Below are 60948 nucleotides of genomic sequence, written 5' to 3'. Positions count from 1 at the left end.
AAAAAATCACATTTAAAATCATCCCCAAAAGCTCATGCATTAAATTAATTACCAAAGACTAAAACAAAGGACATGTTTGCTATAATTATATTTAGCTTTGTAAACATAAAATTGTAGTTTCAGTTAGTTTTCTTTTTTTTAAAAAGCATCTTCATTTTTATTTTATTTCATTAACGAAATTGGTTTTGAATTTGTTTTTTCGTTAGTTTTAGTTAACTAAAATAACCTTTAATAGCATCTGTGTTTTTCGACCCCTTCCCTTCTTACTTTGACCATCTCCAAACATTTTTGTTTTTATTTTATTTTATTTGAACTGAGTTTTTAGCATATGTTGCGGGCCACTAAAATATGGACGGCGGGCCGCAAAAGGCCCCCGGGCCGTAGTTTGGACACCCCGGCTCTATCATCATTTCCTTGTGTGTAATCTATATTTGTGAAACAAACAAAACATCACAAAACACAGTTTAGTCATTTGATACACATCGATTGTTTGAAGGCAATCTTTTTCAACATGCATCCCAGAAAAAAAAGAATAAAATATGTAGAAGAAAATATTTTAAATACTTTTTATTACCGGTATGTTGCAAGTGTATTACAATTTAAATGAAATAAAACATTTTTCTTCTCTTCACAAAAACATAAAAACATACATCATACTGACTAGAGATGAGAAGATTATTATTAAATGCAACAACGTGTACATTTTCAGAGTGCAGCAGTGACAAGTTCTTTGACCAACAAATCAAGAGACGGACTGTGGATGACGTCATAAGGGCCGTCTTTGCTTTGAAACCAATCAGGTTAAACTCCAGGTGGCGTCACTTGCCTTCGGTGCGGGTTGGCGTGGGTTCACTTCTCCGCCTGGGAGACCATGTGTGGCTTACATGATGTAAGCTTGTGTGAGTGAGTGAGTGAGTGAGTGAGTGAGTGAGTGAGTGAGTGAGTGAGTGAGTGAGTGAGTGAGTGAGTGAGTGAGTGATGTATACAAAAAAAAAAACAATCAGGTTAAAGAAACTCCCGTTGCTACCTCGTCATTGTGAAGGCCCAGGACAGATAGACATGACAGCAGATAGAGAAAATCGAATAAACAAAACAACAACAACAACAAAAAAACACCTTTCACTTTATCAAACTGGCAGCATTACAGACCGCAGGTGTACCTAATGTTGTGACCAGTACATGTGCGTACCAGGTGTCACGTGACGCTCTACGTGCGCGTCAACTAAAGTTCGTGGACGCGCACGCCGGTGCGGGCGGGACGTGGCCTTGCAGGCAAACTTGAGTGCGCTGGCCCTTTAAGGTTTTAAGGATTTGGGGAGTGACGCGGATATGAAACCCAGTTAGTTTATCCTTCTTTCTCGCTATGAAAAATATTTGGCCAAACTAGACGAGCAGCTGTCAGACGGCTTTAATTAGCCAATTATGTTACTGGTTTACTTGACTTGTTGAAAGAAGCGAGCGACGCTGCGGAAGGGCGACGACGGCCAGAAAGTGTTCCTCCTCCGACCGCCTTTGGGAGATTATACTCGGATAACTTTGGAGAACTTCTTTGTATTCGGGGCGGTCGAGAGGGCTTGGCCAGCGGGCTGAACATGGACTGGGGCACCGAGCTTTGGGTGAGTCGCTGCCGAATAAGCAACGCGGGTTAGCTCTCGCTAGTTGCTATTCTTGTTTGAAATTCCTCGGGATGGTGCGTTCATGGTCAGCGCCTCTTGGAAACAGCGAGTTTTGGAAAGTTAGTCCACGTTTGCACGAGGACACACACTCGCAGGCCACTTCATTAGGGACAAGAGTTGCATAAATCCGGGCCCATTTTGGTATGTTGGACTCAGTAGATCGTGCAGGTTGTACCTAATGCAATGTCCGAACATCACTGGCGGCGTAATTGCACATCAAGGTTGTCACGTCACCCCTTTTCAAGTGCCCTTCACTTCAAAATTATTCCGTGCACACATATTCAAGGTGGCCCGCAGGGTTGCGTTGCAACCACTGGGAATAGTGTGTTTCCTTGTTGACACTTGGCTCCCATAGAGATGACAACACATGCTCAGTGTCATTTTGATTTGAAAACAACCTTTATTTGTAACACACTTAAACTATAAGTCACATTCATGTGCACCACAAGCTACTAACCGTATGGTGCATTGTCATTCCGTAGTAAACAACAATACTAATTATAATTGTACAATAATGTATTTCTGTGGTAGCAGACGTTCAACTTGCTTTTAGTTTTACGACAGACAATGGAACTCAAAATTAATCTATATAAATAAGAGGCATAAAAAATATTTCACATACAAACCTCTTGTTCGTATTTGCCGTTTGCAGTAATCTGTCAAAAGAAATTAAATATTCACCTAAAAGAGGACAAATAATAGACATGATTGGAGATAAATGGCATGATAAAAACTATTGTCTTAATGACATAAAGCGTTGGATCTGCCAGCTCAATTCACCACATACAATCTTTAGTAATAGGACACAAGTGTAAATAATAATAATGTATCTTCTGTATAATCCAAGTTCATGCACCTACTGTGCTAGGCCTGAATGATTTTGAAAAATAATGTAATTGTAGCCTTTGCAATTTAAAAATTGCATTCTACTCCAAATATGATTACTTGTCCAGCCCTACAATGCATTCAACTTTTGATGTAGAGAATAAGGAAGTCAAGTGGAAAGAGAGATGCTTGCTGAAGGCAAGTTGACGCCATACAGGGAGACATTCTTAGTTGTCAAACAAGTGTAAAAATAAGTCAGATGCTCAACTTGGAGAGGGAGAATTGCCCCTTTTTGCCTGGAAGATGAGTCTCTTCTAAATAAAAAATGAAACATGCCTAGCTTTGCAGTGTATTGGTTCAGTTGCTGGTTCAGTTCCCACTCATTGACATGCAAATGTGAATGATGGTTTGTCTACATACTGGCGACCAGTGTAGTCTGTCTTTCGCCCAAAGTTAGTTACCTATTACATGACCTTTGTGCCGTTCCTTTTGGTGTGCCCGCCTTGGCCAGCTGTATAAGACAGATGGATATACTGTTCATTGAAATTTTTCAACTACTCTCTCAGCTTTATCAGTACACCAATATTATTACCTAATATTATTCGTTCAATGTAGAGGAAAAAAGAACATATGGAGTACTATTACAATTTCTGCCTACATGTTGTGTGATCAATCAGTTGCAGTCCATTCTGTAACTCCTTAATACACAATACTCGCAATACAGATGTTATTTAGCGTTAGTGGTAAGCTAGTGGATTTAAAGGCTAAACGATTTGGTTGTTTCAAATGAACAAGGTGTAATTTGGTTAGTTTTCAGTTTAGTTGGACAGTAAACTTGAACTGGGAGTGGCAATAGAAATACTAAAGCCTCTTTTTTTGAAGAAATGTTCACTAATTGCATCAAGTCAGGGCAAGAAATAGCCGAGTCACTCATATGTGAAGGCACAGCTGTATATGCCCTATTTCCATTCCCTGTTGCTACTAAAACACAATTTGTTTTTTGGTACCATTTTTCTACATTTATTCCACAAATTGCATTCTTTTAACTGGAGGTCATATGAATGGGTCCGTCAGCATCAGGTCGCTTAAGCTACTTGCAACTTGTAAGGCAACAGCACAGTAGTAGGTGAGCAGTAAGCACATATGTGACGCCATGGATACAACTTGAACATGCACATTCTCTGACAGGCAGAATTGCATTGAAAAGATAAAGACTGGAAGGTTGCAGCCTCATTACAGAGTTTCCCCCTCGGGCCACGGTTTCCGTCTCTTTTTCTGTTCTGAGTGCTTGTGCAACAGCACAATTAGTTTTGCCCTACTTTGATTGGACAGTTGTAGCGCCAGTATGAAGAGCAGGTTCTGTACCCCACTTATTTTCAGTATTTTTCCTCGGTTCCCTGCATGCTTATTTGCATTTTTTTTTCACTTGAAACCTCATTTATTTGTGTAAGCTCCCCCATGGAGTAAACTCCAATTATTCATGAATTTTTGCCATCATGCCGGGTACCTATCCTCAGCATATAATGGAGATCCACTATACTTTGCTTTAGGGTTTTTATACTGTGGCTATCGATGCTATTCATAATCGATGTCATTTTGCATTGTGTTTTGACATTAAAGGGGCATGATTCAAGTTTCTCAGTTTTTGCAGATTTAGCGACCCCTCTGGCGAAAAGCGGAAATGAAGCCAGCGATGTGCATGCACCCAGATTGCCGAGACGTTAGTCATTGTGGTAGTGTTCTGCATTGCTCATCATATATAGACCCTATCACATTTTCGTGATGAGGTCTTACCTTTTTACCATTTTATCCTCTTAGGTCTTTCCATCTGTTGAACGCTGCTTCAATATTGATCCGTGTCCTGTCCCGACTTCAGTTTTGCCCTTTTTGTCACACTAGATAGGTGTTATCCTTTCCTGCTCGGTCTCCTGACCGTGGTCGGGGGACGCAGGGGAGTTTTTCTCTCCAGTGCCGGAGTCGCCTCCTAGGAATACTCCCGTTGCATGTCACTGGGAGATGGAAGGTCACACTGCAATCTTGGTTTATTATTATTTTGACACACTTTTATATCCCGTCGTGTACGCTTGTCTTTTTCCAAGTACTCCCAGCTAGCAGAGATTCCTAGGGCAAAGTTCTTTTAATTACACATATAATTCTCACTGGTTTACCTTGAGTTTGACATGAAACTCCAACTGGTAGTGGCAATAAACAGTCGAAAGCCTCATTTTGGAATATTTGTTCAATATCTCAAACTGCTGCTTGTCGTGAAATGAGTTGCGTGCCGCCACCATTTAGGCCTCATATCTCATTTTTTTGCTTGCTGCTCAAAGAAGAAGAAAAAAAACAAAACAAAAAAAACAAACAGCTGAGTGACGGCTCATATCTTGAAAAACTTGCAAGTCAGGTTGCTTGTATCTCAAGGCACCACTATACATTAAATAACGTGCATATGTAAACAATATAAGAACATAAATAGCGTGCAGCTAAACGCATAATGGATAAGGTCGAGAAAAGAAATGATCAGTGAAGCTCTCACCAAATGATGAGTGGCTTACTTTTTTAATTTCATTGTAGTAGTTAATGTATTTGGTGGAGCACTTCGAGTAGTTAGAGGTATTATGATGGCAACAATCAATTTACTACATGATTCCCTACAGGAAAAATAGTTTTGAAGTGAGAACAATAGGAAGTCAATTAGTCAAATGGCATCCTTGAACGGATTGTGTTCCACTTTGCAGGTTCTCCTGTCACTGATTCTGTCATGTTAACCTCGACAGTCACTCGTCTGGCATCTGTCCGCTGATCGCACTTAATCCTGCTGCTATTTAAAGGTGTGTCGTTTGCAAGACCAGTGTGGAGACTCATGCTAACATGATCGCAAGTGCTAACTGGGCCTTTATTGGGGGACGGATATTGGATCCAGATCATCATGGCTTGATGAGCTGTTCAGGTGACTTGCGAGATTATTGTCACACGAATTGTTTTGTACTTGAGCATCAAACAATCACAATCACAGCTACATCATGTGATTGAGGATCAATAGGTGCTTGTTGCCCTCTTTCGGTGAACTCTGAGTGAACTAATTTGGAGTAAATTAGTTTGAAAGCATGAATCTGTCACCTGTATTTTAATATACACAATACAGAGCCGTATCAATTATTCTGCCTTTAAAAATACTCTGTTTTGCTAGCTATTAAATTAAATATTTTCTTTATTGTGGTTGGAGGGTTTTTTTTTGCACATGGAGGTGTTTCTGTTACCCCTCCCCATGTAGCTAAATATGTCAACCAGTATTAAAGCAATACACCATTAAAAACTCATTTTCCAGTATTCAATTAGGAATTGTGTATAAAGAATACAAGTGCAAATATATCTGGCATTTAAAAAATAAAAATAAAAAATAAAAAGATTAAGTATTAAAATAATAACCTACCCTGGGCAGGGCCATCATCCAGTCACGTGATCACGATGACATACAATAGCCGCCTCCATTAGAATGCGGGTTTGCTGTCGCCAAATACTGTACCAATTCTGATGAGCGTAATCCGCAGTATGTCAGGTTTCATTTCATGTCCTTTCTGGGGGGTGGGGGCTATTCTAAAGTAAGGGTAAGCACGCTGAGCACAACAAAATATAGCTGGAGAAGTAAGTAAAAGTTAGCTGGATGTTTCCCATCCAGGTTAGGGACTGACCACAAATGGCAAAATGGCAGATGGATAAATATGTTGCTTAATTCATATTCTGTAAACACAATTTTAATCAGAATGCTGTGTTTAGACTAGTTGGGGGTGCACATAGAACAAATAGTAAAGAAACATTTTGTCTTCTTGACCACTTTTAAAATTGAATGCTGGTAGTTGAATAGTTGAAAGTTTAGAAATCAATGAAGAAGCTATGTTTATTAATCATGATTTCAGTATCCATCAAAATATTTTTTTCCCCACCATCACCCAATCCTACAAGTACAATACTGTTGAATATAATTTTTCTCATGAAAAACATGTTGCAAAGCTTTTATTTTTGGAGTGGCCGAACAAATTAACCCTCATTTGTATCAATTTCAGTGTTTAATGCCGATTTTATGATGAATGTTTTGAAATAAACCTGAGCAGTATTATGTTTATAAAGGCAGAACTTTTGACACAGCTCTTGTTTTAGTACTAATAAATGTGAATTGGCAGACAGTGGTCCTCGAAACCAGATCTTTGTACCGTTGCCTGACTATGCTGTGAATTGTGTTGAAAGGTCTTTTGGTTAAAAATAATAATGTCCAAAAAATGTCACACAGAATGATGTGGCCCTTTTGTCTTAAAATGTTCCAGATAACGTAATTATTTGGACCATGAATGAATAGCACCACGTGTTGAAGTTTCATGCTGATAGCCTCGGGAAGACCAGTCAGCTGACACTAAAATTGGGCAAAGAGAACATCTGCACTAGTAGCCTTCTCTTTCATTTTAATTTTTAGCCCTCTCAGTAAGACTGTACCGTTTTGCACGATTACCTCATTGGGGTGGGTGAACAAACGTCAATTTTAATTGTCAGATGACCTTTTGTTTTAGGCCAGAGTCTTTAACCTTTTATTCTGTTCTGTAATTAGTCAAAATGTTGTCTCCGGAAGGGTCTGGCCCAACTTGTCAGGGTTCCCCTGTTCAATTTTCCACCCCTTCTCTCTCCCACCTTCTCTTTAGTACAATCAGTAGCCACAAATAAAGCTTGGGAATGTCCCGTGAGAGAAGATCAGCAATCTCGTCACTTACTCTTGATAGGCTTGTCTGAGCGTGCCCTTTTATTATGGAAATCTACTTCCACTAGGCAGAAAATGTTGAGGTTTGCAGCTAACGCGAAACACAACGAACAAGTCTTATTTCATGGTACATTTGTTGGCAATTTGCAGTTGTCGTGCGTCATATCATAGCAAGTGGTTGCATTCAATGAGTTCCGACCTCATTACCATAATATGAACACAATAAAGAGGATATTCTGATGAGTTAAAAAGGTCGTTGTTGAGTGTCTTAGTTGTGTTACTGTGGACACAAATACACTTGCTTGTGGCGGTTTCTTCCTTACACATACCAAAAGCATGCAAGTTAGATTCATTGAATACTCTAAATTGCCCTGAGGAGTGAATGTGAGTGTGAATAATTTGATGGCGCCAAGACCAGGGTGAACCCAGCCTCTTGCTAAAAAATCAGCTTGGATAGCTTGATGATAAGTGATAGAGAAAATGGATGAATGTATGGTACACAGGCTTGTAATAAATGAAATATAAATACATATTGAATACAAAAAAACGCACATTTCTAACTTCGCCCATCTATGAAAATGCCAAAACAAAGAAAACTCTACCAAATGTCCACAGTTAGACTACACTTGACTTGCTTCTGTTGTGGCACGAAAGTAGGGAGCTAATAGCTATTAGCTATGCTTCAACAAGCCCTGTCGTTTGTCGTCTTCCGACGCAACCGTATGTGATACATTAGCAACACAGTGCTGTCAAGTGTGCGCATTGTCCTACTACTGTGATGAATAAAGCTCCCGTTAGCACACGGTTCTTGTCTGAAGGAATGAGTTCAGGGTCACAACGTTCACTAAATGTTCGGCAGACGTTCGCCATCCGTTATTATGGTGTTGAAATCAACATTCGCTATCTTCGCAAATACTCGCAAACGTTCATCCCCTCAGCATGATAACGGGCTTTAACATCATGACCTTTCCTCGCATGGTTCTTGTGCGTCATAGCGACTTGTGTGGTGTCCATGTCGAGTTTCCAAGTTACCAAATATGGTTCATTTGTCTATAAATGGCTGCTATTTGAATGTCTGGAATGCTGCTGTTGAAATTGACACAAGGAAGTGTTGGAGTGAGTTTGTGGTATATGTTTGTCATGTGGGCGTGCCGTGAAGCTATAATTGCACCAGAATTGGTAACATCTTGGTATATTTATGAATGGAATATTGGACAAGCAGCTAATGCAAACGTACATTTATATGCCTGTCTCACTGGCGCTATGCTACTTGGCTACATGCGTTGGGAATTTCTACAGTGTAACAAGAAGCAAGATTATTGATGGCATTCCAGCCAGTGCAGCATTATCTAAACATGATTCACATCCTGCAAAGTCTCTTTTCCCTAATCAGTCCCTCGTGCGCAATTTAAAAAATGTTTTGTTTTTTTTCTTTTTCTTTCCTAAGGACCGATGTGACGTCATCGAGAAGCACACGCACGCCGGGCTAGAGCTGGTGGAAAAGTATGTGAAATTTGTGAAGGAGAGGACAGAGATCGAGCAGAACTATGCCAAGCAGCTGAGGTGGGCCTTGTCCTTCTCCTGCATCATCTGTTTCTGTGTGCGTGTGTGTACGTGTGTTCATATTTGAAAGGGCTGTTTATGGCATGTTTGTCTAGTCTCATGACTCTATTGGAACACACTGGCCTCATTCTCCAGCTGCAGTCCCACTGCTCCCTCCTTTTGCTCGCTACTCCCACTCGCTGAGCATGCGCTGAGGAAGTGGGAGCAGACGGGCACATGACACCCAGGATGTGGTCAGAGGAAGAATGAAATGAGGAAGAGCAGCACCGGGAAGAGAATGGGCATGTTCGTGTGTGTGTGTGTGTGTGTGTGTGGGGTGGGGGTGTGTGTGTGTGTGTGTGTGTGTTTTAAATACTATACTGTGGTTATTGTTGACAATTGATGTATGATGTCATTCAGCTTTCACTGTTTTGCTTTCACCCAAACTTCCTTATATTGCTTTGTTTGTGCTGCAGTGCACTATGCATAGAAATAATACATACATGGACAGAAGTACATGAACACACCTCTGTTGTTGGACCGGTTTCAAATGTTATGAGTGCAACTGCAAGCCATTGGATGAAGAAGAAACATGATAGAATTAAAAAAAAGAAAGAACTAAGATAAAAATGTCTCCTTCCTCTGCCATCATCACCGTCTTCCATATTTATTAAGATTCTTTAGTACAGGTAAAAGTGTTTGTTAAATGCACATTTATACACTTCATTAGTCATTCATACAGTTTTTCTTACATACAGTAAAATTATAGTTAGTCTTTTGGATGTCCAGATTCCAAACTCTGTGACAGATGACTTGGATTTACAGTATTTCCTTATGACAAATATTGTTCTTGTTTTTGTACGATTCTGAATCTAGGTGAAAAGGATAAATCACTAAAACCGACATTGTTTTTAATGCACCTTTGTCTTGTCTCAGGAATCTCTCGAAGAAGTTTAATCTAAAACGGAACAGCAAAGATGAGCCAGACAGCAGGTGAGCAAACTTAAAGGGAAAAAAAAATCTGTGAATTTCAAATGTCACATACTCGGTGGTCCTTGAATCCTTCTTCGGATGAAGACCAAATTGTACACTAGGACTTAAAGCAACACTAAGGAACTTTCCAGTTACGTTGATTATGGCGGCACAATATGGACATAAGCGATAATGTTTTGCCGAAGGAAGACTACATTTCCCATGAGGACAAGCGCATAGTGTCGTGTATTATTTATTTATTTATTTTTTTAATATGACACTGTCAACACACACATTGATATACAATTTATGCTGTAACTATAATTTGGTGTCTGAGAGGTTTAAACACCTCCATAAGAAACAGGATATCATGAAGCTCTTAAAATGACTTTCCTTTAAGTATGCAATGTGTCATCTCATCAGCATGTTGCTGATCCTGCCATCTTTTCTTTTCCTCACAACAACGGTTAGGCTCACCAGCTACCAGTCGTTTATGGACATCTTGAACGAGATGAACGACTATGCGGGCCAGAGGGAGCTGGTGGCTGAGAACATGTTGATGAACATTTGTGCTGACCTCACCAAATACCTGCAAGAGCTGAAGCAGGAGCGAAAGTCGGTGAGCCAATAAGATGGCCGTGAATCGAAACGTTGTTTGAACTTGTGGTCATTTTCTAAATGTTCAGCAAGAAACCTGCTGATTTGAAATGACACCTGACAGAATAGCAGAGGGAGCTAAGGTTTTGTTCAAATCTTTACCTTATAGTGAAAAGGTCATTTTGTGACACACTTTTGTCATTTGAGTCCATGAATAAGCCATGCGAAATAGGCCTCTTGAGAGCATGACTTGCAGGGCTTGTGGACAAAAGTACTGAGCCACACCTCTTCATTGATTCATGAAGCACGTGTTGGGTTAAATTCCTTAGTTTTCCCCTGAGTGAGTTGTACAATGCAATTGAATGGTTACAGCCACGTGGGGAAGGCACTTTTCCATAAAATCATGCTTAGATGCAATCCATGTAGAAGAATCAATCAAAAACAAAACTTTCAGGATGAATTCCAACAAAGTTTGTGCCTTTTCTTTTTTTAAAAAAAGTTAACTTTCTGTAAGTGTGTCCCAAAAGTTTAGTCGTCATGGCAGTAGTCATTAGGGGAGGTTGACATGCGTCATGGTGATGTGGACATTGGACGTTCATTGAAGCCAAACTGGATGCGCCGTCTTTGTCGAGGAGTCATTCCTTGGCTCCGTCTCATCGGATTATCAGACTGACGGCAGACAAGACGTCTCAGGCAGACGCACTGGCATTTGTCCTTTCCATTTTTGTTTTTTTCCATGGTGTTGTCAGTATTTACCCTGCGCTTACACGCCGCCGTCTCCCCCCGCTGTCACATGAACCCCCTCAAGCCCCCACCCTTCCTTCCCCATTCGCTGACTCTATTTTTACAAATGTCTGCAGTATCTGATGGAAGCCAAGAAGGCCCAGCAGGCGTTGGAGAGCACCAACAAGCAGCTAGAAAGTGTAAGTGTGGTCTCGTATCTACACTTGTAATACATTAATGGAAGGGTTAAAATGGACCTGACAGTATTAGTGCATTATGAAAGTACATCCTGACTAAAAAATATATCATAAAACATAATTACAATGATTTACCACTATCCATCCATCCATTTTCTTGACCGCTTATTTCTCACAAGGGTCGCGGGGGCTGCTGGCGCCTATCTCAGCTGGCTCTGGGCAGTAGGCGGGGGACACCCTGGACTGGTTGCCAACCAATCGCAGGGCACACAGAGACCAACAACCATCCACACTCACAAGCACACCTAGGGACAATTTGGAACTCCCAATTAACCTGCCATGCATGTCTTTTGGAATGTGGGAGGAGACCGGAGTACCCGGAGAAGACCCACGCGGGCACGCGTCATAGTTTTTTGTTTTTTTTTGGTAATGATAATGTATTGCATTTCCATATACCAACACTGTATTCACATATAATGTTTCCCTGTTTTTTAATCCTTCATATTTACAGTACACCTTGTTGTATAATCCTTTTTTTATTATAAGCTTTCACACTGTCATGCATCATTTGTTCTGCCTCCTGTTATATTGTGGGCCAAATTGACGGATTCAAAATTGTAGATTTTTTTTTGTAATTGTGCAAAAATCTTAGTTTTAAAAACAAATTCAATTTTTATTGCATGCAGCAGGTCAACACAGTGCTTCTAAGATGAGAGCTGCCAAACTGTTTTTGACTGTTCTACAACAACCACAATAAAGGCTTACTCTACAGTATATGATGTCCTTTCCAAGAGTAAATCGGAGTCTTCATCAATTACTAAATCAGCATGCTTGCATTGCTTATGATCTCCCCTCTCCTTGCTGTTGTCTTTGCAGAGTAAAAAGCGCTTTGAGCGGGAATGGCGAGAAGCAGAGCGAGCGGCGCAAAATGCCGACAAGACGGATCAGGACATCAATGCCACCAAGGCAGATGTTGAAAAGGTAAAGTGGTGGTGTTTATTTTTATTCAGGCATAATGTGTGTAATGTAAATTTTAGTGACTCTATCTTCTGTGCGCACTATTGGAAGGCTAAGCAACAAGCTCACATGAGAGCGCATGTGGCAGAGGAGTGTAAGAACGATTACGCCGCTCAGCTCCAAAGGTTCAACAAGGAGCAGAAGCAGTTCTATTTCACCGACATGCCACTCATCTTTAATGTAAGTCATCTTAAGAGGACCCAATATAAGAGCTGTATCACAATTCTACTTATGTGTAAAGATAATAGTCAGGTTTCCATCCAAATGTTTCAAAATTATTAGGCAAATTTTGTGAAAATGCGCAAAACGGACATGTGACTTTTGCCCGTTTCCATCCGTTCTTCTTTTGCGAATATGCGCCGCGAGATGACGTAGTGAGGGTTACATAATTCACCCACGGAACGTCGGGACGAAGGGGAATTTCGGTTGGCCGGTTCCGGTTTGCAAACTGAACGGAAGTAGTTTGTCTTGTTGGCTTCCCTCACACATGTAAGTAAAGTGTCGTTACATTGACAGCTGATGTCAATCAAGTGATCTAAAATTACATTCATGTTTTTTTTTCTTTAATGTTAAAAAGAATCATGTTTCTTGGTCTCCCCAAACATATCTTACTTTATTATCTACCATATATTGTGACTACAAACGTGCGTGACGTAATATCGGTCAAAACGTGTGACGTGTAGTCGCTTATTCGGAAAGGCTGTTTCCATGGCCAAAATGCACATTTTCCTTTTTTTTTTCGATATGCTTCAAGTTTGTTTTTCACAATTCTTGAAAACTCGAATAAAAATAGGTGGATGGAAACCCACGTAGTATGTGCAAAGTTGTGAGAGTTATTCATTTAACAAAAGGTGAATAATATAGTTGATACAACTGTAATGCATTATACTGAACCGTAATAATTAATATATACATCTATTCATTTTCTGTATCATTTTCTCAAAAGGGTCACTGATGAGCTGGAGCCTATCCCAGCTCACAATAGGCGTGCTACACCTTGAACTGATTGCCAGCCAGTCGCAGGACATGTATAGACCAGTCACACTCAAATTTACACCTATGCACAATTCAGATTCTTCAATGAACCCAACATATATGTATTTGAAACGTGGGAGGATTCAAACCCAGAACTGTGAGGCAGCCGTCTCAACCACTTACCTACTGTGCTGCAAAATGAAAACCTTAAAATTTAAATGAATACATGCCAAGCTAAGCAGTATTATTTTTGTCTCATGTTTGTACTCCCACAGTACTTGTCTTATGTATAAACAGAGAATGTTTGAATGAAATGGTCAACTCACTCAAAAAAAAACACTGCCTTTAAAATCGTACTTGTGTATGTGTGAACCAGAAAATGCAAGAACTGGATGAGCGGCGAATGCGGAAGTTGGCGCAGGGCTACATCTTGTTCTCGGACACAGAGAAGCAGGTGATGCCCATCATCGGCAAGTGCTTGGATGGCATCACCAAAGCAGGCACTAATGTCAATGAGAAAAATGTGAGTCTGTTCTGCTTTCTATTGGCTTGAAACAAGCACTGCAGAATAACGGCTGTATGGTTGGCTCTCGCACTGTGCGATTCAGGACACCTTGGTGGTCATTGAGCAGAACAAATCGGGCTTTGAGCGTCCGGGCGACGTAGAATTTGAGGACTACAGTCAAGGCATCAATAGGGCGTCGTCAGACAGCAGCCTGGGGACGCCCAAGGGCTCCATTGACCTTTTGGGCAAGAACCGAAGCAAAAACTTTTGGCTTTTCAGTAAAAAGTCCAAGGTAGGATTTTGCATGTCACCAAAGTGAACATGGATGACTACATGACGATATTAATTTGAATATTGTATGAAACTTTTACATTTATTTCAGTGCAGTAGTTCAATTAAAAAAAAAAAGTGTAACACACAGACATTGGTGCCTTGAGATAGATCAATGCCGTGCTGTGGGGGGTGAGGGTGGGGTCAACAGGGCGGAGGCACTGAGCATCCACCCCACCGTCGGCATACATATTAAAAAAAAAAAAGGGGGGCATCCAGACCTTAAAGCAACACTAAGGAACTTTAGTTTACGTTGATTATAGCGGCGCCATTTGGACCAATGTGATAATGTTATGCCTAAAGGAAGACCTCATTTCCCATGAGAACAAGTGCATTGCGTCATCTTTTTAGCTCACGCCAGTGAGTGAAAGCCTGGCCAGTGTTAATCCTTGACTGTCCTTTTGTCCGGGTAGCTTCCATTTCCCCTTTTTCTTTTTTGTTTCCTCAGACAAAAAATTTCAGTTGTTTTGCAGCTTTGGCCAGGAAAGCAGTAATTGTGTCGACATTTAAATTGACTTCTGTAACAAATGGTGAAAGGGGAAAGTAACATATGCCATAAAGCAGTCAGTGCATTTGTAGTTGTTTTTTTTTTTTTGTTTTTTTTTTGTATGGCAGTGTTCCCACCATGGTTCTCAAAGTTGCTTAGTGGCAGTAAAAAAAAAAAAAAAAAAAGAAAGATATAAACCCCCTCAGGCCGTGGCAAAGGTACTATTCAACTACCGTATGTTCACGGCGATAAGGCGCACCGCATTATAAGGCACACCTTCAACGAATGACACATTTCAAAACATTTTTCCATATATAAGGCGCACCGTATTATAAGGCGCACCTTCAATGAATGACATATTTTAAAACTTTTTCCATATATAAGACGCTACAGTAGAGGCTGGGGTTACGTTATGCATCCATTAGATGGTGCTGCGCTAAAGGGAATGACTGACAAAACAGTCAGTCAGGTCAGTCACACTTTATTAATAGATTACCAGCTTTCTGACAACTCCATTCACTCCCAAAATGAATAAACAGCTGTTTTATTATTTTCTCTGAGGTAAAGTATTAGTATTAGCTAGCGATCCAAGATGACGGGATCTTCGGCGCATGCGTGTCACCGATCGTGCAGGGTCAGCGATAGCGTCTTGACAGCGAGACCTGTTGTGGCTCAATATTGATCCATATATAAGGCGCACTGGATTATAAGGCGCATGGTCAGCTTTTCAAAAAATTGAAGGCTTTTAGGTGCACTTATAGTCATGAAAATACGGTAGTTTTAAGTCGATGTTTCATCAGGAGAGTTATGAAAATATTTTATTAAGTTTGAAAAGTTCCTAAGTGCTACTTTAATGGGGACATGCAGTATAGAAAATGGAAGAAATGAATTGGGCAGGAGGAATTGGCTCTTTTCTGTGTTTTGAATAAATCCATTTAATATGACTTTTACCTTTTTTAAATTGAACTACAAAAATAAATGAACCTTTCTATGATATTCTAATGTACTAAGATGCACCTGTATATAAAAAAAGATGAATGCAGTAGCACAGCAGTCAACTAGTGAGTGGCTCCTTGCATGGCGGGCCGAGCCAGGACGGACCTCACTCCCGTTCACCCCCTCGAAACCTCCATCGCATGCATCTTTTTTTTTTTTTATCGTTATGTCCTATTTCACCCCATGGATTGTTTCGAGAACACACCCCCTTTGCATGAGTGAGCCCTCTCCCCTTCCCCCACACTCCCAACCTCACCCTCCCTGTGCACAGGTCAACCGGCAGTCAAGCGTTGTGCTGTGCGTGTGCTTTCAACAGCACAGCGCCGGAACAACATTGAATTTTTCCTCCGCGGGCATCCACAAACACACTGCTTCCATTATACTTGCCGCTACAATCGCAAGCATTGTGAGGACAAGCCGCAATGTTATTTGCCGGGTCAGTAAAATGGGAATCAGGGTCAACTGGCGCTTTTAGTGAGCACAGACAAGTGCAGAAGCACAAGGCTATGTTTTGAAGAGCATTAGTTAGGCGGGAATGTGTTAAACAAAAAACAAAAAAAACAACAACAAAAAAACATTTGCCAAAAAGGTGTGGTGGTCCAAAGTTGGTGCAGTTTGAGTAATTTATATAGCTTCTGTTTTCACTGTTATGATTCCCTTGCATGTGGACCAGCAGATTAAGCAGAAAATCTTTGTGTATGGCAGTTGGCACTCACATTTTGAATGCATTACCGCCACCTGCAGCACTGGAGTGGAACAGCAGACATTTTCATAACTTTCAGCAAACGGAACAAAAAGTCGTTCACTCATAGATGTGTTTCGCTCGTCACACGTGTAGTCACCCACCCACCACCACACCACGTGACCCCTCCCTTCTATTCACAACACTAAATGATCCCCTCTGTATTACTTGTCGGCTTGTTCAATGCCTCTTTTGCCTCTGCATGTCTTCCCAGGCTGCGCTCGGCCGTGCATGTGTGTTAGTTAGTTTGCGTGTGCGTGTACGTGTGTGTGTGGTGTGCGCTGCTGTGTGTCATCAGTCACGCTCTCCCAATTAGGCCTCCAGCCCGATGAATAGCAGGCTCACTTAAGGGACTTTTTGGGTCTAGCCCTGAAAGCACCTCCTCTTCACTTGAAGCACTCTCCTGTACTTTAGAGTGGCATTACTCTCGAGGAAACGAGCACCTCCACTTCATGAGAGTGACTTTCAAGTTCACACCGAACCAATGCCTCTTCGAGGTCTATTTTAGATTTCAGTGGGGGATTGATGCCATTTAAATGCTCATACACGCACATTTTTAGTTCACCGGATTGATGGATATTCCTTATTTATTAATCTAATTGATATTGATTGACATACTTACAGAACATGAGCATTTATATTGGAAATGCTGCCACCTGGGGGACAATAATATATAAACTTAAGGAACTTGAAAAATGAAAGCTTATAGTTCCCCCCAATAAATAAACGATAAATAATCGAAATAAAAAATTCCCATATGACAAATTCTGAAAGACTTCAATATCAAGTAATAAGTTATCAACTGAAAAGTATATAAATATTTTTTTATTGTTGTCATAAATTGAGAGCTATATACATGTATACAAATCATGTTTTGCAAACTTCATTTTGGAGGTCAAAGATTATGTACTGTTCACTGTATTTACTCACATATCAGGACTTAAGATCATACAATACAATATGTGCAAGTTTTTGTTCCTCTACTTTAGTGTTTCCCAACCTTTGTTGAGCCATGTTGGCCATTTTACATTATGGAAATGTGCTCAAAAGTATATCTACTGAAATAATGAGCATCTCTCGATTTGCTCATGAATGGACATTTCCAGTATGCAATTTGGCACTGTTTAATAGAACAAAAAGCTGAAATAATCACATGAAGCCTTGACTTCGTCTGTTGTTTGAATGGCAACAGGTTCATTATAGCTTCTACCATCTAATAGAATAACATTTAATTTGACAAATTGCTGGCATAGATAGATGAACAATTATTTATTTGTAATAGTAATTTTCTGACAAATGAAGTAAGATGGGATAATCACTAGTGTGTCACGGCAGCCTGGTCACTGCGCTACATGCTGCTGGGTTTAACTTGAATATTTTTGTCAATGTAGCTATACAACTAGAATAGAGGTGAATTCAGCATTCAGTGGTGAGTGACTGCAAGTGTTGGGCTGCTGCTTCTACTGCTGCTGCTGGGGCGCGGTGAGGGTGAAGCTATGGCTCCTTGCTTTACTGTTATTGTTTTGATTTCAATATGTGTTGTGAGCCTGAAGGCCTTGCTGGTGTGTGTGTGTGTGTGTGTGTGTGTGTGTGTGTGTGTGTGTGTGTGTGTGTATATGTTTGCTGTCATGTTGTCGGGGCTCAATGTTGTCTTCTTGCTTTGTGTTATGCTTTAAGGTGTTGACGGTGTCTTTTTCTTTCTCTTGTCACCTTGTCTTTTTTTTTTTTTCCCGCATCCCTCCAACCCACCCATTTCCTCTTCCTCCTTTCACTCTTCCTATTGTCCATCGACCCGCCTGCCTCATGCTGTGACCCCACCCTGCCTCTTACCAGCTCTCCCCTTCCACGCTCCCACCTTTCTCAAACCCTCCCGCCCCCTCGCCTGTTAATGGACCCCCATCCCCCAAGTTTGGCCGGGACACCCTGTCGTACTGTTTGAAGGAGATCAATAAGACAGTCAAACCCAGAATCTCATCCTTCCGCACACTCAGGAGATCGGTGAGTCCCTCCCGAATGGAGAGCCGCTCGGTGACCCGCTGGGGCCTGCACATGTTGTCGCTCTACTTAATCACTACTTGATTTCATTGTATTGTTATGCTTTAGATTTAGTTTACCTTTTGTTTCCCCCTAAAAATGTTTGGTTTCACATGCTGCATCTGAAATGTCCATATACTATACAGTGTGCGCGTGTGGTGGGGGTGTGGGGGTGTGGGTGTGTGTGTGTACTGTCGTATTTAAAATGTTGTTCAAGTATTTCAAAATGTTGTTCACATCACACTTCCAGATGTCAAATGTGTGTGACAGCATTGTAAAGATAACTTCTTTTTACACTTCTAAGTAATAAGCATGTGTTCCAATATATATTCTGCTTCCTTCTCCTTCAGAAGTTCACACCAGAGAGGATTCCGGTAATATGGAGCGCATTTATGGCGCGGGTTTGTGAAGCGGGTGACTCATCAAGTGGCCACCTTCCCCATGCAAATGTTCATTTAGTTACAATTAAAAAAATAACATAAATAAACAAATCTGATTATCAAATGCTTGAGGCAAACCACTGCAGGTGGCATGACTTTTTGGGGCTTTTTTTTGTTTTTTGTTTTTGTTAGTTTTTTTTTGTTTTGTTTTTTTTGCATTGAAAAGGTGGTCACTTGCTGGTGGAGGAGAGGAGACACAATTGGTCACGCTCAAAGAAAATTATGCTTACATATTTGCACTAAGGGAAATGACTGAGTATTAGGGTCACACTGATTACAAACCAAGGACAAAAAAATCAGTCATTATGCTGTAACAATTATGTTGAGAAAAGGTGTCATTACAGGCATTACAAGATAGAAGTTTGCACGAGAGAATTTTAGCTTGTGAAATTCAGACTTTATAGCTGTGTCGTCATAAAACTGTCTTTCATTTTTTTGGCTTCTTGAACATTTTGTCTTTACTTTCATAATGCTAGGCTCCCCATACAGTAGTCTTTTTGAGAGCCTTTTTGTCTTTCGTGTGGCCCTATTACTCTTCAGCAGATGATAACAAAAGCAGCAATTATACAGTGTAATAATATAGTCAGATTGACTTTGTGGTTCAGCTCACTTGTACGTGACAATAAATTATTCCTGATAAAGTATCACTTTTAAGTATATTTCAAATGAGTATTAGGGCCACACAGAAATTAAACAAAAATTACACAATTAGATTAGAATTGGAACTTAATGATAATGAAGGTGAGGCAGTTTTATTTCTATAGCACATTTCATACTCAAGGCAACTCCATTTGTTATACACAAGCAAAGGCACAACACAACAGTTAACGATATTCAGAAGAAAAGCAGAGAAAACAAAAGTAAAATTAAAAAAAAAAAAAAGTACATTAAAAAGCATTAACAGGAAAAACATCGAAGAGTAAAGAAATGAGTAGATCCCTAAAATAGTTAAAGAGAAAAAAAAAGCATGATTTAAAAATGTTAAGAAGCCCTTAAAGGTATAGGAAAAAGAGCCAAGTTTTTAACCTGGATTTAAAAACATTTACACTCAGGGCTGTCTTCACTTCTGTTGGCAGCTTCTTCCATTTGTCTGCAGCATAACAGCTACATGCGGCTTCACCATGTTTACGTTGAACTCTGGTTTCCAGTAATTGACCCAAGTCTACAGACTATAGTGTTCTACTGGGTTTATATTATACACCTGACTTGGAGCCAGTGTGAACCCAAGCTGCATCGTTCTGAGCTGCAACTGTTATAATCGAGCCTACTGCAGATAAAAGAATGGATACGTTTCTCTTAGTTAGCTTGGAGCATGCAGACCTTCAGCCTGGGGAAGTTTTTCAGCTGGTAAAAGGCTGCTCTAGTGATGGATTTGATATGATTGTTGACAGGTCTGAGTCTTTCAGCACCCCAAGGTTTCAAACTTGGTCTTTTGTTTTTAAAGACAGTGACTGAAGGTGTTTTCCAACAGCAAGAGCAATCCTTTTCTTTATTGCCGAAAACAATTACCTCTGATTTGTTTTGGTTTAGCCGAAGGAAACTTTGGTTCATCCAATTGTTAATTTGCTCTAGACAGTGACACAATACGTTAATTGGGCTGCTGTCATTTGGGAACATTGATATACAGTTGTGGGTCATCTGCATAAACCATGATAGTCAACATTGGTGTTCTGAAGCATTTGACCCAAAGGTAACAGACTGAACAAAGGTAACAGACTCTTGAGGGACCCCACCATCTCATGGCCATTTGATCAGATTCAAAATTTCCAATAGTCACAAAGTAACTCCTTTCTTCCAAGTAGGACCTGAACCATTTTATAAAGTAAAATATTAACACAAAAAAAGATGCACTGTATATATTTAAATTGTATTTTTATTTATTTATTTTTTTACCAGAAAATAGCCTTCCTTGTTCTTACCTACTATTTCAACTATTTTTCTTTGTCTAAATATTTCCTGTTTTCTCTTTGAAAAGATCCAGCTTCATTGTTGTAATATGACTGAATAAAAAAAAAAAAAAACTTTTAATCTTGAAAATAAACACATTTATTCTTGTAATATAAGTTTAGTCAAGAAAATGTATGACTGTATTCAGTGTGACCCTAACACTTCCTAGTATGGCGTGATCAACCGTGACTCAATTAAGATTGGTTTTGGAAAGTGAGCTGAACTCAAACGTGAGCCTTGGTGTTTTTTTCCTGAGGTGGGGTGCCTGTTTCTTTCTGTAAGTTCCGCAGTGTTGAAGTCCACTTCCTGTGACCTTTTCACAGCCCGCGGTCACCGAGGACTTCACTCACCTCCCTCCGGAGCAGCGCAGGAAGAGGCTGCACGAGAAACTGGAGGAAACCAGCCGAAGGTTGCAGAAGGAAATAGATCAGAGGTTTGTGTTTGTGCTCATTCATCTCCATTAGAGCCTCTGTGGTGGCTGTAAGTGGATGTAATATTCACCTAGTGGTGGCACAATGGCGCGCGAGTCCAACTCCTAAAATTCTTTCTCTCTGTCTCTCTGTCTCTCTGTGTCTGGCTGTCACAGTGAGGCCCTGGGGAAGATGAAGGGTGTTTATGAGAAAAATCCTGAACTGGGAGACGCCACCAGCCTTGTACCCCAAATCAATCAGACCAATCTGAATATAGAACGTCTCAGGATGGAGCAAAGCAAGTATGAGGTAATGGCTGACTTCAGGGCTCTTATTTATTTTGCCCTATAATAGGTAGACCGGCCACACTCTGAATTATTAATTTGAACATGAAGTATTAGGAGCAGCCTACTGAAAGAGGCAATTAAGCCTTTTAGTTTGATGGGAGCATGTACAAGGTATTACGATCTCTGAATTAAGTTCACCCACAGGAGCTTAGTAGCACTAGACGGCCGTTTGGTGATGAGGTTAATGTTGCAAATCAACTTGTTAACAGCATTGCTTGTGCAACTTAACAAGTAAATACACTTTAAACACAAACAAAAAATAAAAAGTCTGAACGTACCACTTAAGCTGTGCACGCGATTAAATGGCCTGTAGCGGCCTTTCGGTTTTGATCATTAATTTGATTTTTAACCAGACCAGACTTCAAAATATATAGATAAATAAATAAACAATACATGGCTATTAAATCACAGGGGGCTTGATAATTTGACACCACACCTCAAATAAATGCCCCCCGTTAACAGACCAGATGTGACAACTGTTAAGATGACAAAAACTTTAATACAATATAGATTAATGCATAGTGTGACAAAAAAAGTAGTCATAACGACATCGTCAATGTCTGTTCAAATGATGTCTTGTTTTAAGATGTCATAACTAAGTTTAATATTTTCCTTTCAAAAATACAAGCGCACAGCTACCGTTCTTGTATGCATAAAACCGATTTAAATTGTTCTGCTCAAGACGTGTAGTTAAATAAAATGTTCATATTTCAAAAAAATTGGGGCACATCTTGTAAATTGTCGCTGCCCCCTTAAAAAGTGTATTTTTTTAAACAGTGTCCCCCTCCATTCTTTATTTTAAAAAAGAAAAAAGAAAAAAACTAAATCTGGCGATATATGTTTTATTGGACAGTAATGTACAGTCTATAATTATTAATTTGTGGAAAATCCTAAATAGTTATTACTATTATAATGGGCATTTGCACAAATAAACAAATCCACTTACTGTTTATATTGTGAGTCAACCAAACTTGTTCATTTTAATGAGACAACAATATGATGATTGAGATGTCTAAAATGCACAGTCATAGGTTCAACACTAACTATTTCAATGTGTAATCGGTGTGACAATTTTCCAGACGTGGCTGGCTGAGGCGGGAGGTCGAGGAGACACGCCACGATACAAATCTCACTCCTTCAGCAACAACGACACTCACGAACCGCTAAGGTGACTCGCGTGCGTCTTCCTCACAACAGTCTTTGACCCATTGCGATTTCCTACACACCCGCGTGTATGCTCTCTCCAGCCCGGATGGAGCTCACTCCGACGGAGGCACGCCCGACACCTCCCATGCCATCTACGCCGAGTTTGATGACGACTTTGAGGATGAGGAACTGGCGGCTCCCATTGGGAATTGCACCGCCTTGTATAACTTTCCGGGTATGTCGCTTGCACTGGGTTTTACTCAGTGTCATGTAAAGCAGTGTTTCCTAACCTTTATTGAAACATGGCACACACTTTTATATGGGAAAAATCTCATGGCATACTACTAAATAAATATGTAACTGTTCTATAGAAATGATAATCTCCTATTCTCCACAAGTGGAGATCTTGCAGTTCTTTTAACTTAAATGCACTTTGTGGTTGTCAATCTCCTGCATGGAATCCAGCAAGTCCTTTAAAATTCATGTAGATTACGCGTACGCACCATTCTCTGCTTCATTTGAATATACAGTATTAGTGAGGGTTGCCCGCTTAACAAATAACCACCTTGACACATATATATGATCTGAATGGCATTGCACTTTGAGGCGATATTTGTAAATAGTCATCAAGGTTGTGGCCATTTTGCAGGTGCCAGCGAAGGCACCATCGCCATGCAGGAAGGGGAAGTGCTGGCTGTCGTGGAGGAAGACAAAGGCGACGGTTGGACACGAGTCCGTAGGAGCAACGGGGACGAAGGCTACATCCCGACATCTTACGTCTCCATCTCGCTCCATAAATGACACACACAGGAGAGAACAACAAGAGAGGGTTAAAAAAACAAAACAAAACAGTTAAGGAGTTCATCCGTATGGGAGCCATCAGGAAGACGCTACAGCGCTTATGGGCGGGACCAGAAGCGCATCCAGGAAGTAGGGGATGGGGTTGACTAATGCAAGTGTAGTCCCAAATTAGCAAAAGCGCACGGTGCTAACGTTTTCCACATGGTTTGCTCTAGGAAAACCACGCAGTAGGGCTGCACGATATTGGAAAAACATGCGATATGCGATATACTTGCTGAACATAGCGATATCGATATTATTGCAATATTTAACGTATCTAAAGAAATTACATTTTTATTATCTAATGAAAGAAAAACATTTTTCATGCGACAAAATAAGCAACCTTCATGTAATCTTAGTTAATTGTAATTATGTCTTGATAATTTTCAACTATTGGATGGCGATGCACGTTTTAGTTAGCATCTGACTGGTCAAATTCATATAAAAAGCATAAAATTCCATATAAAACTTATTGCATGCCTTTGAGATATGCATATTGCAAGGGGTAATATCGCAATATCGATATTTTTTCGATATATTGTGCAGCCCTACCACGCAGTGATATTTTCTATTGAGTTCTCGCCGTCGCGGTACAAGAACACAGTGACGTATTGGCTTTCGGCATGAAAACAAGCAAAGTCGAATATTGGATGTTTATTTTTGTGAGAACAGAGAACGAAGTGATACTGTGTGTGTGTGTGTGTTCTCATTTGCTGGCTGACAGCAGACAATCACAGACAGATGGTCATCGTCCAACCTAATGCAAAGACCTAGTGTTTCTATTCGCTGTGTTTTCTACTACATGTAATTTATTACAAATGTTTATGTATTTTTTGTTTTTTTTTCAATGTTCTGCTTTTGAGTTTAGTTTTTTTTTTTTTAAATGAACTTGCACACACTATGTAGTCACAAAAGGGAGCAGATGAATGCACATGAGTTGACAGGTAGTGACTATTGTATTTATGTAAGATACACTTTAGACACAACAAGACCACTATTGTCTTATTTAATCTATCAAATGAATATTTTTACAGTGTGATAGAGAAGTGAAAGACGCTAATTATGCTTAGTGCGTTGCTCTTAATTGTCTTCATACATACACTCAAGAGTTTGTTTTAATATACGTTTTGGAAGCATTTGTCTTTGGTGCCTTTCAGGTAAGAATCATCAGCGTTATGTGTCTGTATATTCAACCATTTTTGCATTAAAGACATTCTCTTGGTTCAGAACTAAATAAATCTGGAGCACATTTTAAGTTAAATGTGTATTTATATTCTTATATTGTGATTATGTTAATATCACATTTGTGTATTTTAAAGCACTATATTTGTTTTATATTGTATTATAGGTAGATAATATATATTAGCTTTTTTCGGGCTGCCAAGTAATTTTTTTTTTAAATTTTTTGTTTTCAGTGTATCTTCTGCTGTTTAAAATAATTGATTAATGTTCCTAGTGGAGAAGTCTGAAATCTCAACAAGGCTCACTAGATGGCACTGTTGTATCTGTCCACAATAAGGCACACTGTGTTGATCTGTCATCGCTGTTTGCATGATTGGCTTTTTTCATACAGGCAATGCATTTGCATACCCCATTTGCTTGCACCGCCTTTGAAAAATAATTAAGATTAGGATGTTTTGCGTGTTGCTGGCGTTCTCAGCAGCCAAAACAATGAATAGACTACCTTGACAAGTTTATATGAATGCACAGCCTGATGTTGCTTTGAAGGTATTGGCTCCTCAGGGCGTCTCCGATACCTTTTGGCTATGATGTGACATGTTGCCACCTGGGAACAGTTCAACCTCTGTGATAAAATTCAAAAACAACAAATGTGTTCTTGACGGCGAGAGCAAGGACTGTGGCATTTGCCTGGGACAAGAGTCTGTTCACATTAAGGGGTCAATATCGCTATGAAGTACCCTTGGTGTCATCAGAATTACTCAGCCATCATGAAAATAGCAGAATAATGAAACTCAAGAGTCTTATTACAAGTGACTAAGCATTTGCACACATACCAGGACAATTGAATTAGTCTTAATTAACATGGACATCATCCGTAATACTGGGGTTAGCCCCTGGGTAGTATCTTATTTTGAAATGACTTGGTCAGAACCATCAAAAAGCCGAAAACGGGTCACAATAATGCCTAAGAAAACAGCTAGCGGCCATTGGCTGCGAGTCAGCTGTGATTCCACCCAACAGTGACGATGTCGCCTGTCATTGCTGAATATTAACTGTGATTTTATCAGTAAAACTACATAATAAGGTGGAGCTGGCAAATACACACCACATACAATTTCGCACAAGCGCAAGACCTAAAGATGGCGGCCTCCATAAGATAAAGATGCCTATTTAAAATAGTGAAAATATTTGACATCTTGGATTTAGTTTCCCTATAAGGACATTTAAAAGGTGGCATTTTTTTTTACGTAATGGGTAAATGACCTGAATCAGTATGGATAAGTATCTGTACTTAAAGAGGAAGTCAACTCAAAAGTTTTCTTTACAATAATATGTTTTATGCGCCTTCCACCCCTTCCCCACTAGTCCAAACACAACATTCTGAAATTGTGTTTGTCAAAAAATGAAATAAGCAGAAAAGGGGGCGGCCACTTGCTGTCAAATAAAAATGATATCATAGTTGCTCGGGGCTCAAGTAACGACCAATCACCCATTCAGTCAACAGCAAATGGGAAATGGCCACCCCCTGAGATGGATAAAAATTGGTAGATTTTGCTGCTTCATTCATATTCCACAAATGCAATATTAATCAAAATACCGTGGTTAGACTATAGTGGGGCTGGATAGAACTTTAATGTTGAGAAAATTTGGGGGTTGACTTCCCCTTTCAAGTACAGAGTGTAAGTAATAGTTCCACCTCAGGACAAAGAATCATTCACACTCCGATTCGCAGAAATTGAGGATGGAGTGTTCAGTGATCATGCATGTTTTTGGGATGTGTAAAGAAGCCAGATTATCAAACCCGGAACCTCATGAATGTGAGGGACAGGCAGACGTTAATTACTAAACTTTGGTGGTACTCCATCAGGTGCACCGCGACAGAACGAAGATGCCTATCAGTGGTAGGAGCAACCATAGAACAGGAAGTGGAAATCATTGCAAAGTAACAAAGAGAGCTGGGACCTCTTGGCTGTCAAGGTGACATGCTAACCTCTAAGCTGTGTGCACTTTATCATCATCGTAAAAACATCATATGTACCTGGTACTTGTTTTTTTGTGCGTTTTTTTTCTTTTATTTAGTAATATGCTGAAGATACTGTATATCGCAGTAAGTCCTCTGAGATTTACCCCAAAAATGGAACTAATTTCAAATTCAAAGGTTTTTTTTCCCATTGAAAAAAATAAAAAAATCTTTTTTGAGTGCATGAATCCTATCTGAAAATTGTGATTCAAAAAAGTGATTCAATTTCCCTTCTAGATGAGTGATCACTATACTTTCAGTATCCAACAGAGAATGATTTGTATTCGATTGGGAGCGCTCCGTCAGAACATTCAATGCTCACAAAGACTCGAGGAAGAGAGAAGAAAAAGGGCAATGGCGTACGCCATCTTCTATCCATCGCTAAAATGCATTACAAATGATTAGCATGTCGCTTGTGCGATTAGGAACGTACATCAAGAATGATTACAAGAGCAATAAGCTGCCTCAACCATAGAATATCAAGCATATGATTGTATTACGTAGCTCTGCATTTTTACTCATTCTGTAAAAATGACAGTAAATAAAATATATATTTGATGTTTTCAGATACTTTTTTTCCCAGCATTACAAATTCATATCTTAAGGTTAAGGTTTAAAGTACCACTGATTGTCACGCCCATCTAAGTGGGGTGAAATTCATTCTCCACATTTGACCCACTGAGGGAGCGGTGAGCAGCAGCATGGGGCTTGCACTTGGGGATCATTTGATGATCTAATCCCTCAATTCCAGCCCGTAATGTGGAGTGTCAAGCAGGGAAGAAAATGGGTCCCATTTTTTCTAGTCTTTGGTATGACCCGGCCAGGGATTGAACCCACGACCTCCCAGTCTCAGGGCGGACACTTTACCACTACTGAGCTGGCCCAAATTAAAAAAAAAAAATAATGATTACAACATCTAAAATGGGTTTTATATTGATATATACAAAACATAAGAAACATAAAATAAACCTTGAAATTAATAATGATTACAAATATGCCTTTACATGAAAAAGATATATACAACAATAACAAATACAACATAAATTCTGCCTCAAAATCAAAACAAATAACTTGCCTTGCCTTGACAAAAAAAATATAAATAAAAACTTAATAATACATAAATTTGACAATATTAAACTCTCTGTTTTGGTTATTGTGGTACAAATATAAGTAAATAAAATATTCTTAATCTACCAATAAAATCAATGGTCAGCTCCGGAAACTTAAATGGAAATCAATACAGAAAAGTGAATATTAATAACATAGCTGTATGACATTGATCCATTTTCATAAACACTTTCTAAAAAATATATTTATTATGGTGGTTTCTGTTCCAAAACACGCAATTACTGTATCTCTCTCATGGCTGCACCACAGGTGTTTAAAGATTTAAAATACCGTCTTCCAGCAGTTGCCCAAAGCATAAAAAAGGACAAAAACGGTTTCAGAAGCTCTGGTGGTCTCATAGCATATTTCTTCTTTCCTCCTCCAAGCCACAACATTAAACAATTTTACGAGACCAGCCCAGCGGCGGAGTAAAAATACTGAATAATTAAATATTTCAAGTTGAGAATTTGCATTGCTGCTGTTCAGACACTCTGTGGTACGTAAAATGAAAGTCATGAATAAACAATAGGACACTTTTTTTTTTTTTTTTAATGATTACTCTCATGTAAATGTGCAAATAAAAGTAATGAATGTCTTGTGTTCATTCCTGGAGTTGTGTTTACCACAAAACTCTTTTGGACTTTCATTGTCGAATCAGGGATGCCTCAGGTTCTTTATTTCAAGAAGATAGAGATGACCAAAATGCCTTTAAACTGGAACATTTTGGTTTCTGAAAAAGCAGCATTTTGTCAAAAGAGCATTTAATGATGAAAAAGGTGTGCCACAAGGAGCATTACTAGGTGTCGTGCTGTTTATTACTACAACTTACACAACAATGATGATAAAAGAAAATCTAAATGACATTTATCTGCATTCATATGTTCTACATCAAAAATATCATAACTTAGAAGATCAGGTTTCATGTTTGTTTGACTGGAACCCAAGTTGAGTAACTTTGATTTCCCAGATGTACTGAATGCAGCACAAGGCTTTTCTTTTCTCCAAACATGGCTGTCATAATATATAAAGGCATTGCTCAGCTGTACATGCTGTTTTTGGATTTTCTTCTGTAAGGTAGGTGACATATTTTGAGAATTGTTATATTGAAACTGTCCCAATGATTTGTCCGAAAAGAAAAATGAACAAACAAGCAAACAAACAAACAAACAAACATTCTCCTCCCGAGGACGTGAGATCGAGTCCGGGCTTCAGCCTTCCTGGGTGGAGTTTGCATGCTCTCCCCATGTCTGTGTGGGTTTTCTCCGGGTATTCCGGTCTCCTCCCACATTCCAAAGACATGCATGGCAGGTTAATTGAACACTTTAAATTGCCCCTAGGTGTGATTGGTTGTTGCCTGTATGCCCTCGATTGGGTGGCATCCTGCCAACCAGTTTAGGGTGGACCCCGCCGACTGCTCAAAGCCAGCTGGGATAGGCTCCAGCAATCCCGCGACCCTTATGTGGAATAAGCGGCTCAGAAAATGGATGAATAACACATAACTGGTTTGTGGCTGTGTGTTTGCTTAGCTACTTAGCCAGATTAGCTTTGAGTCCAGGGGGAGGCCATTTTAAATGGCAAACCCAGGTAAAAAACAAAAAAACAAAAAGTTTAGCAACATTTGATTTTTGACCACCTTAGGGAGCTGTTTTTTTTTTTTGTTTTTTTTTTGCCGACATTAGCTTTAGCTTTTGTTGTTCTGTGTTTGGCATTGCATTTTGTGTGAAGTCGGTTTTTAAATCAAGAAGGTTGCAAAAAGCAACCATGTTGCATATAATGTGAATACAGAAATCGACTAATCTCATTTCACTTTAAAAAACAAAAAAACAAAACATTAATTAGTGGCCTCAAATGCTCTTAATTTGCATAAAGTGAGTCACCATCTGTGTTGTTTTGAAAGTAATTCCTTGAGTCCCTCTTATTATTATTATTATGCTTACGCAACATCTTTAAAACCTAAAAGTTTCATCATTCAAGTTTATGAGGGCAATAAAACAGCTGGGCATCAATTACACGCGGCATTCATCCTCGTTCTTAACTGAGTTACAAAAGCGGTCATTGAACCGCTCATGTTTTGTTGATGGAGGCAGTTGTGGGGGGGGGGGCAGCTCCTCAAAATGTCGCCGCGTAATGGATGAATTTGTTGCAGTGTTGAGGTGGACCCTGTGCCCATGAATCATTTACCGAGGGAGGTTTATTACCGGCGTATTTTAATACAGTTGTAAAGCCATATTAATAATTCATTTTGTTAATTGGAAAACAATATCTGTCCAATTCCATTACTAGCGATGATGGATCAAGCACACAAATTCTGAATGACAAAATGTGACACGTGAAACCAAAGGCAATGAAATGAGTGTGTTGGTATAAGTAACACTCACTAAGTAAGTTAGCAACCGTGGCTAATTTTGCCAACATTGCATTTTGGGGTCATTAGATGAATGGTTGCTTGTCAACATGTGCCATGCGACTGACTAGCCAGCACTTCAGCGTGTACCTCGCATCTCACTCAAAGTCAGCTGGGATAGGCTACAGCTCACCAGCGACCCTAATGAGGACAAGTGCCAGAGAAAATGGATGGATGGGTGTCTGATTCGTATTTGTGGTGGTCATGCTTCAGGTTTTTTTTTTGGTCTCAGTTGAGGGTGACAGAAGCTAATTGGCTCAATACAGAGCTGCCAAAATAAATTGGAATTTTGACTCGGAGACAAATATTCATGGAAATAATGTTTTTATTTGGTGCGTTTAAGTTGAGAAAGTCTTCAAGTTGTAGACAATCTAGAATGTCTCTGAAAGAGCTCTGTTTATTTTCTATTTATTTTCTGGCGGTGACAGCTGCATTTCTTGCCAAGCGAGCGTCAGTACCGAAGGGCAGCCTGGAGAAAAGTGGAATCAGAGCAAAGATGTGCAGTTCCCCCTCAACAGCGTGCTTCCAGCATGTTTCTAATAATAGTTGAGATTTAATTAGCGGATTTAATTGGTGGCTCCAGATCGCTCACTTTGCTCAAGTTGACACACGGGGAAATGCGGACGACATCGGCCGCCGAGTCAACAAACGGCATGCTCGGTTTCTTCTTCACTAACATAACAAAAAGAATTCTTTTAAACTTTAAAAGAAAACAAAAAATCATTATCTACTCTTGGTTCTTTCCACTTTGTTGCATCAGAACTCCATTCCTCTGTAGTGTGTAATTAGAAGTTCCTTCTGTCTACACTTCTAGGTTTCAGCTGCTGTACTCAAGCTAGCATTACGCTTGTGCAATTCGTAGAGGATTTTCTTGTTTCTCCAACCGGATGCATCAGAGAATATGCTAATATTATTCGTATTAAGATGCAGTGATTCTTGTATGTGCTTTGAATGTACCAAAACGCCAGTTCCTGCAAGTATGTAGGCTACTAGGGATCTGTACAAAAAGTAATGGGTTTTATGGTTCAGTATTCACAAATTCACTTAATTGTGTTTTGGGGGAATCTATCTTCTGTTATTTTCTGAACAAACATCACCTTTTTGCTGTTTCTGGCACCATCTCGGTGATGAAGGGAGTTCAAGAGCTTCATTTCGACAAAAAATACAGTGGTGCCTTGACTTGCAAGTTTATGTTGTTTTCCAGCTGTGCTTGTAATCTAAAACACTTATATCTCAAACGATCTTTCTCCATTAAAACATACATACAAAGTGAGTCTGCTAACCTGTTTTCGGTGTTTGATGTTCCACATGTAGCTGAAGTAATGCTTGACGGTGACGTTTTGATGCTAATTTCAGTCAACAGAGGGTGATTTTGCCCCTTAAATTCAATATGTTTTGACTAGTGATGGCACATACAACATATTCTTGCCAAAAAAAAAACCATACTACGCACCTGTTCCACACTGGTAAGTGAATTATACCTAGTGAATGTGACCTTTTCAATCTCTCGCATATGGAAACAATGTCTCTCCCATCTGGACACGTTTGCAGTCGGCTAACTGTCATGCAAAGGTTGTACTCATCTCCAAGTAGCCCGGCGGCCTCACCGTGACATTGCTTGGCCTCTTTGAGGCACTGCTGCCTGCTTGGGTATGCACAGTAGACCCCCCCCTCCCGGTGATTGATGCCCAGGGAAGGGGAGAGGAAATCTATCCCCGGGTTGTAGCGTGGACTGTTGATGAACGACCCCTCAGAGGCCTGAGCAGAACTGATGGGTCACGGGTGCCCGAGACCTCGGAAGATGGACGAGGCTGACATGGATGAGGATAGAGTCTTAGCGGTGTGAGGATGAAGGGAAAAAGGCCTACATACATATATATATATATATATATATATATATATATATATATATATATATATATATATATATATATATATATATATATATATATATATATATATATATATATATATATATATATATATATACACACATAGGTTTTTATCGGGAGCAAAAAGACTATATGTAATAGCAACCCAATGAATGAAGTACATTCGTGGATAACGTCATAGCTCGAGAGAGAGAGAGAGAGAGAGAGAGAGAGAGAGGCAGCACTGAAGAAACGGAGGGAGGAAACACTGCTGTAAGTTCCTTTTGGAGCAAACAAGATTTATTAAATTAGTCATCTTAAAAAAAAAAAAAAAGTGCAAATACATCATTTAAACAACTCAATATGAGTATTCCTAATCTTTTATTTTGTTCACCATTATGCCAATTTTGTAATTGTGGAATAATTGAAATTGTAATTGATTTCAATTAATTGCACAACCCTATTTTGAACCATTCGAAGGTTTTATTCATAGCCTTCATTTGTAAAGCTATGAATAAATGGCAGGCTACTTCATTCCACCGGATTGTGATCTTGAATTGAATTAGAATTTATTGTGTAGGCTTTGCTGCTTGTGGATGTAAAGTGCCCACTGTTGTGCCCCACTCAACTTTTCATGCCAGAGACGCCACTGTCAAGAACCAACACCCCCAAGGACAATACCACAGCTGGGTGCTGTCATGGTGTGCATGTAGAAGATAACCCATTTTGCTGGACCTAAAAGTGGCTTTGTAGCAAGTTGAAAAACGCGCAATTTTGCGACTCACTGCCATTTGTGGGTTTGGCCGGGCCCTTTGTGTTCTTGTAGAATATTTCCCGGCACTCCTGGACCTAAAAGTGGGTTTGACACTGACTTGAAAGACACTATTCCTTCCTATGTATCCTTGTGTTTAGCACGGCAGCTTGCCTGCCATCTATAGGAAGGTTTTGTATGCTAGACTCGTAATCCGCCAACGTGGCATCTCTCTGGGACACGCATTTGATCATCCGCCTGCAGTGAATTAAGGTAAAATCAATCTGGGTGATGCACAGGAAGAGGAGAGAATCTGACAGAAAATAATCCCATCTGTGTTTTTTATGACGGCACCAGACGCGGGCGGGAGGTGATTCCAGGGAAAAAAATCTGACGGTTGAGCCCTGAAAGCGTCGCACCTTCTTAGCTTATTTCACAAAATAACCTCCTCTACAACGGCCTTGTGGATTCACAGCAAAGAGAGATAACTATTCCATATCATCAATGTAGAAAATATGGTAATAAACCACTCCAAAAACTTTGCGATGTTCTTCACCCTCCCTTGGCTGCTGAGGAGATTCATTGCTACATCTCTCTGCATGGCCGCAATCTTGGCCCGCATCCATGTGGCCATAAAGAGGTGCACCAAAAAAGCCCTCTTTTATGAGCCACCACTGTTTTAGCATCTCAATCGTGAACTATCTCTCACCTCAGTGCACTGCCCTCATTTACATACACAAAACCCACTAAAATAAAAGCCATTTGCACAGCGTCCCTGCCATAGGTTACACCCCCCCCCCCCCCCCCCCCCCCCCCCCCTCGGCAGGCCACCACCCGCTCCAGCCAGTCCATCCACTCGGGTGGGCCGCAGAGGTGATAAATTGGCATGGATTAAATGTCAGCCCGTGGAGCGCATCCAGCCTCTGCCGAGCCACAGTGAATCTCTTAAGCGGGAACAGGTCGGACAAATTAGAGTAGCGTCTACGTCCCGCGCCGTCATCCAGACAATTTAAGGGCCGGTTTGATCCAGAACATACAGACACAAGGTGAGACCAGCCCACCTTGATACTGCTACTTCTAGTCATCTTAAATCATGACTTGAGTGGATAACCTAAGTGATTTTTAACATCTTGACCGCTTTTTAAAATGTGAGCAACAACCACAAGGAAAGAAATAATCGCCACATGTTTTTACTGCTCTTATAGTTTGTGGTATATGCAAGATAACCAACACAGCGCACATAACCATATCTCCGACAATCCCGTGTGTCCTGCCTCGAGCCGGATGTCTGATGTTGTCCAAAGACTGACCTGCATGGTGCCACAGAGCATCAAGACTGTTGGGAATTGCAAAAAAGAGCAAGAATTGCCAGGCCAGATCAGAGAGGAAAAGTAACACTCCGCATCACAGGATAAACAATCATGATTGTGTTTTAGAGGCAACCGATAAATGAAGATGACTTTCGAAGGGCGAAACACAGATCTGACTGCACTTAACATTCACTGCCTTTGACAAGTATACTTGTCAATTGTATTTTTTAGAGCGGTGCTAAATGGGGGCGAATCTGAGCATGCTCCACTGTAAATATCAAACTTGGAAACAACTTTACTGATGCCCAACCACCGGTAGATGACATCATTGCCCCATTTTATAGGAAATAAACACAGTTTCAGAGTCCATGGGAGAAATGGCTGTATTTTGGCAAACCTACATTTTTCTGCTGTCAATTATAAAAGAACGGGACGGGACAAAAAGTAGGGAGTCTATTCTGTTATTTGGTAGATTCGGTTTATATATAATTATTGAATGTAATATCACGTGAGTATTGGAAATGTACAAATTTTCTATAATGACTGGCAGTGAATGAGTTAAGTGAGCGACAGGAAAATGACATTTTTGAAACCTCTAACACATTTTTAAAAACATTACATTTGTCACTGAAGAGTATTTAAAAAAAATGTAAAACTCAAAAAAGAAGTAGTTGGGCCTTATGTGGAACTGTCACATGACCATGTGATGAGCTAAAGTTAGCTTGCACAAATAGAACGTTCGAGAGTAATTTTTTAATTTTGTTGAATTCTGTCAACTAAGATTAGCTACTTTTGGCTATTTACAGACAGAATATTCAAACTACTTACTACTTTTAAGTCATAATACCTTGAGTTTATTATAAAAGCTAACATTAGCAAACGAACACTACATACCTTATTGACAATTCCGAACATTTGGGCATTTATGATATGTGATTGCATCTCATATCCCTACAGGAGATGCGTTTTCAATTTCAGAGAGACCACTTGAACACAAAATGTAGACTAGAGTCAGAATTGGCATTCAAGTGCAACAACTGTGACTTCATATACCATCTCTCTCTCTCTCTCTCTCTCTCTCTCTCTCTCTCTCTCTCTCTCTCTCTCTCTCTCTCTCTCTTTCTGTGTATTTTTCAAAACACAGGTGTGCAAGAGAAGACCTCCGCCAAGGCTTAAGACATTTGTCACCTGCAAAGTCAAGAAGTGAATGGCTACAATTTAGCATAAAGCTCATTCAAATTGGATAAGAGCTGACAGCAAGGTCTGACATATTATAAAGGATAGAGATTTTTTTTCTGGCTGGGTAATTTTTCATGACTCATAAAAATGGAATAGAAGCACCTGTGGAAGAATAACTACCTATCAAAATCCAGTTTTATATATCGCACATGTCAAATGAAAAGCCATGTGAAATAATTTCCCTCTTTGTGTGGGGAAAAAAATAAATAACTTGTTAGAAAAAGTATCAAATTGGAAGGCAGAGGTAACAAGCACGTTTTGTTGAGTTTAGTGCTAGGGGGAACTCTAACCCAACAATCACCTCCAGTGAAAGAGTCAGATCAAACTCAACAACATGAGATGCTAAATGATCTGCTTTGCTTTGCGTGGGTTCAAACTAGTGAACTCGCAACTTCTTTGCATATTCTAAACTGCCTCAGTACACACAGGGGCTTTGGTATTATTCTCAAATACAGTACAGCTTTCCAAGACCTCTGAAAAATGCTCTTTCAATTGATGGAATTACAAATTCCAGAAACGCTGCTCATGTATGGTAGCCATGAGCACATGACTCGAGTCTGCAATTTACTGTGCAGCGCTCCAAAAGTCATTAACGCTCTGTTTAAAAAAACATGAAAGCACAAGATCAATCGTTAAGCTCCTTACATAGTCCTAGCTTCCTTTCACCAGAACAACATCAGACAATTGTGGGAACTCATTGGGGAAGGCCGTAAGGGAAAAGATCCAAAGGTCCTTCAAGGCATGCTTGGATGTGTTTGGTTCAAGAAACACATCAAACCTCACCAGGATGAACTGCAATTACTACTTTCCTTTTAAGTAGGGCTTTGATTACATCTTGTGACATCTTCGAGAATTTTTGGAAAGAATAATAGGTGTTTTTTTTTCTTCTTCTCTCGAATAGTTGAGATAGGATCCACAGAAAAGCAGGTGAATAAGTGAAATTGTTACTAGCAAACCGGGTTCACTGAACAGTGTGGCTAACAAGCAAGCCTGCTGCTTTTCTGCACGGCAAAAATGAAGGCAAAAAGCCCTCACCAATAACTGTGGTCCTGCTGCTCTTTATCTCTAATGGACGACTGCCCAGAACTAAGTTGCTTCTGGGACCACAATGCTGCACCGCAGTTATTACACAACACAAACTGCTTGTGCTGTTGAAAATGTTGTCAACAAGGGCAGGAAAAGGACAATGTGACCATTTGCTGGCTCCATTTGAGAATCTGTCAACAGCGGAATCTTTGCCTGCTTGAAGTCAGCGTTAAGCGCGGCTCTCATTTAGCGTCGTAAAGCCGGGGGAATCTCTGGTGAGCTGGCTGGTAATTGATGAATGGCTGCCGCCGTGTTAGCGCAGGCTAGTGGAGTGCAGAGGAGAGGCCAAGGGAGGGGAGCAATTTGCAGCTCAGCAAGGGGGCCCACTCGGCAGCTTTCGGCGAACACTCCAATTTGCCTTTCCGTGTTTTATTTTTTATTCTTTATTATTATTATTTTGTTGGAGCTTAGACGTCCCGCTGTGAAGCTCCACTGATCACTCTTGCAACTCTTGGAAAATATTTATAATATTTATAATATTTTCTACATCATCACACCTATTTTCAGTTCATCGACATTATTTGTCACACACTGACATTTAACATTTTTGGCTATTTGGTTTCAGTTGTGAAACAAAACAGCTGCACAGAGGCATATTTAGAATGTTTGAGATTAATTAAAGTTTGGAGGCATAATGAGTTCCCTGCACTGAAATAAATACGGCACGACACCAAAACACAAACGTTCCAAAAAGACATCAATTAATGGAGAGCATGGTATCTACAAGAGCCACTATTACAGGAATTACGGTTTTGAGGTTATGGAATGGAGACAGTTCATCTCATGAGCTCTCGTCGCTGCATAGTGAAGAGCTCCTGCGAGTGTGCACGTCCGTATAAATATTCATCTCGCTCATTTGTTTGTGAGCCAACAGCTGCAGCACTTTCATCTATGGAGCTTTTGCACTTTGAGAGAAAAGATGGGTCCGGAGCGGTGTGCGGCATCACAGTCAGTTTGTTAGCCGAGCCCACGAGAAGGGCTGCGTGATAAGTTGTTGTTTTCACTACATGATTCATAATGAATGAGCCTACCAAAATGATGTGTTTGTGTGTTTTTATGAGTGTGTGTCAGGGGAAGGTAGGGAGGAGGTGGGAGGCTACAACATGAAGAGGAAAATCTTGCCTTGATTGACACTGTCAGAAAGGTGCAAAGAACCACTAAGGTCGAACGCTGTGTGTTGTATTGGTCAATCTTCAGTGAAAAGTGGTGACAACAGAATCATACATACATACAAATATATTAAACACATAAAAACAAAGATTTTCAATAATATACATAATGACATAATTCAATAGAATGTAATGAAATAAAGCTGTTTTTGCCACATTGTTTTGCTTGAATTTAGTGGGCATTGTGCTGTGCCTTAATGCGGCGTAAACTTAAGTCAGCAAATGATAAATCAGATTACAACAACGTAAATCCTTCCGTGGCTTTACCACTTCAACTTTTCATGTTCATGAAATAATGATGTGGATTGCATTTCTTCAGCATGGACTTATCTAAACCCAGAAAATAACATAACATATACACACACAAATCTCGAACCCCTCACTCCCATCCGCAATTTAAAAATTGGATTGTACACTGTAAAAAAACAACTTGTAAGATTTACTTTAAAAAAATTCTCACAATTAAGTAAATTCTACCGCTCAAAATCAAGCATATCACACTCAACATAATTAAGTATCATTTACATGCAGCTAAAGATTGATTACATGTCGGAAAATATTAAGTAACTCTTTCTAAACGTAATTATAAAGTTTCTTACTGCAATGTAGTAATGTTATTGTAATGAGGTCAAAGCCATTGCTTATTTAGTTAATCTTCAAAACATGAAATGATTATCAATATGAAACAAATAAATAATTGTATTAACATTTTCTATTTGTTTCTATTTCTATTTATTTTACTTTTGTCATGGATCAGGTTTATTTTCGGTTTTGTTTGATTTTGTCATGTTTCTTTAAGTTTCTGTCATGATCTGTTGTGTTGGTTTTCCTTGCGCGTCTCCATTGGTCCTGTTTAAGTGTAACCCTGCCCTTCCTCGTGAGTCAACCAATCAGTGCCCTCAGCCACCTGTGCCTTTCCCAGGTGTGTCTCGTTCTGTCATTAGTGTGTGTGTATTTAGGCCCTGTTCACATGGAAGCAAAGCTGGCTTCATTCCTCAAACAAACCTTGTACAGACAGAACCGTCTCAAGACATGCGAGTGTCCAAAAGAAGACACTGGGGACGTTTAATGGCTGTAATATATATGCCAAGTCTGGAGTGGCGCTGTAGCGCTGCCGCAGGGAGTTAACTGAAAGCGTAGAAGATGAATCAGCGACGAAGACGAACCACTGATCTGAATAGCCGATAGGCCAAGACTTTTGAAGCCATGAGGCCACCATATTACTCCTCCCAAGAAACATTTCTCGGCATATGATCTTATACATTTACAGTATCGAAATTAGAGAACATTTGAGACAGTACTTAGTTGAAGCAACAGGGGTCAAGGAACTGAGCGGTAAAAGAAAAGGGTGTCTTCAAAGTAGTTTAAACAGTCTGCTTGAGAGATGGGAGGAGTAAGATGGCTCCCCTGTCGGGTCAACGGCTTGCACGGGCATATATGAGCTATCGGCTATCCAGTAATATATACAGATCAGTGAGACGAACACAGGAGATGGGACAATGCCGGGTGATTCAAGTACAACATCATCACGCAAAACATTTTGCTGTAAAAACATAAACAAGCTAAGGAGGTTGCGCAAAACGACGACGATACGGCTATCCGCCATTGTTGTTGACAAACTGGAGGTTTGTGCGCAGTCGAGAATTACATCATCACTGGAGGAGTATCCCGCATACAGTGTCCACATTGGAACTTAATCCCATTTGGATTTATCTTAATTCCATTTGGACTTATTTTCTGCCTCCTCTCCCTCTTGCTTCCTTGCATTTTGGGTCCATAATCACACTCCAAACGTAACAGACTTTATTTAATTATACTGACCTCTTAACCCATTACATCTTAGTACTGTACTGTACTGAGTTACTTTGTGACCATTGGAAATTTTGAATCTGATCGAAAGGCCATGATATGTGGGGTCCCTCAAGGGTCAGTCCTTGGACCCCTGTTGTTCAGTCTGTATATGTTACCTTTGGGTCAAATGCTTCACAATGCCGATGTTGACTATCATAGTTATGCAGATGACACACAACTGTATTTATCAATGTCCCCAAATGACAGCAGTTCTATTAACGTATTGTGTCATTCTCTAGAGCAAATTAACAACTGGATGAACCAAAATTTTCTTCAGCTAAACGAAAACAAAACGGAGCTCATTGTTTTCGGCAATAAAGAAAAGAGGACTGCTGTTAAAAAACAGCTTTAGTTTAGAAACTAAAGACCAAGTTCGAAATCTTGGGGTACTAATAGACTCAGATCTGACCTTCAGCAATCATATTAAATTCATCACTAAAACAGCCTTTTACCAGCTACATAGTGTAGTTAGTGTGCAACGTTAAGCATTTAAATGTAAAATTACAGACATTTCTCTCTCTCTCTCTCTCTCTCTCTCTCTCTCTCTCTCTCTCTCTCTCTCTCTCTCTCTCTCTCCCTAGTAGTAAAGTTTACTTGTTTTTAGCAGTTCTAAAATTAAACACATTAACTAAGTAATCTTAATTATTAATTTAATTTAAAATGTATTTCAACATTGACTGTAAAAACATTACACGGGAAAAAAACAAGTAGCATGTTGATACCTAATGTTTTTAATTAACTGTGAATAACTGGAAAAAAACAAAACAAAAAGACAAAAAAACGAAATATAATTATGAAACCAAGGTAATATTTACAAAGGCAAAAAGTCATTTTTATCAATGTATTACATTATGATGAGGATTTCAATTTGATGATCGTTCAGCCCAGTTACCTATGGGTCAATTCTTGACTTATACATGGTTGTTCCGTGTGCATGTGCCTGTGTGTATGTTTTAATGGCTTTTGTTATGGCTTGTTGCAAGTTCTGTCTGCACAGGTGCACCTAATAAGATCAACGAGGTGGCTCAACATGCTGCTCACCGATTGGTGGAGGATGGAGGTGCTGCCCTTTAAGACTGGTGACATCAGGCGCCACCACAACCCTTTTCCCAACCAGCCACGCTTGTGAATTGTTTGTTTATTTTGACAGTCCTGTGTTTGAGAAGGGGTGAACTGCCATTTCTGTTCCTTATGTTTTCCTCTGTTTTTTTTTTTTAGTTAGGAAGGTAAGATTCTGTTTTTCTGTTTACTTATTTAGGTTAGTTTCTTTACTTTTCTATATAGAGTTGTTTTGTTTATTTTGGCCTTGGTTCACCCTGAAGCCTTATTTTTATGAGCAGTATATGACTGAAAGATATGACTAAATCCTGGAATAAATTATTGTTTATTCTATTTTTGATGACTTTGAGTGGCTGCTTGTGATGTGAGGGAGTTGGGACCCTAGTTTTTTTTTTATGTTGTGCCTTGCATCCACTAGGTGGGATGTAACACTTTTTTTGTCTTCATTCATACATTTAATTAACTCCCACAATTTCCTACCAGCAGCTTGCCTTGGAGTGACAAATCACTACAATAAGCTGACTGGAATTGAAGTCCATGCCAGGGAGCAGACTGCACATATGAGCAGCACTACATGTAAGTGAGCGTGCGACATTAAATATGTAGATATCGCCATCTGCATGTGAAGCTTGCATCGTGGTGGCTTTACAGATGATGGAATTGGTGGATTGTTTGCTGTTTACCTGCTGTGTTTGATATTTTAATTGTTGCCAGGATGTCTAACGCTGCTGTCGTTTTATGTTTGCAAAGAAGTCCATCATGTTCCTCACATGCGCTAACACGTATATTAGCATTAATTTGCCTCCCTTGCTTACATTTGATTGTACTTAAGAGAGTCTAAGTATACGCAACAAAAATATAAATGCAGCACTTTTATTTTTGCACACATTTTTTTTTTTTTTTTTTTTGAGATGACAGAGTTAAAGATTTTCCACATACACAACCTCTTGGTCATCCTGACCAAGAGGTTAGTTAATCTGAGGCTTAATATAAAAAAAAAAAAAATCACCACTGATTGTTACATCCACCTAAGTGGGGTGAAACTTTTTCTCTGCATTCCACTGAGGGAATCAATTGGTAATCTAAGCCCAAAGTCCAAACGATTACGCTGAGTGTCAAGCAGGGAGGCGAATGGGTCCAATTTTCATAGTCTTTGGTATGACCTGGCCAGGGATTGAACCCACAACCTCCAAGTCTCAGGGTGGACACTCTACCACTAGGTCACACCTTGTCATCTAGACACACATTTACATTTTTAAACACTATTATTTTTAATGGTATAATTGATAAATAAATTTAGAATACAATAAATATATTTCCAAGTGATCGATCTAGACTTATTTTCTATTATAACCAATTTTATTAGTTTAGCTAACCAATAAAATTGGTATGCCCGGAATGGTCAATGTCTGATCAATCTATTGGTTAATCAAGCCAATGTGATCTTAACCTACTAGATTGGTTATACCAATCCATTTTAAGAATGCAGTCTAAATCTGTGCTAGGGACTCCAGTCCACGCTGACTGGCTTTGTGAGTCCCCAGAACACCCACCCCAATAAAACAAAATAATAAAACCTTTCAGAGTGGCCTTTTATTGTGGGCAGTTAAAGGCACACCTGTGCACTAATCATGTTATCTAATCAGCATCTTAATATGGCACACCTGTAAAGGAGAAGTGTTCACCATCACTGATTTAGACTGGTTTGTGAACAATATTGTGTATGTGGAAAAAGTTTTAGATGTTTGGGAGCAAAAACAAAAGTGTTGTGTTCATTTTTTTTTTTTTGAGTATAGTGGCAGTCTATCTTTAAAGGCAGGTCAGAATTTCTATCAGTTTAGTGTAGCACGTTGTGCCGCAAAACACTGGGCGCCCCTGAGGTCTGTTGGAAGAAATAGAGCTTTATTAAGAGATTATGCAGTGAAGGTCCCCAAATTAACTCCAGTAATCGTTCTTCACAGAACAGAGAGAATACAATGGATATAAAACATCTACACACCCTTGTTCAAATGTCTTTTAAAAGATAAAAAACAAGACCAAAATAAATCATTTCAGAACTTTTTCTACCATTACTGTGAGTTATAACCTGCATAACAACTGCATTGGAAAAACATGGAAAGAGAATCAACAATAGTGATAAAGTGCACACCATCTAACTGGGAATGTGGTTGTGTTCAGAAGCAACCAACCACATTCAAACCTCAATGCAAGTCAGCATACACCTGCCACTATCTAAAGTGCCTCTGATTAACCCCAAATAAGGTTTCGATGTTGTCTAGTATCTTACAGCACAAGCGCGGGGCTGCAGCGAGCTTCCAGAGAATCCGTGATCTCATTTTTCAAAGTCAGTCAGGAGAAGGGTAAAAAAAAAAAAGAATTTCAAAATTCCATGAACTCAGTGAAGACTCATCAAGGGGAATAAATATAGCACACTGGACATTCCTCCAGAATTGATGAAAAGAAGAATACTGTAAAATTGCTCCGTGAAGTTGCTTAGAAGTCCAACATAAACATGAAAGGAGCTGCCGTAATTTCTGGCAATTACCGGCTGTTTAGTGCATGTGGCAACAATCTCCTGTCTTCATATGTCTGAGCTATAAGGTAAGAAGGCATGATAAAAGCTCACAAAAGCTTTTTTTTTTTTTTTTTTTTTTTTTGTTGTCTTCAGCTGGAACAGCGGCCTTAGTCAAGGTGGAGAGAATTATTAAGAGTTTTAATTAGAAGTCAGTATCAGCACAAAGCTTTCAGACTTCTGCTAGAAAGGAAAAGCCTTCCAAAAGTTGAACTTTATTTGGTGTTAATCAGGTGCACTTAAAATGGTGACAGGTGTGTGCTGCCAATTAATATAAGATTGAATGTGATTATGATTATTATTGAATGTTGTTAATTTTGAACATAGCAACTTCTGCAGTTATGAGGGCGTGCACACCTGTGCAACCACATGATCTCAGTTATTTTCACTTCTCATTTTCAAAAGATTTCTTTGTTTTCCTTATGATTGAGTTGTACAGATTATAGGTCACAATTGGTGGACATTTAAAAAACAAAAAAACAAAAAACATTTATCATGGCTTTATTTTGTACACCACTCAAACCTGGCATTTAAACGCAGTACAGTGTCTTCATTATTCTTGAGTTACCCATTAAATACAGTGCAATATCCATACAAACTTTTCATACATCATGTCAGAGTATTGCAACATGAGTAAATAAATACGTTTTTTTGTTTTTTTTTATTTCCATTGTGATGACCTAAAAATAAACACGTTGACCCTGACCCATGTACCTTTTTCCATTTTTATATATTTACATATTGAGTCTCCATCTGTTTGCATATCCTATTTTCTGCTCCCATGGCAATGCATCTTCCTCCCAGTTGACTGTGGTTGTCATGGTAACGCCAATGTTGTTAATGTAGTATAGTACGAGCCTACAGGCGCTGCAGTCGACATGCTGTCCAACTGAAATGATGCAAGTTACTGTAGCTTACTGCCTGGTTGAAAAAAAGGAGAGAAATAACATCTTGACATTAATTAAACATCAGCTATGCACAAAAGTAGCTCCCGATTATTCCATAAATTAATCTAAAGACAAGCGTATGCAAATCCAGCCCTTACTTTTGTCTTCACTTTGTTGCGCCAGCAGGTCGGATGTCTTAAAGCGTGAACGCCTTTTTATTATTATTATTTTTTTTATTTTCACGTTTACTTGAGCTGCATCTTAATGATCATTTATAAAAGATCTTCCTTTTAAGCTTCAAACATTCTCCTGTGACGGTCTTTGCAAAAGCATAATGTTAGCTGAGTTTGGAACGGATGAATCCAGGTCATTAATTAATAAGAACATTTTTCAGCCTAGTGAGCCACATATGAAAGGCTAATGGAATGTAAAAAAATAACTCAAAAGAAAGTCAAAGTATATTATGACAAATGGGGGAAATAGATTTAAAGCAATAGTTATACTTGCTATAGCCTCAAATAAGTACTGTATTTATTATAGTATAAAGACTCACTTCTGCTATGGTGGCCATAGAGGTCAAAGCTGCTTTTTGCAAGTGCTGCTTTTGGGATGTGGTGTTTATTTAGTTTGTGTTAGTTTCGCCCACCCACTGTTTGAATGCTCTTTGTCCTCTTTTTTTTATTTTTATTTTTTTTTATTTATTTTTTGACAGGGCGCAACATTGCAAGGGCTGTTAAGTAGACTATGGTACCTCTTGTCAGCAAACAGCCAAAGAGTAGCTTGGGGAGAAATAAACATTCAAGTCCAAGAAGCTTTTAAATGGCGATGGATGAGGAAAACGCTTGACTATATGTACGTTCAATGTGCAATTGGATGTTGGCTATGTAATGTGCAACTGCGAAGTACGTCAACAACACAATCATTTAGTAGCCTACTGTAAAAGGTTCATTCTAGACTCCTTACACGCTGCTAATTCCAATCAACAGGATTATGATCAGGCTTATGCATAGTTTGATGATGAACTGATCATATATCAGCTGTATTGAAGGGAAGGGAGACATCAAAAACCTGCATGGCTCCGGCTCTCGAGGACCGATTTTGCCCACCCCTGTTCTAGACCATCCCGGACATACGGCTGCGGTGTCCTTGGGCAAGACACTGTCGCCCTGAACTGCTCCTCAGGAGCTTAAGCAGCCCCATGCTCCAGTGTGTGCCACTGGGTCAAATCCAGAGGTCATATTTTGTGTGCATGACAAAAAAAGATGTTTCTTATGAAAAACAAAAAAAACAAAACAAAAACACATAGTAACATAGTATAGTGTGTGACCGCCCCCCCCCCCCCCCAAAAAAAAAGACATTATTATAAAAACATAGTAGCATTTAGGGATGTTTGATACCATTTTTTCCCCTACTGATACCAATACCAAGTGACATTTTGATAAATAATCCCCCCCACCAAAAAAATAAATAAAAAATTATCCTAATGTTGCATTTTTCCTAATCGTAAAATGTCCACGAAAGAGCTGCTAATACTGATATTTTCTGCTGTCGCAAGTACTGACACCCTGAAATAAGGCTGGGTATCAGGCCGATACCTGTTATTGGTACTAGTATCATTCATTATAATTGTTGGGAAAAGGGATTTCTCTTTCCAAAAAAGATGAGTTTTAGAGATTTGTAATTTTATGTTATTTTATTTTATTTTTAACTCTTTGACCGCCATAAACGTTTAAAAACGTTCAGTATAATCCTAGGATTGGCCGCCATAGACGTTAATTGACGTCTACTATGTTTTTTTTTATGGAAACGGGTGGAGGAAAGCCTTGGGCAGCTGTGCTCCAAGTATCAAGCCGATCGGGTTACTATATGAGTATTCCTGGCCACTAGATGGCTGTGATGAGTCTTTTGGACAAGATCGGGTCGGCGACAACAGTAGAAGAAGAGAGGCTGAGCTAGAGTGTTGAGGGGGCGAGAATGGCTAACTTGGCTAAGGGAGTCAAAAAGGCTACAGATGGCAATCAGCTCACGCTTGATCCTTATTTTCAAAGCTCAAAAGCATCGACCAGTGCTCAAGAGCACAGTGATGACGGAGTTAAGTCATAGTTGAAGCGGTGACGCGGCCGTTTCGACCACGTCCTAAGGCCCCACCGGCTAGCGATGCTAACACCGGAGAAAAGTGGTGCACAACCGAGCACGTCTGCACAGATGACGTTTCATCGGACGATGACGACTACTATGGGTCCGATGCAAGACAGTCTTGGACAGTCTTCCAAAGAACGTGAAGGTAAGCGCTAACATGCTAAGAGATTGCTCGTAAGATTACTTTCCTAACTTTTCGGGCGATCTGCTAGCAGCTTGTGTAAATGTGCTGATATACACTAAAACATCTATTACCTATACAAACGTGAATGTATATTTTATAGATCGTGCTCACAGCAACGTCCGACCACTGGTTCTACGACAAAGAAAGGTAAAAAACCCCAAAACGTTTTCAATACACCGCAACAATAAAAGGAAAGTCTTTCGATAGTATTGTAATTGTATATGTTTCTTTCAGCTCCTACTCAAAGTGACCCTTCTCACAGTGAGCAGAACAAAGGTAAAGAAAAAAAAAAAAAAGAGATTCTCCACAGCACTAATAAAATATTTGATGGTAAACGTCTTCTATAATTTACAGACTGTGCATCAACCAATACATCCAAGAAAAAAAGGTAAACATGCACACACACACACACACACACACATTGCATCACAGTGCTCTAAAATAATATATGATATTGAAATGTATATTTGCAGATCCCAAAGATTCTGGCTGGCTTGAAGTTGATGAATTCGGCTGGCAGCCAACCATCTTCCCCTTTGCTGCAAAACCAGGACCAAGGGATGCTGCAGCAGAGCTGAATTCCCACCTGCCAGCTGACATCCTGGAGCTCTTCATCACGGATGAACTTCTCCAGCACATCGTTCATCATACCAACCTCTACGCAAATCAGTCCATGCAGAAGCAGACTGACAAAAACTGTTGCGCACGTGTAAATAGTTTGCAAAGAGTTTTCCAAATTGTTTGTTCGGATTGCTACTGTTGCATGTAAATAAACTGTTATTTTGCAATCAAAAAACATTTTTTATTGTTGGGGTAGTGTTTTATAGAAGTTTAGGTGTTTGTAGAATCACTCATGCAAAAAAAAAGAGTGCCAAATTCACGAGAGTGCATGAAATAACATCGTTTCACAAAAAGCTTGATTTCTCCGTATTTTGGAAGAAAATAGAGGATTTGGGTGAAATGAAGGTGTTTTCTATTGTTGATTACTGAAGATCCGAATAAGGTAGAAACAAACTTTTTTTTTAGATGAAAGATGAGACTTCAATCTTTCATTTGGTAGTATCCGCGTTTCCATAGTCCTAACACAACATTTTCTGTGGAGCTTGAAAGATCGGTAAAATTCTGTAAATCAGCTGGCAGTATGGGGTTACCTTTTCCGAAAATGGCTGGCAGTCAAAGAGTTAATAAGAAAAAGTCACTATCTAACGAAAATAGTCCTATTTTTGTCCATTTTGATGCGTTCTTCACAAATATTTAATGATATGACATTAGTCAGACTCAATTTTGACATTTACATGATAAATATACACATTTTGTTCTTCCTTTGTCTGTCAAGTGAGGTTCTGATACACTTTTATAAAATCCCTAAAAACTACAAAAACAGCATGAAACAGCTCCTTCCCAACACTCACACAAGAAAATGTTTCATATTGTGAGATATAAGTCTTTATTTAAAAAAAAAAAAACGTGAACCTGTGTGCTCGGTACTCTCAGTCAGGCAGAGTACTGTTTAGTACCTTGAGCTTCTTAGTTAGCAAAATTAAATAATCACATCCCTGAAATATACAAAATCTCAGACTGCATTTTTTACTTTCATTGATTTGCTTATTTGAATTACTATTGCCATTTTTTTCTTTCAAGTGAAGCCCCAATACTTCTTCATAATTCCCGGAAAAAAAGCCCCAACAAAAACGTGATTGGTGAAATGTTCTTTCCCAACATTCACACTAATGATTGCACGCTTTGCACCGCTTGTTCATACTGCGCGTTGCTCCGAGTGATTTCAAATTGACATTTCTAAGTGCTTGTTTGTGATTCCCAGCAGATTTGTTTGCATGCGTGTCGAGTCTCCCTCGCAGCTACTCTGTCACTTAATGGAAGGAGCCTCCCCTCCCCTCCACCCCACTACACCCTCCAGGTCATTTCTTTGCAATTCTTTGCTTTAAAAAAAAAAAAAAAAAATGAGTGGAGGCTGTTTTCATAATCAACCCAAATAAAACTTCTAATAAATCATAATAATCAGACTTTTTGTCACTCTCACAATTGCACACCCATGTTTTTTAGAAATGCTTTTAGAACCAAAAATGCCTCAAACAACAATTTGATTACCAAGTAGAGGTTCCAGGAATTCCAGGAGAGTAATTGGACGCTTTGCATGAGTCAGCAATTTTGGCAGCTTTTCAGCTTGATTCTCCCACTCATGCTGAGAAACAACATGAACATCACACAAAAACACACATTTGCAGGTTTTTGTGCTTTGCCAAAATCCATAATGAGTCGACTGGCTGCGGGTCCCTACAGGACAAAGCTGGTACCAGCAGAGCCTTGGCAGAGCACAAATCCTTTCATCCAGTGCTCATCTCATGTTGGTCCACATGGTGCTCAATGCAGACCCCCCCACCCCCCACCCCATACCCACCCCAAGCTTTTAAAACATATTTGAGCGGCTCTGTGTGACATCCAGCGAGGCTTTGTTTGTACATTTTTCAAGTGTGATTGTTAACCTGAGCAGTGTGAAGTTTGCTTTTGTTATGGAGCCAGATGATTTTTTCTGCAGAAATGAAATGCAGCACAGCATAAATGAATCCACATTTGCTCTGCTTGTTATTTGAAAGGCAATGTGTTCTTATGATAATGTTGTCGTTAATTAGTGGTGGTTTTAATTACTGGATTATGTTCACAATTAATATTTTTTTCAATAAGTCTGGCCACATTATGAATATACAGCAGATATGTATACTGTATTGTTATTACTTTAGAGTACAATTTAATCTGCACAGCACATGAACAACAGCAAAAGTGTGTTTTATACTGCAGAAACTCAATTTAAAGGCCGCACGAATCACTTTGTGGTCTCATAATTATCAAAAGCTTCATATGATGACATTACAGGGTTCATTTCAAAACACAAAAAGAATAGAACAGGTAATTATCAATTATTCTGGACCAAAAAATGAAATATTACAACACTGTGCAAGTGTATGAGGGCGGGCAACAGGGCTCACAAAACTCAAAGAGCTCATCATCCATTTTGCAGACCATAATTTGCATTCACCTAAAAGTATGCAGCATTCTTATTAGTAACAATATTGTACCTGTAATAAAGCGAGTGTGAAATTTTGACTTTTCATTCATTATTCCTTGGTGGTCCAGTCCATTAGAGTGCTGAAAACCAATTACTGTATTTACCTTTCTAAAAGTGGCAAGAGCTTTTTGCTCTGCTTACTTTCAAATGATGCCTCTGCAAAAGTGTTCTCATTCAAAGACTTGTTCATCGACAATTTCTTCCTTTTATGACTCCCTCTTTAATCTACATCTGTATAATTTCCATCCGTGTGGGTTGGCCACAGGGGTACTCTTTGGCTGCGTCTAAAACTGGATGTATAGCTGGTCCTGACACCCCCTCCACCTGGTTTAAGCCTGCTCACACCAGCCATAAAGAATACATTCTTATATGAAGTTCATATTTTGCTGTGTTTGTGTTGCTTGCGTTTGTTTACTCTCTGTGGGGCTCCAGGGAACGCGGTTGGTGGTCTACTTCTTCTTCTTTTTTTTTTCCATGTTAAATGGGGCGATGGTTTAATTGCATCAACAAGCAGCTTCAAAGTGTATAGGTTCTTTCAGTTATCCAGGCCAATTAACATACACCTGACTGCGTGGCCGAGGTGGGGGTAAATCACAAATGTGCAAGTCATAAATAAATCTCGTCTTAACCTTCGGGTTTCAAGCAAGGCCCAAGTTATTGTGGCAAAAACCAAGCGAGTCAAGTCAAACCCCCACTAAATTTCAAGCAAGTGGCGTCATGTCATTACTTCATTTTACCACTTATTAAACACACTGGCCTAATACAAATACCTTCATCCGTCATGCTAAAACTAACAAACTTGTAAGCTCTATGACTTTTACCATTAAACTAACCGATAGCCGGTCAACACATTAGCAATGCATCTTGTCAATTATGCATTTCATTAAGAAGACAACGTAAGAATAGATAATATGAAGACTATTTGGGGACAATTAACAAACAAACAAACACAATTTTGTTATAGTTCAACTTTAACAGGTTCAGCTATTGAGAGCAAAGTAGCCAATGTGTGAATATGTGTCGTGACTCAGCAAGATTTTATGAACTGTCCACAAAAATAGGAGTCATTGAAGTGATGTAGCATTTTCTGTTTTCACATTCAAAGGGGACATTTTGCATGAGTCCCAGTAATTGCAGTCCACCCTGTCATTAAGGGCTAACTGCTCCTTCAAGAAGTTTTCAGTGACATAAATGCAAATATTTTGTCTTTCTTACATGTAAGTTAAAAACTAGATTGATACAAATGAAATATTTATAATTGTCGTGATTTTGATCATATTATGTGTTTAGTGGGATTTTGTCAAACTTAACATGTCCACTCCATTATAGGAGAAGAGTGATGGATATAAAAAAAACTTTCTGAAATTCAAAAGGTAACTGTTAGATGGTAGCTTATAGTCAGCTGTGATGGTTCTGTTGTCTCTCTAGCAGTTCCAGAGTGTGGCAGGCGGCGGCGCCAACCTCGCAGGCAGAGGCCTGCTCCCACACCTGAGGCTCATCAGCCTGATGAGCCAACAACCTATTTAACCAGCCCCTCCTTTGGTTCTGTGCCGGAACATTCCCTTGCCATACCTGCTATGTTTGCTTGTCTCCTCCTGCCACACCCTTGTTGTGTTCTAGTCCCTGGTCTCCGGCTTGTAGTGGTTTTTTGTTTCTCGTTCTACCGGTCTATTAAGACGGCTCTTTCTGTTGCTACTTTGGTCCCTAGTGTTTTATGTTGCTACTTTGCGCTTTAGTGTTTCTTCATCCCTGAACAAGGTGATTTTTGGTTGCTACTTTGTTTTCTAGAACTTTTTCCCTGAGCAAGGTGATTTTCTGTTGATACTTTTGTGAACAATAAACTGTGGACTTTGTCTCTCACTCTGCATCCTGGGTCCTGGCCTTGCTTTGCCTCACGGCACATAACAGAATGTTCCGGCCATAATGGACCCAGCAGAGTCAGAGCGCTTAAGGAGTGCGCTTTCGGCACAAGGAGCACTTGTGGGACAACACCAATCAACCCTGCAACAAGTGATGGACCATCTACAGCAACTCACCACCAGTGTGGACCAGCTGAACAAGCAGATGGCAGCCATGAGTCACCAACTGCCGTCGTCCAGCTCCTCTGGTTGCTCGCCCTCTCCATCGGCGGCAACCCCTCCAGCCTCCCAGCCGTCTTCTCCCAGAGAGCCATTTATTCCGATTCCTGCTAGGTATTCTGGAGACTTAGGCACATGTGCTCAGTTTTTGCTACAATGTAGATTAGTGTTTAACCAGCAACCCAGTACTTATGCTACTGCCCAGTCAAAAATCGCTTTCATTATGAGTCTGTTATCAGGACAAGCGGCCGCTTGGGCCTTGGCAATCACAGAACAAGGATCGGCAGTGCTAAATGATTATGAACAGTTTACCGGAGAAATGAAACGCATTTTTGATCACCCGGTGCGAGGCAAGGAAGCAGTTGGCCAGTTGCTGGATCTGCGTCAAGGTAGCCACTCTGTCTCTCAATATGCATTAACTTTCCAGGTTCTGGCAGCCAGTAGCGGATGGGGGGACTCTGAGCTACAAACTATTTTTCAAAAGGGGCTCGCTGGGGAGATAAAAGATGAGTTGGCTTTAAGGGATGAATGTAACTCACTAAATGACCTTATTACATTAGCAACACGGATGGACAATCGGCTCAGGGAGAGACGGCGGGAGAGGAAGATGGACATGGCTCGTCGCTCGTCAACCTTCTCACCGTCCAGCTCAACCGTCATGGGGAACTCCACCGCCTCATCTCCGAGCACCGCTCCTGAACTCCATTCCAGCACGACACCTCGCGACGAGCCCATGGAGTTGGGCAGGGCTCGACTCACCCCTGTCGAACGACAGCGACGCATGAGGAGGCGACTGTGCCTGTACTGCGGCCAGGGGGGCCACTTCTTGGCAAGCTGCCCCGAGCTGCCAAAAGCCGGGGCTCACCAGTAGGAAGGGAGGCACTGGTGAGCCGAATATCTTCCCCCTCGTCCTCCCAAATACAGGTACCAGGTATGATTCACACGACACTTTGCTCGTTACCTGTCCAGGTGCTGATAGACTCCGGAGCCGATGACAACTTCATAGACATTGACTATGTTAAAAACAACAATCTTTCCCTGACTCCACTGACCTCCCCCAAGAAAGTTCTTGCAGTCGACGGGAGGCTTCTAGAAAGGGTTACACACAGAACCACACCCATTAAACTGACACTCTCTAGTAACCATCATGAAGTAATTGAGTTCTATGTGATTTCCTCCCCCCTCAACACCGCAATTCTAGGGATTCCCTGGTTGAAGCTGCATAACCCCCACATAGACTGGTCCACAGGCACAATTCGGAACTGGAGCAACTATTGCCATGCCCACTGTCTAAAGTCAGCCCTACCTGCCAGGGGTCCTAACTCTCCCCACTACTCAAAAGATATTGACCTAAGTAACGTCCCCAGTGAATACCACGATTTAAAGGCAGTTTTCAGAAAGGACTTGGCGTGCTCCCTTCCCCCACATAGACCCTATGACTGTGTTATAGAACTGCTCCCTGGGGCTCCACTCCCAACACACAGACTATACAACTTAACCAAACCCGAACGGGAAGCAATGGAAAAATACATCACCGACTCATTAGCTGCAGGACTTATAAGACCGTCTTCATCTCCATTAGGCGCAGGGTTTTTCTTTGTGGAAAAGAAGGATAAAACTCTGCGTCCTTGCATTGACTACACTGGCTTAAACACCATCACAGTTAAAAACAAGTACCCTCTGCCGCTCCTGGACGCTGCATTCAGCCCTCTCCACAATGCAATGGTGTTCACCAAATTGGACCTCCGAAACGCCTACCACCTGGTAAGGATACGCGACGGCGACGAGTGGAAAACTGCCTTCAATACCCATTTGGGACATTTTGAGTATTTGGTCATGCCCTTTGGGCTCACAAACGCTCCAGCAACATTCCAGTCATTTGTGAATGATGTACTCAGAGACCTGCTCGATAAGAATGTTTTTGCATATCTAGACGATATTCTCATCTTTTCTCGATCACATGAAGAGCATGTGGGGCACGTAAGAGATGTCCTGCGGAGGTTACTAGAAAACAAACTGTATGTTAAAGTTGAGAAATGTGAATTTCATGTTTCCACTGTTAATTTCCTGGGCTATGTGATAGAAAAGGGGCAGCTCAGGGCCGATCCCTCTAAAATCGAAGCGGTTAAAAATTGGCCTCTGCCTACCAATCGGAAGCAGCTGCAACGTTTCCTTGGATTCGCTAACTTCTATAGGAGATTTATCCGAAACTATAGTAGTATAGCTGCTCCTCTCACGTGTTTGACCTCAAACAAACTTCGCTTCGTGTGGTCTGCCGATGCTCAATGTGCTTTTAACCGTCTGAAAGAACTCTTTGTTAATGCCCCTGTTCTCGCCCACCCAGATCCCAAGCAGCAGTTTGTGGTAGAGGTGGATGCGTCAGATTCAGGAGTGGGGGCCGTCCTCTCTCAGCGCCTGCCTGCGGACCAAAAACTACACCCCTGTGCTTACTTCTCCCGCCGGCTTTCCCCGGCGGAGCGCAACTATGATGTGGGCAACCGCGAACTCCTGGCAGTGGTCCTAGCCCTCCAAGAATGGCGGCATTGGCTGGAGGGTGCAACTCATCCCTTCATTGTTTGGACGGACCACAAGAACTTGTCCTATCTCCGCACCGCCAAACGACTGAACTCTCGTCAAGCTCGTTGGGCTCTCTTCCTCGGACGCTTCAACTTCACCCTCACCTACCGCCCCGGCTCCCGAAACCTGAAACCTGACGCCCTCTCCCGGCAGTTCGCCTCTGGAGAGGAAGAGAGGGACTCAAGCACGATCCTCTCCCCTGAGTGTGTGGTCGGGGCGATGCGGTGGCGAGTGGAGAAGAAAGTTCAGGAGGCACTTGACAACCAACCAGTTCCAAATGAATGTCCTCCAGGGAAACTGTTCGTGCCACCTGCCGCCAGGACTCCTGTGCTCCTCTGGGGACATACCTCAAGAATCGCTTGCCACCCTGGGATCCACCGGACACTCTCCCTGATCCAACAGCGCTTCTGGTGGCCAACCATGGCTGCCGATGTTCGGGCTTTTGTTGCGTCATGCTCAGTTTGCGCCCGCAATAAACCTTCTCATCAAGCCCCGGCAGGCCTATTACGCCCCTTGCCCATCCCCTCTCGGCCATGGTCGCATATCGCGGTGGATTTCGTCACGGGACTTCCCCCATCCGAGGGCAATGACACAATCCTTACCATCGTCGACAGATTCTCCAAGTCAGTTCATTATGTCCCCCTCCCAAAACTCCCCACCGCCTTGGAGACTGCTAACCTATTGGTCCAACATGTATTCAGGCTCCACGGAATCCCCACAGACATCGTGTCGGACAGGGGTCCACAATTCACCTCTCAAGTCTGGAAGGCTTTCTGTCGGGCACTGGGGATCTCTCCCAGTCTCTCCTCCGGCTACCACCCCCAAACCAACGGTCAGACGGAGCGTGCAAATCAAGACCTGGAAACAGCTCTGCGCTGCGTAGCCTCGCGCCTTCCTGCCTCCTGGTCCGCGCACCTCCCATGGGTGGAATACGCGCATAACACACTGATCAGCACTGCCACAGGCATGTCCCCATTTAAGGTGACCTCGGGCTACCAACCCCCTCTGTTTCCCAGCCAGGAGTCCGAGGTTGCCGTCCCGTCCATCCATGCCCACTTCCGCCGTGCCAGACGAGTCTGGAGGGAGGCTCGAGCAGCGCTGTCCAGGACAGCGGAGCGCAACCGACGCCTGGCTGACCGGAGGAGAACCCCAGCCCCCGACTACCAAGTGGGACAGCGTGTCTGGCTTTCCGCACGTGACCTGCCCCTTCAAGTGGACTCCCGCAAAATGGCTCCACGCTTCATTGGCCCTTTTCCCATTGACAAGATCATCAACCCGAATGCTGTCCGACTCCGGCTCCCGTCATCCCTCAGGATCCACCCCGTTTTCCACGTGTCTCTCCTGAAACCGGTCGTGGATAGCCCCCTCCAGCCACCCGCCCCACCGCCACCTCCTCCCCGGATCGTTGATGGACACCCTGCATACACCGTGAATCGCATCCTTGATGTCCGCAGGCGGGGCAGGGGGTTCCAGTATCTCGTCGACTGGGAGGGGTACGGCCCGGAGGACCGCTCCTGGATCTCACGTGCCCTCATTTTGGACCCGCAACTGCTGCGTGAGTTCTATGCCCGTAACCCTGATAAGCCTGGTCGAACGCCGGGTGGCGTTCCTTAGGGGGGGGGTACTGTGATGGTTCTGTTGTCTCTCTAGCAGTTCCAGAGTGTGGCAGGAGGCGGCGCCAACCTCGCAGGCAGAGGCCTGCTCCCACACCTGAGGCTCATCAGCCTGATGAGCCAACAACCTATTTAACCAGCCCCTCCTTTGGTTCTGTGCCGGAACATTCCCTTGCCATACCTGCTATGTTTGCTTGTCTCCTCCTGCCACACCCTTGTTGTGTTCTAGTCCCTGGTCTCCGGCTTGTAGTGGTTTTTTGTTTCTCGTTCTACCGGTCTATTAAGACGGCTCTTTCTGTTGCTACTTTGGTCCCTAGTGTTTTATGTTGCTACTTTGCGCTTTAGTGTTTCTTCATCCCTGAACAAGGTGATTTTTGGTTGCTACTTTGTTTTCTAGAACTTTTTCCCTGAGCAAGGTGATTTTCTGTTGATACTTTTGTGAACAATAAACTGTGGACTTTGTCTCTCACTCTGCATCCTGGGTCCTGGCCTTGCTTTGCCTCACGGCACATAACACAGCATGTTAATTGAGTCATGTTGCTAAGTGAAGGTCCTCCATGTGTTCATGAAATGCTAAAATTAGCCAAACGTGTCCACCCTGTCAGCAAGCTTACATATTTTGCTCTCTGCTTGCTGTTGAAAAAAACAAACATCTACTGTACTTAATACAATGCTATTAATACAATTAATATATAGTTCACTGGAAAATCTCAACATTTTGGTGAAATGGGCAATGTATGGGGACATTGAGTCACTATATACAAAGAAATGTCATTCCAAAAGCGAAAGAAATGAGGTGCCATAATTGTGTGGTTTTACGAGCAAAAAGTACATCAGCAGCTATGTGTCGTTTCTAGCTATAACAACAAAAGCACATGAACAAAACTCGGTCGTAATTAGGAGTTTCCGAGTGGTAAGGTCCATCTTTGCCATAGCACGTGAAGGCAGGGTTAGTGTGACTGGAGTCAAGTCATGTGACTGGCTCCGCCTCTACTGCTGTGTAGTTGTACTAACCGGCCCTCGTTCCTCTATTGTGCTGCCACAATCCCTCTGATGGAATTACAATAACGAGCACGCAATGTTGTGAAAGCCCCTGTCATATTCGTCTGACATGCATGATGTCAACATGACAGCAAGGAGGTTAATTACACAATGAGGAGCAGATTGCACATGCACACCAACATCTGCTCCTCCGCTTCCGCTTCCACGTGTGCATGCCAGCGTCCATGTAGGAAGCGGAAAAAGAAAAGTGGGACAAAGCCGACTCGTAATGAATTCTATAATTAGCCAGCCATGCTACGTGTTTGTATTGGATGGAGTGGTGAGGCTGCAGGAGGAGTGCCGCTTCCATTCATCATCCACTCCAAAAACAGAAGAATTGGGGGCTTGACCTTTACCAAGCCGCTAACTGCATAAATTATGCATTCAGACCTAAACATACTAAAACCTGATACGCTCATGTACCAATCTCTCTCATCTTACACATGAATAACATGCTGGGTTGTTTGCCTAGCCTAGTCGCTGCGTATAGCTTTCAGTTTTGAGCAGATTGGGTTACTTTTACCTAAGTGTGGGTTATTTTGACCCAGCAGATTGGTTTGAAGTCTGCACAAGGGCAGGCTGAAGACCTGAATGTTGGAGTTGTGATGGAATTGAAATCAAATGTAACACAATAGTAAGCTATACATGTGGGTGGTGGCTGTCTGGTTCAGTAGGTGTTTCAGTTCATGGTATACTGCTGATCCATGGATTGGGGGTCATATCACACCTTAGTGCACCTACGTTTTTTTCATGTCCTCATATAGTCATACATATTTCCAACGTCCTTGTGCACACATAGCAATTTTTCCACATCTTCCTATGCACATACTGACTTTTACCATTTTAATATACACATACCGATCTTTATCATCTTACTACACACATAGCAACAATTCGACCATTTCTGATTACCCAATTTTCAATCATAGTCATCAAAGGCCTGATTGTCAACCGTCTTTGAAAGATCATATTAAAGGGACAGCAACATGAAAAATTAACTTTTTTGAGCTTTTAGCCATGTTAAAATGCTAATTCCTCATCAAACACATGACTGAAGTGGTGTTTTCCTCCATTGGCCCCTCTCTGAGAAATTCTAGGTCATTCTGCTCTCCAAGTACCAGCCCCTCCCAACCTGAGAAAATGAGCTGTTGGCACGCTTTGACGTCATAAGGTATCAGTAAAAATTCTGTCCAAATGAATTCAAAGAAATCAATTATCCTTCGCTTTTGCAATACCAAAGTACAATGACAATTGGCTGTCTTAAAATCCCACAAAGGCTGACACTTGTATAAGCTACACATATTGAGCTATTGACTTTAACTAAATGAATTGTGTAGTGGTTAGTGTGCTTGCTCTATTTGCAGCAAGTTCCTGGTTCAAGACCAGCTCGGTTCTCCCCTCTATGATTTCTTGCGGCAAGGAACTGTTTTGTTTCAAATGTTTATTGAGGAATTGATGGCCCTCAAACACAGATCTCCAACAGCAGATTGCAGTCGGCTCGCTGGGGGCACGACAATCACACGGGGAGAGGCGGGGTTTTACTGAACCGGGCGTTTTACTTCTGCGTTAGAAAACTAACCAGCAAAACAACTAATATTTCCTAAAAAATTACATCGCTATGGTGTCAAAGGTAAGATTTAATCATTATATGCCTATAGTTAACTGTTGGAAGGGCTCAAAATACTGTAGTGTAATCCCTTTAAGTGATTTTTCTGTGGTGCTGAGCCTGTGAAGACATTTTTTCCATCTGCTCGAAAAAAGATCGATGTGCAGTGGAGGTAACGTGAAAAAAAAAATGTCTGGCATGTATTTTTTGCTTTGTTAAGACGTAAAGATTTCAGGCCATGTAACGTCGTCAAGGAAGAGAAAGCAGAGCGGGACCTGTTTATAACCCTGCTCCTTTAATAAAAAATGACATTATTAAACATAGATAGATCTTCCCTGTCTTTTATTGGGCTTCTTTTTCTTCGGTGACACCTGTCCCAGTGGTGTCATATCTTTTTAAACATTCATTTAAAGAGCCCCTTCTCCCTCCTCTTCTATCTGAAACAAAGATCAGCATGCAGATGACCTCAATCTCTCATGCTTGGATGTTTCCTCCGCTTGCTCTGACACGTCTACATGGTCATAGATGTTCTTACATTCCTAATTATCCTTCTGACACGACATGCTTGCACCAGGTGCCTTAACAAAAAAAGAAACGCCACATTTTAATGACAGCATTTGAATGATTCATGCTGCCTGCCTGTGGTTCAGTTCAGTCACTTCATCAACGGCCTCACTTCATGCATGGATGTGCATGTGTAGGACATGCGCGCCCAACTCACCGTCGGAGCTGTCAGTTGCTGTGTTTTGCACACTGTAAGGTTGTAAAAGCAGCAGCTTGCCTGCTGTGCAATGAGGATTCTCTTACAGGCACTTTTCTGGCAGGCCGGACGTCAAAAATGACAGCTGCTCCTGCATGACGCCCGCTTCCTGTCTGTCTCCGTCTGTCTCGTGCATGATGGATGCTTTATTTCCTCTTCTTCCTTTCGTCTTCTTCCAGCGTGAAGGGAGGTCTGCCCTCTGACGATGGTAGAGAGCAAATAAGGCTGACAGCGGCAGAATGTTTGGAATTCTGTCGACGGGAGTCAGTTATATTCACTGGGCCATGATATCAGGTACACCTGCATGATTTTTATACAGCGTGGTCTTGAGATTCAAGTTTGCAATTGAAATGAATAGAAATGCCATAACTACGTTCCAGCCTTCACCAAATAAACAAAAATTGTTGTAACGTGCGTTTCAATCAGGAAAATTACCATTACTAATACCGTTATTGTTATTTATTTTATAAAATAGTAATTATACACAAATAATAATAATAATAATAATAATAAAAAAAAAAGTCACATTGCATCAATTAAATGGTGTTCTGTCTTGGCCACATGGGGGCAGTATAAGATGGGTGGATAGGATACACTACTGTCCATTGAGGCGCTACCATCAATCTATCTCACTAAACCTCTGCTAAACCATTCTATTGTAACAGGATGTTTTCTGCCTACAACTCGGGAGTCATCATAATAAGGCTTCACTGAGTGCAACTCCTCTCTTCGGTAGAATATTAGTACAGCACTAATATTAATTCTTCTATTCAGAAGATAAAGAATACATGTCAACTCTACGACTTTATAATGAGGTGTTTTGGGGTTCCAGTATGTGCACCCAACCAATGATTGGTTCTTTGCTAAATAAAGTCTTACATTAATACCTCAAAACTGAGCCGGGCTGTCTTAGTAAAGGCAGAATTTTGCATCGGATCACATTAGCTGGTGCACCTGATGAACTGTCCGGTGAGTGTATACTGAGAAGAAGATGGAGTGAAGAAGATGGGGCGGAAAAGCATCCTTCACAACAGCATGTCTGCTTCCGCATGACTGCGCTGTTCCTATTTAAAGTTGCAAATAAATCCCCAGAGACTTCATCACTCGTCATTGCAGAATCCCAAGCGTTTGGCAGCTTGCGTGCATCCGAGTATCACCATCGTTAACGTTGACCTTTTCACCATATAAAGAAACAGAAACTCGCTTGTGGCCTTAGATAGAAGTTTATGCATGAGGCAGTTTGAATTTAAGAACGTGTGATCACTTTGCTTTGCTTCTAAACTCTCATCATTTCATCAGAGGCTCTTCATCTCCTTTCACAGACCTTGATGAAAACGTTGTTGCTTAGTTCCGCTTCCCTCGCCAGCTGCCGCCGCCCTGTGGCTTTGGCGGGCCTAGTTCAGAGACGCCCACAACGCGCAGGGCCCCTTGAAGCGGCGCCGACCTGACAAAGAGCCCCTTGACTATTGATTGGCCAAGCACATAATTAGCCCGGGTCTAGTGTTGTGGGGGTGCGCGTGTGCGTGTGTGTGTGCAACGTCAAATGGCTCAGAGAGCATTAACGGCATCATTGTCCAAGGCTGATTGCACTCATTTGATGTGCTTGTTGATAAAAGCGACCTCGTTTAGTAATGCCGATCCAGCGTTGCATTCACTTTCATCCGTATTCTCACTGGCCACTTGATTAGGTACGCCTTCACCATCTAATGAGATCCAATTCAAGAGTGAAATCAAAAATTCTTGCTTGACAAAGAGAATAAAGCTCACAAAGTGAACTTTATATCACAGTGATGGTGCCTTTTAATCACAGTCACGATGCAACAAAGTACCTTTCCCCCACTGTCTTCACTTATTTAGCTTCT

At 40.9% G+C, this 60948-nt stretch overlaps 2 protein-coding genes across 5 annotated transcripts; both read left to right on the top strand.

The window, feature by feature from the left end:
• Positions 1 to 1233: 1233 nt before the first annotated feature.
• On the top strand, positions 1234 to 24750 carry trip10a (thyroid hormone receptor interactor 10a). 4 transcript variants are annotated; one of them, XM_077496164.1, is made up of 16 exons: positions 1234 to 1616; positions 8696 to 8811; positions 9727 to 9783; positions 10234 to 10381; positions 11220 to 11282; positions 12156 to 12260; positions 12348 to 12476; positions 13648 to 13794; positions 13880 to 14068; positions 18165 to 18329; positions 18716 to 18739; positions 21076 to 21185; positions 21339 to 21471; positions 22589 to 22677; positions 22757 to 22890; positions 23305 to 24750. In XM_077496164.1, the coding sequence occupies exons 1-16, from the start codon at positions 1593 to 1595 to the stop codon at positions 23454 to 23456; spliced, it is 1785 nt and encodes a 594-aa protein (XP_077352290.1). In that variant the 5' UTR covers positions 1234 to 1592; the 3' UTR covers positions 23457 to 24750. The 4 variants fall into 4 exon arrangements, with proteins under 4 accessions (XP_077352290.1, XP_077352305.1, XP_077352297.1 ...); XM_077496179.1 differs by lacking the exon at positions 18165 to 18329 and having other exon boundaries at positions 1235 to 1616; XM_077496171.1 differs by lacking the exon at positions 18716 to 18739 and having other exon boundaries at positions 1235 to 1616.
• Positions 24751 to 45955: 21205 nt separating this feature from the next.
• On the top strand, positions 45956 to 47185 carry LOC144003043 (uncharacterized). The gene is made up of 5 exons (XM_077498845.1): positions 45956 to 46287; positions 46427 to 46473; positions 46561 to 46602; positions 46681 to 46714; positions 46800 to 47185. The coding sequence occupies exons 1-5, from the start codon at positions 46161 to 46163 to the stop codon at positions 47093 to 47095; spliced, it is 546 nt and encodes a 181-aa protein (XP_077354971.1). The 5' UTR covers positions 45956 to 46160; the 3' UTR covers positions 47096 to 47185.
• The last annotated feature ends 13763 nt before the right edge of the window (positions 47186 to 60948 follow it).

This window comes from Festucalex cinctus, chromosome 1, assembly GCF_051991245.1.
Source record: "Festucalex cinctus isolate MCC-2025b chromosome 1, RoL_Fcin_1.0, whole genome shotgun sequence".
Lineage (NCBI taxonomy): Eukaryota > Metazoa > Chordata > Actinopteri > Syngnathiformes > Syngnathidae > Festucalex > Festucalex cinctus.
Note: the sequence above shows the minus strand (reverse complement) of the source record. Positions and strands in the feature narration are given on the sequence as shown.

What these genes read in the sequence shown, in the direction of transcription:
- LOC144003043 (XM_077498845.1), top strand. Translation starts at nt 46,161, where the DNA reads ATGCTAACACCGGAGAAAAGTGGTGCACAACCGAGCACGTCTGCACAG. An exon ending in GTCTTCCAAAGAACGTGAAG is followed by an intron (nt 46,288 to 46,426) that starts GTAAGCGCTAAC and finishes TATATTTTATAG; the next exon opens with ATCGTGCTCACAGCAACGTC. An exon ending in TCACAGTGAGCAGAACAAAG is followed by an intron (nt 46,603 to 46,680) that starts GTAAAGAAAAAA and finishes TATAATTTACAG; the next exon opens with ACTGTGCATCAACCAATACA.
- trip10a (XM_077496164.1), top strand. Translation starts at nt 1,593, where the DNA reads ATGGACTGGGGCACCGAGCTTTGG. An exon ending in CCAACAAGCAGCTAGAAAGT is followed by an intron (nt 11,283 to 12,155) that starts GTAAGTGTGGTC and finishes TTGTCTTTGCAG; the next exon opens with AGTAAAAAGCGCTTTGAGCG. An exon ending in TTTTCAGTAAAAAGTCCAAG is followed by an intron (nt 14,069 to 18,164) that starts GTAGGATTTTGC and finishes GCCTCTTACCAG; the next exon opens with CTCTCCCCTTCCACGCTCCC.